The 72089-nt window shown below is 37.4% G+C and overlaps 2 protein-coding genes across 2 annotated transcripts; both read left to right on the forward strand.

The window, feature by feature from the left end:
* Window positions 1-2390: 2390 nt before the first annotated feature.
* endou2 (endonuclease, polyU-specific 2) lies at window positions 2391-21377 on the forward strand. The gene is made up of 6 exons (XM_028812621.2): window positions 2391-2527; window positions 5058-5163; window positions 6721-6842; window positions 10512-10624; window positions 16179-16332; window positions 20691-21377. Exons 1-6 carry the CDS (start codon window positions 2426-2428, stop codon window positions 20934-20936), a joined length of 843 nt encoding a protein of 280 aa, XP_028668454.1. The 5' UTR covers window positions 2391-2425; the 3' UTR covers window positions 20937-21377.
* A 9174-nt stretch (window positions 21378-30551) lies between these two features.
* On the forward strand, window positions 30552-59165 carry LOC114660223 (NEDD4 family-interacting protein 1). Its single transcript, XM_028812766.2, has 8 exons — window positions 30552-30785; window positions 44726-44813; window positions 50250-50380; window positions 53232-53319; window positions 53614-53738; window positions 53862-53928; window positions 57254-57359; window positions 57621-59165. The coding sequence occupies exons 1-7, from the start codon at window positions 30756-30758 to the stop codon at window positions 57355-57357; spliced, it is 633 nt and encodes a 210-aa protein (XP_028668599.2). The 5' UTR covers window positions 30552-30755; the 3' UTR covers window positions 57358-57359; window positions 57621-59165.
* Window positions 59166-72089: the final 12924 nt, after the last annotated feature.

Raw genomic sequence — 72089 nt, forward strand, 5'->3', positions numbered from 1 at the left:
TTTTATTGTTCATTTATTATGATTGTTATAGTTCTCTTTGTATACCACGTTGTCAGTTCAGCACTCCGGTTGTAATATGACCAAGCCGTGCAAGCTTACTGTTGAGAATGCAACGTATAGTTGTACAGGAGAAAAGCAATCTTGCCTCAAATCAATGGCAACCTTTTGTAGGTCTATGAACTTAATTTAAACTTTAGATTTACACGGTGCTTTGTTTCCGAAGTACCAGCACTCATGAATATGTCTGTATGCGTCAGTCGCTTCATATTCTTTTCCTACATTATCAATTGTGTAATGTGTTTTTTGAACAGGTTTGATTCATTGAAGTGATCACTTGTGCTGCGTTCAGTCAGTTCACGTGAGCCACTCTCTTGTGTGATGTTGCGATGTCCACAGCTTTATTTAATGTTAGCTAAGACCCGGCACTTAAAAGTTTCTCGCTACAGCAATTTTAACTCTGTTACAAAGTGATCCAAAGTCTTGTTTATACCTCGTATCTTCTCATTAAACTTGTATGTCGCGAATATGGTATTGCAAACGGCAGTGGGAGCGTTTCTATAAACTTAATTTAAACTTATGGTTTACACCGTGCTTTGTTTCCGCAGTAGCTGCACTTATGAATATGCTTGTATGCGTCACTCGCTCACTTCTTATTGTTTCGCTGCCTTCTCAATTGTGTAATGAATGTTTTCTTCAGCGCTCTTTGGGGCTGTTCCTTGTTTTCTGCGTACTGCATTCACAGTCAGTTCACGTGATTACGTGGGAGACGTGATGACGCGAAACGCAACTCCGCCTCCCACGGCCATTGAGCTGCAGTCTATTACAGTATATGGACAAAAAAGAGGTTCCAGTTATGACCATTACGCGTAGAATTTCGAAATGAAACCTGCCTAACTTTTGTAAGTAAGCTGTAAGGAATGAGCCTGCCAAATTTCAACCTTCCACCTACACGGGAAGTTGGAGAATTAGTGATGAGTGAGTCAGTCAGTCAGTGAGTGAGTCAGTCAGTCAGTGAGTGAGTCAGTGAGGGCTTTGCCTTTTATTAGTATAGATCTGCTGATTTCTTAGTTTTCCTTCAGTACATTTTATATATTACATCAGCCTTTCCTCTGGTATATTCTTTATTTACTTGACCATCTCAGTATTTTTCCTAAACCAGTTCTTATATTTCAGTGTACATTTTGTTGTTCACTTGACCTTCATCTGGGTTCCCCTGTTGTGCCTGAACAGGTTTCTGACATTTATTTAGCCTTCATGCTATTTCTTTAAGATGAATGCTACGTTATCCTAAAATTATTCTTCCACACTCCCTTAAGCGAGGGGGCCCATCCTTTTGGGTCTCTGGCACATCTGATCTCTGGCTTATGAACTATTGGTGGTTTCAGGCTTATACAAAGTAATAAAAATATATGTAGTATAAGCTAACTCTTACATCTTTAATGCTTAGTGAAATATATCTACTTGTCTCATGTGCATATAATACTTTTCTATTACATGCAAATTACCAATTTTAAGAATACAATTTTCTATACTTTCTTCTTGAACTTCAACAGAAATTTATAATAATAATAATTCTTTGCATTTAAATTTAATCACAAAAAATAATATGGCAGAGATCAAAATACAATTCATACAGGATTATAAAACTGCCACAACAAAAAAATATTGAGGTTGTTGGAGGGAATGACAGTCTCGACAAAATACAACCCACTTGTCACCATTTGCTTCAACTGGGAACAGAAAAAGAAATGCATAATGGCGTCAAAATATAACAAAGTAGCAGCATCCAGTTAACTCAGGGACAAATAATTTAGGGGTTCTTGTGAAGTCATAGAGGGGCTCCATCTCTCTGGCAGCTCGGTCATGAAGAGACGCCTCCTTCTAGTGGTCATATTTTTCTGGCCCAGGGAGCTTACAGGATGGAGTCAGATGCCCTCACTGGGTAGTTTCTTCATTCTCTGGTGGAAAAGGAATAAAATGCAGTTCGTGGCAGTGTCCCTTCTTGGTCTGGGGTGGAACTACGTATCTGGGAGGAACTCAGATGGTGACCATCTGATGCACATGTGTGACAATATACCACAGTATTTTTTCATATGAGCTATGTTAACAAGCACATGATATCTTCCACTTTTGTTTAGTGTGGTAAGTGTATTGTACATGTAAAGTCTCCTTAGGAGTTCCTTGTTATAACAGAAAAACAGCAGAAACTAGGCTGTCAACCTCATTCAGATTTCAGGAGTACAGTGAGATGTATATAAAGAACTCATGAGATTTGAGCGTAGGCGTGATGGTCATACATGATCGAACTGAGCAGTACACAAAATCAAAAATCAGATGATTGATTGTTCTTTCCTCTTTTTCCCTCTTATAAGAAATCTGAACCCTTCTGTAGCTGTGAGTCCACAACACCTGCAGCTACCCTACCATGAATGACAGCGACCCTCAGCTCTCTGTGGTGGCGCAGGAACTCTGGGACAATGATGTGAACAGGTTACAACCTGGCAAGGACTACAAGATCTCCTTACAGGTAGGTGTGCATAGAAAGATGGGCATTTAATTGATCCCACTTAATCTAGTTCACAGTTATTAGGTCCAGAGCCTTAATCGGTAGCTTCAAGCGGAGGAGAAGAAGCAGGCCTGGAGAGGGCAGCAGTTTATTACAGGCCAGTTTAGAGTAGCCAGTCAACTACACCTTCGAGTTCCTGGAGGTCAATTGAACTCTTTACAATTATTCACCAATTTGTCTACTGGATTATACATATATTCTGTCTGTTTATGCTGTCTATTAGGTCTATGTGTTGTTGGATAACGTGCACTTGTTTCTGTGTTTATGTTTGTACATTGAGCCTGGAGAAGCACAATTCTGTTCAGCTGTGCACTCCTTGTTGTATGGTCTGAATGACAATAAAGTCAATCCAATCCAAATCTGCATCCTACAGTAAATCCTAAATCTGTCAAAACATGGCCTGTGCAAGCACACTTGCAAGCAAGACTGGATTCTCAAAACTGAAATGGTATTTGCACTTCATTCTCCTTGTGACACAGCAGACCCAACACAAGCATGAATGAATGGGACTGCTGGTAAGACAGAGCTCCGACATAGTGAGAAAGGCTGATGGAGGCAAGGCGCATCCAGGCAAAACTAAACTGATGGAATGGAAATATTACAGTATGTAATTGAAACACAAGGCAATGTAAATGTTTAGGGACACTTTGTGGCCAACCCCGTCTATTATAAAGTTGAGCCTGAAAACGCAAAACGAGTTTTCTTAGACTGGTTTTCTATTCTGACTTTCAAAGATGGCAGTTCTTCCTGTCATATGGCTGCTGGGCAGGATGAGGCAGGTTCCGGTGGATGGCCACCGGAAGTGACGTTATTGGAGGAGAACCATCAATCTTCCCATCAGCAGAGGGAGAAAAAAGAGTGTTATCACCCAGCGCCACCCCCTGGATTGGTGGAGAATTACCATCACCTGAGCCCTTAAACTGTCTCCCATATAGACATGTGTGGCAAGTATTCAACAAAACGTGGTCTTCAAAGCTCCAGTGACCTGAGCTCAATGCTCCCCCTGGTCTCTCTGTGTAGCTCTGTACCACGCAGGTTAGGTTTATTGGTGACTCTGAATGTCTCTTTTTGAGGAACAGTCTTCCCTTCTCAGCTGCTCATCCTTCCTAAGATAGCAGTAGCATATAAACTTGGGGTCTTGGGATTACAGAACACCCTTCTCAAAGGAGATCTCCCTAGAATGCAGTGGACAATCGGGCGTCTAACTGTGAAGATGCCTGTTTGGCACCAGCAGTCTCTATCTTTTTTAATTTCAATATACAAACACTGGCAGTGAGCAGGCTGGGATTTGAACCCTTGACTCTGGAGCTATGAGGCAGTGGCACTAAGCACTAAAACCCACTACATTCATGAGCAATTATTTGAACTATGGCATAAAAACTAAGAATTGGAATTGTGTTTTCTTTTAGTCCAGCAATGTAAATGCAGCCTGAGCCTTAAACCTGCCTCCTCCATCACTACCCTAGAATTTCATTTGTCAACAGTCTTTATTTTATATAGTCCTTTCTGTCGAAAAAATATTAAAGAAACTTTTGTGCAGGGGCAGAAATATTAAAGTATAATGTAAAAGTACTAATAGACTCTACTCTACATTGTAGAGTAATGATTTGCACTGGCCTCTGTGAGTTAGGGGCCTATGTTAAACCAGGCAGTCCAATGTCTTACTGACTACGCCAGATTGCCTAATGTGTGGCTAAATGTCACTGCATTTCCAAGCAGCTGAACCTCTGCTTACTAACTGCGTAACCTCCAGTCTTGAATACTTTCTTAGTTTATGCCAGGCCATGTCCTCATCAGGCCCTCAGAAGTATCTGTTTTTGAACCAACACATCTTATGCTTCATGAAATACTCAGCAATTATTGCACTAAAATAACACTTGGTAGTAATGTCATTCACTGAAGGCTCAAGCACCAGAAATATGAGTTACTGTTATAAGCAGGAGGAAATGCAGTCAGGGATAGTGGATGAAATGACGTTATGGAGCATCACATCAGCAGGGTTATCATGATATGTGAGTTCAGAATATGGCTAGATGGCTTTCAGAACAACTTCTCTCTTTTCTTTTAGGTTGACTGGCTTGCTCTTCCTTCTTCTCTTTAATGCGGACATTTCAAATCCTAACAGCCCCTTTTAATTTCTATTCTGATGTTAGGTTGAGTATTTCAGATGATCAGTTTATTGTCACAGATTATGGAATACCATTTGTGCCAAAGTGCATTAAAAACAGTCTATAAAATAAGGCCATTTGTGACATAAAACCTGTAATAATAATAATGAAAAATGATTTTGTATTTCATAATAGTTAGATGGCTTTTCATAATAATTAGGTGAGTTTATTTCAATTATGTGATCTTTTCACAATTTATGTACTCATTTTTATATTTTGCTCTACTTTTGCATGCAACTGTTTATTTCATAATTGACATTTTATTTCTTTTTATTTCTTTTCATGTCCTTGGATGCTGATGGTTGTGTTTTGATGTTTTCCAGGGTAAAGCTGGCTTTGCGCAGCCTGGCAACAATGGCAATGATGGAGCCTTTTTACCTCTCTTTGCATTTGTAGATGAGAACATTTTTAAAAAAGAGACCTTTCATGGTAAGATGTTCTTTTTTAGAATTCTCCTCTGATTTTCTACATTCAGTGTTACCAGAATAAAAGAAGAAACATTAGCGCTTCAGATGTTACTACAAGTTCATATTAATAATTATCAGAGGACTAGCTGTGTAAGCCAGTGCTGTAAAAAGCACGGGGTCGTAGAAACTATTGGAATCGTCAGAAACAAAAATGAAATGTCAAGATGTCAGGTAACTGAATGTTTCTTCAGACGTTTCATTTTGCCGATGTGTTGGCCTCGCTTGCGTATCCTCGGAGGCGGAGCCCTTACCCCGACTCCACCTATCACTTCCGGGACACTTCCACGTGTAGACGTTTATATAAAAGACTAGTTGATTACCCAGTGGCTTCGCTCACTGAGTGCAAGGGAAAAAAATAAAATGTGTAAGTTATTAAACAGTAAAACATTAACATTTAAGAAGTAAAGATACATTGAGCACTACTGGAGTGGTTTCGGGTAAACTACATTTTAAAGGTGCTATAACACAACAGGTAAGTAGTAGATCCCTTGTGAAAGGCGCTACACGACCGCTGTGGTATAGAAATTACATTTTTACATTTTTGCCTGACAACCTTGCACTACATGCCTGTGATTTACTTGTTAAAATAATTAATCACAAAAGCAACCTTGAATGTTGTGGGGTTTTAGTGTCCCAAACTTACCTTAAGGGACAGTAACTAGTTGTGCAGGGCAATTTACAAACAGAGTCGTGGTTCGATGGCGCCGATTACACTCATTCGCAAAGATTTCCACTCTCCCAGGAGCCGACGGGGGACTTGAAGTGTCACAAACAGTGCGAGAAGAGAGGATGCTGCCCGAAACTGCAAAGCTCTCGACTCGGTGGAGCAGCCCGAAATTCTGCGCCTCCCAGCGTCCACTTTGTTCTCATGACCCCTCGCAGCTGAAGGTGGTCTCGTCTTCACATTGTTTACAGCTCGGCGCAGTTAAAAAGTAGAAAGACGCAAAGCTGTTTTCCTCATCTCGTCTACTATCAAGTACTGCCAACTAAAAAAAAGTTACAATGTGGCAGTTTCAGTGACAGTCACATGGACGAATAAATAAAACTTCTCTGTCAGAATGCGCCTGGCGGCGGACAGCTCAGCATTGTAGTCCAGACAGGAGGGATGGGAGAGGGTGGCAAATAATAACAATTCGTAAAGACAATATAAAAATGGCGTCCACAAATGAAGTGATTAGTTCCTGTATTATAATATGTTCTGTGGTCATAGGTAATTTCCATATCGTGTGGTCATACGTACAGTAATTTCCGTTTCATGCGTAATTTCCATATCACGTGGTCATACGTAATTTCCGTTTCAAACGCGAAAAGAATTTTATATATATAGATTAGGATACCTTGTCTCGTTGTCTACACTGTGATATCTAACAGTTTTAATTCAACAGCTCATTTTAGAAAGTTCCAGAAACCTGCCTTCTGTTCCTGTCAGGTTTACAAAGGTCCAATAAGCTGATTCGTTGTTGCTCTTCATTTTACTTTGAAAGCTAACAAGCAACACAAACCTCACTCTTTTATTCAGCCTTCATCTCACTGCTTGATAACTACGAAAGTGATGCTGGTGAACCGGAGGTGGTCACCCCTGAAGAAGAATTTGAAATTCGGCGTTTTTTGGATTCAGTAATGAAGACTCCCATCATGAAGGTACTGTACAGCACGGAAAACGTAAATCGGAACTCATTTGTGCTTGGGGGCAGAGTCCTAAAATGTGATCGTAGATTGGCTGCTAATTATACATCTTTGGGAAAATATCCTGATTTGATAATTATTCTGACATGCTAGTAATTGTGTGATCAGACAAGTGGGTCCAGAAGTTGAATTTGTGATCGTTTTCTTTTTCTAAACTCATAAAGTGCATGTAACACAAGTGTTCTGCTGGGGTGCTCAAATGCAAAGTAACTGTTTCCGTTCTTGAGTATCGAAGTAAGATCATAAACAGAACAGACTGACAGGCTTCTTACAAGTAGAATGTAACACCCTGCCACCTTATGGTGTCATGAGCGCAAGAATGTATTAAATTACATCATTTAACATTTTATTGAATAGAAAACCAGCTTGCCTGATGTACTCCTTAACCCTGATACACCTTAGTCTGTTAACAGATTGCACACTTATACGAGAATACTCTTAAAAGGTGCATCAGAGACTTCTGTTTTTACTCATTGGGGTCTTTGCTGACTTTAACTATAATGAACGAAGCTGCTAAGTAATGCTGATTAATGCCTTAGCAAATAGAATCGCCACAAGGAAACCAAAAGCTACCCCTGGGGGGGGCTAAACGGAGAAGTGAATGTGAACGCTCAAGTAGGAAGGGAATGAAATCACAAAAATAATTATGTGCTCATGGTAAAGTAAATCAGAAATATGACCGCTGCAAACACAACTAAGGACAACTCTTAAAGACATGTCTCCGTACTAACATTTAATCTCCGTAATTTATATGTACAATAATATAATTATGTACTAAATATATATGATTATAAACTGTATATTAATTATGTATAGTACCACAACCCTCACCAGGAGCAGCAGTTTTCGGAAGAAAAGATGAGAATTATATATAGTTTATATATAATTGGCTTAGGATTTATGTAAAATATGTCCATATATGGAAATTAACTTTTTCTTATGGTCATTTTCATATTAAATAAACTGTTTGGCTTTGCATTATGAAAGAACCACATTTTAAAGATCATTTGACATTCCCAGAATGTTTAAAAAGTGTAATATTGTCCATGTTTGTTACTTACCATATATACTTGCATATAAGGACCTGAAAAATCGATTATAAAATCAGACCCCGACTTATATGCCCGTTCAAAAATACGACACTTTTGATTTTTTTACATCTTCTTGCTTCCTCCAATGTCACATAAGTTTCTCCGACACATCGAATTTTGTTGCAGAAGCACAGTTACCAATTTCTTTTGCCACTTCAACAACTTTTCATTTAAAACTAGCTTCATATTTTCTTCTGATGGAACGCTCCATCGTAGATAAGGGATGCTCTTACAATAAAGGTGTATGAGTGTGTGAGATACAAAAAACACAAAACAGTACAAACGCAAATTTGGAATAGGTATTACCGTGTGGTCATGTAGGCTCAATACATAAAAAAAAGGCAGTGTGGTCCGTGGTTACTCTCTCAGGTGGGCGTTAGCATATCATAATCTCTTGGACCAATAACGCGAGTTTTCCGCATTTGACTTATACAACCGACATTATAAAATACCGGAAATTATACGGTAAAATCAAGCCCCGACTTATCTGCGGGAGAACATAAATGCGAGTATATACAGTAATTAACATTCCTCTCTTACAGTTTCATGTATAATTTATTCTGCTGAGTGTACCCCTTGGCTTCTCTGTTGCACAGTATGTGTTGAAGAATCTGGTGGAATCGCAGAAAGGCCTATGGTATAAAATTACAAAATGGCCCATCACATTATTGCTAGTCAAGGTTGCACAGGAAGGTACGCTGGTGAAACACAGTTACAGAATCAGAACAGGGCGCAGAGCACATTGCAAAATTCCCAGAGACAACTTTCAAAACTAGCAGACCAAGATAATATTGTGTAGTAAGGATTGTAATGAAGGGTCAGCAGTTAAAAGGCTCTGTAGAACAGCTGGGTCCCCAGTCTAGATGTGAATAATCAGAAAGATTATTAGACAGGCTACGTTCACACAGCTACATTTTCATTTAAAAATGGTGTTTTCAAATGAAAATGATTACCGTCCACTCTAACGTTTTCATATTCACATTTACAAAAGTGTCTCTGTCCACACTAACACATCCAGAAATGCATTACGATGTAGATGTTCACCTACGTTGGGCACATATTGTTGGAAAAATTCTTGTAGGGATGGTAATGCTGTACTGTATTCTGAAAACTGTAGCGAATGGCATATTATTTGTCTTTGCACATGTATGCGGCATTCAAACTGTGCAATACTCAATTTAGATGCATTTAGGTAAGCAACAAAACATGCACCATGCAAAGTAATATCTCTATGTCTGCTATGTTGAAATATGTATTTTCCTGTGAAGGGTGACCGATCATAAGAACATAAGAAATTTGACAAACGAGAGGAGTCCATTGAGTCCATCAGGCCCGTTTGTTTAGTTAATAGCTAAGCTGTCCCAGTATCTCATCCAGACACTTCTTAAAGGTAGTCAAGGTTTCTGCTTCAACTCCACGTCTCAGTAGTCTGTTCCAGATTCCCACAACTCTGTATAAAGAAGTGCTTCTTGGCCTCAATCTTAAACACACTTCCCCTTTATTTCCACTGATGATCTTGAGTAGTGATTAACCCTTAAGCTGAAAGAATGTTGCTGGATCTTCTTTATCAATGTCTTTGAGGATTTTGAAGACCTGGATCAGGTCCCCACACAGTCTCTTCTGCTCGAGACTACACAGGTTTAATTCACCGAGTCTGTCAGAGTAGGACATGTCCTTAAGTCCTGGGATGCACAGCTTCAAGTGCTGCTATGTCTTTCTTGTTGAGCTGCACACAGTACTAGTGTGTCATATATTTTGAGCATAATGTGCCTTTATTTAAATAAGACAGTGTTTATGAAATAACCTAATATTTTATTTGCCTTTTAAATTGCTACTGTGCATTGCTTAGTAGTTGATAAAAATGCTGCATCAACACAAACCCCTAAATCCTTTTCAGAGGTTGCTTCCTGTATGACAGTGTCCCCCATCTTGTATTTATAATTAATGTTCCTTTTGTCCAGCAAATGAGACGTTGTAATAAGCAGAATCCAATCAGGTAACAGCTACGTGTTAAGCATGAACAAATCAGAGTGCGATTAAAGTTTGCGTTTCTTTAAAAGTTTACGTTTTCACCCATCCATGTTACATAACCAAGCCGTCGTTTTCAGCAGTGTATGCCTCTTTTCATAGTTTCTGCTTTTGGGGGTTAAAATGCCTGGGTAGCATGGACAATATGCAAAAAAACAGATCCTGATGTCTGTGTTTTTAAATGAAAATGTAGTAGTGTGGATGCGGCCTAAGAATGAGTGTTCCAGAGTCAGAACCACAAAGCTGAAAGAGCATTTGGAATCTGCAGTGCATGTGGGTTCCCAGACCATCAGTGCTAACCAGTTAGTCCTGTGCTGACTCTGCACTCAGCAGACCTGATTGTACCGTTTGGTTTGCGTATTCCGTGGTCAACACTATTGTGGCATGACAATTGAGCTGGGGGAACTCATTGCATAATCAGATGATATTTAATTAAGGTAAAGAACAGAGCATGCTGACCTTTTCTCGTTTATACGTCTCTATGCCACTCAAGCTTTCACTGCAGATTGTTCACAGGTACCTAGCAGAGAAACAACTCTCACCCAAGGACTTGTCGGACTTCAAACAGCAGCTGCATTGCATCTGGTTCGAGCTGTATGCCAGGAAGGGCTCAAGTAGGTAGGTACCCTCACCTACTGTATGTACTCATTGTTCCCACTTTTCAGGTTGCTGTCTGAACTAGAGGCTCTCGTATTAATTTATAGTGTTTGTGTGGATGTGCCTGGATTTCCCAATCCTGAGTAAAGAAAACATTTGAGTAAATGATAACACAAATCAACCTCGGAACAAGATTCTTTGCTTTAAAATTATTTCAATGACCCAATATATTTAAGAAACTGAATGTGCAGCCATGGTGGCGTGATGGTACACTGGTCAGAGCTACAGCTTAAGAGCTCCTAATGAAGAATTTGATTCCCAGCCCATAACAGTTTCCTCCAAAGGCGTACATGTTTACGTCCTGACTTCTGTCCCATGCATTTGGAATAATCAGCAGCTCACTACCGTCCTGCAATGGAGTAGTCATGTCGGGAAAGAGAGGGATGTACATGTGTTAAATGGCTGAGGAGTATGTTTTGTATTAGTAACATTTCACCATAGTTTTTATGGTCATATCTGAAGGGATAATGAGAGTTAAATGCACACACTTTCTTTGTGGGTAATGAAATAATTATAAAAGTACAGTTTGATTTGTGTAAAGATAAATAATATAAAAATATTTTGAAGCAAAACAAAAAGCTAAAGTTTATTTCGACACGGATAAGGAAAGAGGTTAAGAAACACAATGTATAGTCTTCATCAGGTACATAACAGAAGAGGAAAGAGCAGGTAGCATGTATAGGAGGTGAATGAAGAACAAAGTCAGGACAGATGAAAGGTGAGATTAGGTGTGAAAAATGGCCATTGAAGAAGATGAAGGGAAAGATTAAAATGTTAGTAGGTCATTAAGACCTGGAGAAAAATGTGATCCCAGGCTGAGAATGAGCTTAGCGTCTTCTGTTCTTCTTTGAAAAGTGTCTTTGGATTCCTGTGAAAGAACACAAACAGAAAGATCAGTGTAACGATGATCATAGGATGTGAAGAATTCTACAATAGGCTTTCTAAGGTCTTTGATTTTAATGACTCAAACATGCTCCTTGAAAGGTCTGCTAGTCGTCTCACTCCTTCACCCATATAGGTGGATGGACATTCCTACAGTAAATGCTGTAACGTAATTAAGATTTTTCAGACTGACATGAGGCCTGTTGTTTAATACTGAATTTACCTGAGGGGCCAAATACAAGGGTACTGCTGGTGTCATATGCTATAATTCAAGATACCTGGTGGGGAACAAGGCTCTCTTTTGTGAAGTAAACTGCAGGAAAGAAGTTTGTGAAAGTCAGGTAGTCAATAGGTGGTCAAGGAAAGATGTGGAAAAAAGGGTCCCATGGAAGGATTAGTCTGCAGAATGTGAAGATTGTGTTTAATGACTTTTAGGGGGAAAGAGTGTTAGGGTGGAATGGTAAGACTAGTGGGATGGAGGATATTGCAATATTAACCTTCATTTAGCAAATTCTCCTACTTACATATACAGGGGAGGTCAAGACATAACTAGAAAAGAAACTTTATAACAAACTAGCAAAATACCCGCGCTTCGCAGCGGAGAAGTAGTGTGTTAAAGAGGTTATGTAAACATATATATACATAAACATATATACTTATATACATATCTACATATACATATATCTACATATATATATATATATATATATATATATATATATACACATATAGACATCCACATATATATACATATATCAACATATATATACACATACATATACACACATACATACATACATACACACATATATATATATATATATATAAATATATATACTGTATATACACATACAGACACATATATATATATATATATATATATATATATATAGCAAAATACCCACGGTTTGCAGCGGAGAAGTAGTGTGTTAAAGAGGTTATGAAAAAAAAAAAAGGAAACATTTTAAAAATAACGTAACATGATTGTCAATGTAATTGTGTTGTCATTGTTATGCGTGTTGCTGTCTTTTATATATATAATATACACAGACACACACACATAAACATATATATACATATAGATATATATATACATATCTACATATACACATATCTACATATACATACGTATATACACATATACACATCCACATAAACATATATATACATATACAAATTTACATATACATATATATATATATATATATATATATATATATAAACTGTATATATATATATATAAACTGTATATATATATATATATATACATATATATATATATATACTGTATATATACATATCTACTTAGTGGCTCCTGTATTTAGGATATAGCAGGTTGGATAATGGACGGATGGACATCTGTATGCATAGCCGTATTTGCCCGTTTTCGTTTTTTTTCTTTCGTCAGTAATATTTCAGTAAACCCGGAGCTTGTCAGTTCAAATCCTGGTACTGACACCACTGTGTGACCCTGAGGAAGTCACTTCACCTGCCTGTGCTGCAAAAAACAAAAGTAATGTAACAAATTGTACCTCAGATGTTGTAAGTTGCTGGAATAAAGGCATAAGTAAAATAGATAAATATGTATTATACACATAGGAACTATTCATTTATTTTCAGTTAAGTCATCTGCAGCAAACTTTTATAAATGAGGGTTTCTGATTTTTAGATAGTGCAAACTGTTTCTTCTTTATTGACGTTTTCTCTTGGAGAGCTTTTTTCATTTTATTGAAAATGAAAGCAGCAGCTGCCAAAATATGTAGGTTTTTTATTAATTTTTCAACATTGTGTAAAATAAATGTATAAAGTAACATAAAAAGTTTAAATACTGGTTATTCTTTTACAGTAAAATATTACTACAGAGATAGAAAAAAAGTAAAATGGATATGTTCTTTTTCTTTAAGGAGATTAAATATTACTGAAGAAAGAAAAAAAAAAATTAAACAGCCAAATGGGGCTATGCATACGAACTTAAAAGGTTTAAATAAAACAGAAATATATATTTTATTTTTACTTGCTTAACTTGTGGAGGGTGTATCCTGTAGCAAAGCCCTAACTTTTTTCGTAAAAGCACGTTTCAGTCAATAAGTGTTAAAAAAACGTGTAAAGATATTGACAATAAGCTAAGTCATCTGCAGCAAAGTTTTATAAATGAGGGTTTCACCTTTTTAGACAATAAGCTACGCAAACCCAGGAAGACATGGAATCGTTTAAATCAAGTATCATTACATGTTCCTTTCTTAAAGAGAAGTAAGGCAGTACTTATAAGCTTACATATTTATATATAGACATACATATATATATATATCTATATCCGAAGCCGTGCAAGCACACTCTTTTGAGAATGCAACGTATAGTTGTACAGAAGAAAAGCAATCTTGCCTGAAATGAATGGCAACCTTTTGTAGGTGTATGAAGTTAATTTAAACTTTAGGTTTACACGGTGCTTTCTTTCCGAAGTACCTGCACTCATGAATATGTCTGTATGTGTCAGTCGGTCAAATCCACGCGCTTCGCACCGGCGAAGTACCGCTTTTAAATTTTTATTAAGAAGAAAATAAAACGTTTTTAAATTGAGGGAAAATATACTAATAACACTTTGTTAAGGATCAGTTTTTTTGTGAAGCTGCCTTTACTCGAGTGATCACTTCGAGCTGACTTGGTGGGCAAGTGTAAGCGTTACCTGGAAGTAAGCACCCATACAATCAGATTGTGAATCAGACTACGAATGCCGTGAATGTAATTACACACTCACTGCACTTGCTTACGGTAATCGAACCTCAGACGTCAGCGCTAGAGGGGCTTAGCAGCGGTGAAGTATTGGTTTTAAATTTTAATTAAGAACAAAAGAAAACCTCAGAGGTTCGATTCCCGAAAGGGAGTGAAGTGAGTGTCCGGTTACCTACCAGGTAAAGCTTATGGTCGGACAGCAAGTGACGTAACATCAGCCACGGTGCCTTCAGTTGTGAGAAGCAGATCATAGAATGATTGAAAATAGTTTTGCATTTACCTTTTTAGTAAAAGGCGAGCTTTTAAGCCTGAGAAATCACCCCGTAAATGCACACGTTTAATTGCACATGTGTTAATATGTATGCTTACACAGTATTAAAAGACAGTCAAAAATTAACGTCATTTACCTTCGTTCCCGCGTGTGACTCGTGCTGTAAATGTCTTCCTTGTTTTTAGTTCACGTGATTACGTAGGAGGCGTGATGACGCAATACGTGACTCCGCCTCCTCCATTACAGTGTATGGACAAAAAATATGTTCCAGTTATGACCATTACGCTTTGAATTTCGAAATGAAACCTGCCTAACTTTTGTAAGTAAGCTGTAAGGAATGAGCCTGCCAAATTTCAGCCTTCCACCTACACGGGAAGTTGGAGAATTAGTGATGAGTCAGTCAGTGAGTGAGTCAGTCAGTCAGTCAGTGAGGACTTTGCCTTTTATTATTATAGATAAAACAATTTTTTGAAGAAAAGTCTTGTTTCCTAATGTCCTACTCAGTCATTTTTTCTTCTAGCTATCTATGTGTCCACTTCAGACTTTCTTCAGTCCCTAAATATTTTAAGCCAGTTTTGTTCTGCTTTAAGACACAAGGCAAAAAGCAATCCAGGATGGGACACTCATCTGTTTCTGAGAAAATGGGCCCATTCTGGGAGAATTTCAAGGCACTCTTCAATCTCACACACATGTCTTAGTGTATGGGCTAAAACTTTAAGGGAGCAGGAACTGACCCCAACTTTTTAGAGCTTAGCAAGTAACACTAGCAGCACTTGCTCACACCAGACCAGTTTTTAGTTACCAGTGAGATCTTTTTGATAAACAGTTTTGCTTTAACCAGACATACACTTGAGCCAGCACACAAACCCATTTTCTAAGATCTTTGGAATCTGTAATCAAGTATCCATCTACCAATTCATTTACTGAACATGCCTATAGCAATACAAGGTCACAGGGAGCTAGTTGAGATGTTAAGGTCTTGAATATCCCACTTTCAACAACACCTCTTTGCTACCATGTCTGGCGTAACTACAGTCAGTTTTGGACTGGTGCTGTTATATTTGTTATGTAATATGAAGACTAATACTGAACGCAACGTTTCAGAAGTGGTCCCATAGGTGTATTGTATGATTAACCATAACCTGTACTCGCTTGTTCTCCACCCAGTGTAGGTTCAATAAAACCAAACATCCCCATCTGTCTTTTTATTGTCTCCACACACTGAATGGTTATGGATAATGATGAGTCTACCAGGACTTCCAAGTTCTTGAAAAGTTAAGCGGCTTTCCCAGGGTCACAAACTGTTGCCAATATTAGAAACTGCCTGTCATGAGCACCATGCTTACTAAATGCTTGATGTCTTTTTGTTGTTTTACATTTCATTTTATTAAAATAATTGGAAAATAAATGCTGAAATAAGAATGCTGATGGTGTTAAACACATGCGGACCTATTTTGAGTACTGTATGTTGGAAAACGTAAATGATATGACTATTAAAAAGATGGATGAGTTAATGTGTAGCAGCAAGCTGACTTTTTCCAGAAGCCAGTATCAATACTTTGTCTAATGTATGAAGTCAGACTTCTGCCAGGCTAATCTCATTGTGCTCTGACTGGCTCTTGGCTTTTGCAGGCCCGACTCTTCAGGCTTTGAGCATGTGTTTGTGGGTGAGACCAGAGGAGGACGGACAGTCATTGGCTTCCATAACTGGATTCAGCTCTACATGCAAGAGAAACTTGGGCACATTGACTACAAGGGTTATAATGTCGACGCAAAGTCCCCTACTGTAAGAACACAATGCATGACACCTGCTCTTTTCCCTGTTATGTCTTTATCATGCCTCAATCATAATGACATTATCAAGTCTCTACTTATTTTTTTATTGATTTCAAAGGCCATAATAATAGTTTCTATTAATGTGAAAGGATGCCATCCAAATGTGTCCTCCTTTGAAATCACCCATGCACTTCATTTTGATGTTTTTGTGTAGAATGCATGTACAGTGGAGCTGGTGTCCTATCTGGAAACCTGCCATGAACTTTCATTACTAATTATAAATGATGTCCAACTCTATGGGGTTGAAACATCTGATTCTGCTTGTTTAAAGTAAATTGCTTTCTTGGGCCATATCACATCTTTGATCTCAACAGGACAGATTAAGCCACTCACTGAACCTGCAGAACCTTTCAAAATAAGTCCTCTCACAAACTTCTTTAAAAGGCAAATACTATTATAGGATACAGAATATGAAAAGATGGAATCATTTTGAGTTCATGCCACATGTACAAGAAGACAGAGTATCATGTCTTACCCTTTACTTACCAAAATGTATGAGCAACATGGCAGTCTCATGTGTTCTTGGCTAGGGTTGTGTAGCCCTGGTTTTGGGCAGTATCTGCCTCACAGGAGACAGTGAAAGAATATTCTGCTTCTGAGGATCAAACATTGCTGATTTGCAAAACAAGATATATTTTAAGACCTGATGGAGGTCTGTCCGGGACACTGAAATTTTGTGCTCTAAAGCAAACTCAATCTAGTACCTATAGGGATAATCAGAAATTTGGGAGGGTGCTGCACCTCAGTCAGCCCTGATGAACATGCCAGACTGCCCTGGATTGACCGGACTCACTCCCTAAGCTTCGATAGAGGTGGCTGGCTGCTTTGGGCTCTTTAGGTTAGTTGAGCAGTTTGTTGTTGACCTCTGCTCACAAACTAAGTCAACATTGAGGCCTACTGATTAACATTCTGTACATTGTTCTCATTGACATTAAGCTGACATTATTCCAATTAGAGTATACTGTCTTTTATATTATACTATTGTTCTATACGGAGTGTGGTGCCTAGGATTATGGCGTTTTATTGTCTTTTTTATCTTTCTTCATTTAATTGGGCGAAGTGGTGGCTCTGAGGATAGGGATCCGCACTTGTAATTGAAAGGTTGCCGGTTCAAATCCTGTAAATGCCAAGAGGGACTCTTCTCTGTTGGGCCCTTGAACAAGGCCCTTAACCTGCAATTGCTCCGTCCTGGGTACAACATTAATTTGTATCCAGCACTGCATGTAGACCATCCAACCTGCAGGGAAAAGTTGGGGGTTGCTGGCAGAATTGGCACTCCAGCCACCATAAAAAACCTCACACTGGTTCCACTCCATCTGAACTACTGTGGTGCTGGTGTCACCCATTGCATGGCTACACTCGGGTCCCAATCTAGGATCCTGAGGTGATTTGTCATGTGGTGGGTGTGGCAATGCACTGTATCAGCGCCTGCTCCTAACTTCTCTCTCTCTCTCCATTTAATTGAATGTCTTTTGCTTGTCAGGACAGACATAAATAGGAATGCCATTACAGTTGTACTGTAAAATCGATTAATTATGATGTCCCTTTTCTCAGAACACACTATCACAATGTGCTTTAAAAAGCAAATATAAGAACTGTCACAAAAATCAAAAAAGCCACAGAAAGGTTTGGGGCAGCCACCCGTATATTATTCCCTGGCTACAAAATGGTTTAAAGGTTTGTACTGATGTGTACAGAATGGAGTCCAGAACAGAACTGAGGGGATGGAGGAAAGGTGGGGGCTTTAAAGGCCAGTATAGGAAGTGACATCAAAGGGACAGGAACACGACCACCACCCCCAGTTTAACCGAATGGACTGACAACGCTGTGGTATCATTTTTCCCATTTCTATTCACACTTATTTCACCTAGGGGATAAAAAAACACCCACATGCTTTTTGATTTTATTTTATTTCCCGTTTCTAATCGTGCTCACTTCACCAATTCACTTTCAATGAACATCAATAGGTAAAACTATCAGTAGGTCCCAAGTCTATAAAGGTTGAGAACCACCGTTCTAAATTAACATTGAAATCCACTGGACTGGCCATTTACCAGCTGTATTTCAGAAAAATTGTGTTAAAATGAACTCATACATATTGTGTTATACATTGAAAAATGAAAGTAAAAAAATTAATTTTCCATGTTTCGTTGCCTAAACAAAAAAAACTAGCACCAAATAAAGAAAAACTAATCATAGCCAGAATAAACTAAATTAGCACAACACATTGGATTTTGTAGTTGTTCCATTGTTTTTTTATGTTAGTCATCTCTTTATTTACATGCATTCTGTTTCTGCACATTCCTTTAGAATTTGTCTATTAATGCTCTTTTAATTTACTTACCTATACCTCTGTTCCTTTAGGGGGCGATAGCTCCTTAGTTGGAATAAGTTCTTTTGTAATGTTTTAAGTAACCTGAAACTATATAGATATAATGTAAAAGAGAAAATAACAGCTTTCTTTAATGACGATTTATGTGGCATAACAGACGAGGAAGCCATGACAACACTATCTGTATAGTTTGTCATTTTCATTGCTGCACTGAAAGGATTTTCAGGACGGATGACGCAATCTTCCACCCGTCCATCGGCTTCAAAGTATTTGGCTGCTGTCCAAGTCTTTTATACTGTCTTCTCCATGGGCAGGCCCTTACTTAGGTTCCAAACAAGGCCAGGAAATGATTCAATTTAATCTCTAACATACAGAAGTAGTACAATGCCCATTTTCGTAGTTGTACCTTTCTCTCTTCAAATGCTTGCCTGGCAGTTCTAAATGCTGACAGCCCCTGTGTGCTAACTTTGGCCTGGCCTGTACATGTGAGTGGATTTTTGTACAGAGCACAGTGACATTAAACTTATATTCTGATTACAACCTCTCTTTGGAATTAAATTAAATTACTAGAAGTACCATTATAACTTCAAAATTGACCAGTTGGTGGTGATTCATCTCAGCTGATGGGGAACACGATGCATTTTATGTAACATAACATTCAGGTTAGCACACACACAAAGATTTGATTTTCTTGGTTTCACAGTCTGAGACGGGCCAGTTAATAGAAGTGGAGCAGTGGAAGACAAAACCCAAAAAGGGACAGCTGTAAGAAAAGGCGCTATATTTGGCCCGACCCGACACAGATTCACACGGGAGGCACGGGTAAAATAAAATAAACTATTTTTTTTTCTTCAGCTGGAGGGCATGTCTTCCCCATAATCCCTCCAGCCACAACACAGTCCCAAAGCACAGCAATCCAAAACCCACAAATAAACACAGTTTTCTTCCACCACCACTTCCCCCTGGCAACCTCATCTGCTTCCTCCCGATTCTGGCCCTTGAGTGGTGGTCACTGGCTCCCTTTTATTGGGTACCCGGAAGTGCTCCAGGTGCTTGATTGGCGACATCCGGCTGCACTTCTGGGTAAGGTGAAACCAGTGCCCAAAAAGGGCCCGCGGCTCCTGCTGCAGCACCCCCTGTTGGCGCCTGCAGAACCCCACAGAGCTGCACAGAACTCCAACCCCCATGAAGCCCTGGGGGAGTCCGAAGCACCGCTGCAACCCAGGGAGGCTACCATCTAGCGTCCAGGGGGAGATACTGGGTTCCCCACTTTTGTCCCCCTGGTAGATATGGTGAAGGGGCGTTCCGGCCAGGCATGGGCCCCGGCCATCCGTCACACAGTCTAGAACTAAGGATGCACCTTACTGACGCCCTGCTCTGGATGAATTTAAGAAACACATCTTCATTTTGAGGCAATTTATGTATCACTCAGTAGCCTGGGTGCATCAGCACTTTCAATGCTAATGTAATCATGCCATGTACAAAAACAAAAGGAAATGCTTTAGTGTCCTTGCAAAGAAATGGGGTCCAGTTTTATTAGATTCTTTTTTTCAAAATTTGGTAGGACTAAGTACTGGCATGTTACAGTTCCAGTACTCAAGTAGTGTTGCTTTGTTTAATCTTCAAGAAAGCTATAGTGGCATTTGAAAAGGGAGCTGCTGATTCAGATGAAAATCAAAGAGATAAACTTGGACGTCTGTCAATGTAACTAACTCTTTTTATTGCTATCTTCATTAAGCCTGCTCTGCTTGACTTAATTTACCTACCTGTATGGCAAGCCGAATTAACATTTAGAGATATCTCAAAATGAATTTTAAGATATCTGGAAATGCATTTTAGATATCTCAAATTGAATTACAGATATCTTACCTCTGTCTCCATCTAAGCCCATGGGGCTGTTTGTGAATGACCTTTGTTGATTTCTTTCTTTAGCATTACAAGCAAGTATTAAGCATTTCTATTTTTCTCTCTGCCAGCCTGATGAGAACAAGCACATCATGGCCCTGCAGTTCAGCTGGAAGAATGGAATCAAGCCCAAGGGGAGCATTTTCATTGGAGTCAGTCCAGAGTTTGAGTTTGCCCTGTATACTCTCTGCTTTCTGACATCACCTAATGAACGAGTTAAACTTTCATTTAGCCTATACGAGGTGGAGATTGTCTGCCACCACTATAATCAGAAGCATATTGGAACAACGTATCCAGTTCTTATCAAATATCTGTAAGGCATGAGTCTCCTTCATTATGACATATGCAGATGCCTTTTAATTTGTGCTGTTTTTGTCTTTTTTATTTACAATAAAACCACATACGCTTAAAAGATCAATTATATGCAGATGAGAGAAACACACCTATAAACGGACCTTGTTATACAGCACTAGCAAATGCCATCTCATGCAGCTTGATAAGTATGAGTGCTTGAACAAAGATTTTCTCAGGCTCACAGATGGAACCAATGATGGAGAAAGAACCGACAGCCTCATGTTTTACAGTCAAGTGCTCTAACCATTAGGTCCCAATGACTGGTATGGAAATGAATTTAATAACAAGGCACCATACAAGATGAACACGTTAAAACAAAGATGAAACAACAAAACAGTTCAAAATATAAAATGGTGGTAGCCAAGAATAAACACAAATCTGCAAAATTAAACTCATGAAAAAATTAGTTTTAATTGTGAATAGTTATTTTTATTTGCATTCTTTAACATAATAAAAATATAATTAAAATGTTTCCATCACATTGAAAAAGAAATTTGACTAAAATGTAAGAAATTAGTCCATTTGTTCATCCATCCATTTTCTAACCTGCTGAATCCGAAGACAGGGTCACGGGGGTCTGCTGGAGCCAATCCCAGCCAACACAGGGCAGGAAACATTCCTGGGCAGGGTGCCAACCCACCGCAGGACACACACAAACACCAAGGCCACTTTAGAATCGCCAATCCACCTAACCTGCATGTCTTTGGACTGTGGGAGGAAACCGGAGCGCCCGGAGGAAACCTACGCAGACATGGGGAGAACATGCAAACTCCATGCAGGGAGGACCTGGGAAACGAACCCGGGTCTCCTAACTGCGAGCGCCCGGAGGAAACCTACGCAGACATGGGGAGAACATGCAAACTCCATGCAGGGAGGACCCGGGAAACGAACCCGGGTCTCCTAACTGCGAGGCAGCAGCGCTACCACTGCGCCACCGTGCCGCCCCCATTTGTTAATATATACAATATTGTTCTAAAACAGTTCAACATGAAAATATTTAGTCAATCTAATATATATAAAGAAAATAACAATACATATTGACAGACTTACATGTAACTTCTCTGGTTTTTGCCACTTCTCAGTTTTATTTGATCCCAAACTTCATTTGGTAGCCTGTTCATTTGCACACTTTTTCTGGTGCGTTCCAGCAGCATTCCTTCATCATACAAACACCCCATCTGTAACCGCCGAAGTATAAAGCGAGTTCAAGCATGGGTAAAACGCGTGCCGAAAAGAAATCTCTCAGTCCAAAAGTTTGTTTTAAAAATATTTTGTGAAAATTAAAAGCAAATAGTCCACACAAGAATAAAAAAAAGTAGTTACACATGTAGAATAAAAAGCAAAAAAAAGGAAAAATATATCTTCTCTAAACTTAGCTTTTCTTGAGAAACATTAGTTATTTCTGTACTTAAAAGTTCTTAATTCTTCTTCTGTACGCCTTAAGTGTACGGCTCTGCACTTAAATATGTGCTGTTTTCTTACATGTTACTTCACACACTCAAAAGGCACGTAGGCATGGTTTAAAACCATGTGCCCTCTACACCTTACACATGGCAAGGCTGGTCACTAACTGAGAATAATGTTTAGTCAGAGCTGTTAGAAATGGCAAGAATAAACCAATTATACTCAACTTATGGGGGTTATAGGAACCTCCCATAGATTATGCATTGTCATCTAGTAAAATATTTATGAATTTTATGTAACTATGAAATGGCTCTTACACCATCCTTCTTGGTACCTTCTTTCCAAGTCTTTGATATGCTGATTGAATCTTTCACCCTGCTCTTCACTTACCACTCCAAAATTTGAAGGGGAAAATTCATAATACGAATCCAAAAAGAGAACTTTAGAGACTTGTGTTGCAACCCAATTCCTTAAACGGAATCAAAAGATTTTCACCATTTTGTTATCATGGATCTTTATTGTTACCTAAAAACTTGGAAATTACTTCTTTGAATGATACCCAAGCCTCTTGTTTCAGGTTGTTCATTGCACCATCACATTCTGCATCAGAAATCAGTTTTCTAATATCAGTTCTGACAAAAATGTTTTCTTTCAATTTATCCTCGGACAACTTTTGTCACAAATACATCTTTTGATATGTCTTTGACAAACTGCTTCATTAAACCAAGCGTAATAATAAGCAGTGGCACTTTATCTGGACCCATCAAGTCAGGTCTGATGATGATTTTGGCACCAAGCTGTAGCTCTTCTCTAGCTGGTCATTCATTCTGAACCCAATGTCAATTCTTGGCTCTCCTGTCCCATTCACAGAAAACATGGGAATTGTGTATGCACCAATTGCTTGACTCAATAAGATACACAGAACTTTCAGGTCCCTATATATCAGCCGACTGTGATCACTGTAGATAATCTAAGAAGATTTTCAGAGTTCTCATAGGTTTCATTTAAATGCACATACATGAGCAACAGGTATAGATTGCTGTTATGAAGAAGTCCTCCTTTTAGGCTTTTTTACAGATGAGTCTATAAATAATCATAATTCTTCTGCATTGTAATCTCTGCCATGTTTCCACACTAGGCCATTTACATCACTGCAATAAATCAAGAATTTAATTTTCTTGAAATATGCTGCAAATGGGGATTAACAAAATATATCACATCAAATCAAACCTCCTCTTCTCTGTTTTGGGACCTAGAGAAAGTTGTACTGGATGTAATAGGTTTTTGCTTTTTAATTGTGCTCCACAGCATTTTTTGGATGGCCTTTTCCACTGTGGTGCTGAGGTGTCACCCATTGTACGGCTGTACTTGGGTTCCAATCCAGGTGGTTCGTCGTGTGATGGGTGCAGCAACACGCTGTAATCAGCGCATGCTCCCAACCACCTTCTTCCCCTCCTATTCCAGCTATATTCTAACCTTATTACTAAATAAAATAACAGTTTTGTTTGAAACATCAGACACGCAAAGTCTGTAGCCCAGAAAAATTGGTCAAACATAGGACAAAACCCAAAAATCTTAGTCAAAATAAAAAAATATCTCCAAAAAAGTGTATTTGCCTGAGAAAAAGTTGATCAAAATTGCAAGCTGGTCTTTTAGAGGTTTATCCATAAACTCAGATCATTATGGAAGTAAACAGGCTGACCTTGTGTCTCTGATTTCATGAATCATGCATTTCAATTGGCTGTGCTAGTAATTGTAAGGCTTTTAGGGAAAATAGCAACACCCACAAAAACAAACACATTTTATTTTCAAAAATAAATAAGTAATTTGAATAGCAAACTACCATGGCCTAAAGGACAAAACGTTTGATGCCACCGCAGCATGAAAGACCTAAATTGAAGCTGAGGAAAAATTAAAAAACAAAATAAAATTATAACATTGGCTGCATTGCATACATTATACTAACGGGTGAGCATTCATTGGTTACCAACTGTTGTACAAACACAGAGTCTGGCCTCTATGACTTAAGACAAAATCAAACAGGTAATCTTAGTGAGTTGGGGCAAGTTTGCAGAATGATTGGATTGAGTTGCTTAGAATCTCAAATTACATGAATGTTGGTCACTGCATTGTGCCACAATTGACCCCAAGTCTTATGGATACTTCATTATGTAAATGAAGTCTGTGACTTAAAATCCCTGGAGAAATGATGTTATGTGATGAGACCTCCAGCAGCTCAAAAAAGCATGTAAAAAATCATAACACATCATAATGTCAATTTGGGAAAAGGTATCTGTCAAAAAGTAATAGTGTGAAAAAGACTGAAATGAGCCCTGGATGGTACAACACTTCTGGACAAATACCCCATCCATACATTTTATAAAAAATTCACTGTAACTGGGTGGAAACTGAGGCAGGTATAACATTTGTGTCACTTGTCATAATGAAGCCCTGCTTCCCTTAGCCTGCAGCTACAGCTCATTAATGCATTAACAAAGCACCAAGGTTCATATTCACCATTACTGGTACAGGACCTGGTGATGGACTGATGCCCTGTCCAGGGAGGTTTCCAGCCTTACCCTGGGGCTGCCAGGACAGGCTCCAACCCCTGACCCTGAAATGGATTAGGCAGGTTTGAGTATGTTAACGTTTTGTTATGTAATTACTGATACATACAAAATATGCAATGTATTTGATGTATTAGTCTTTGAAATATGTACTGTATTGCTTATATTTCAGTAATTTATAATATCAAAACATTTCTTTTTGATCTTAAAAAGATGACTTCCTGTAATGTCATATGATTTGAATTTGTTTTCACTCAAGAATTGTGGTTGCTTCACTTTCAGTGCTGAGCCTGCCAGTACTGATTCAACCAAAATTTAAATATTTTTGGATTCAGTCATGTCTGTAATTTCATACAAGAACTGTTGTCTGTGCATCTGGCTAAAGCATTTTCAAAATGGAGGAAGAGTATAGTCACAAAGTGGTTAGTTTTACCACCCCATGGCTTCTGGGTTTGTACCCCAGGGCCAGGCGCTACTCGTGTAGAGTTTATATTCTTTTTTTGTCTGAATGACTTATCTGCTCACATCTCAAGGACATGAAAGTCAAGTAAGTGGGGACTCTAAACTGGCCTATTTTGAGTAAGTGTGAGTGGGTGATGGGTAAAGCAGGACAAAACAATGACACAAATTATTGTAATTGTATCTAGCTAAACAGGTAATTGCTTTTACTGCAACCTTGGACAACAGGTGGCCTACTAACAACAGCACGAGACTGGAAGCTTCAAGCTGACCTAGGTAGACAGTTGAAATTCCAAGACACTATCCTGAAAATCACATTTCAGCCAGATCCCTACATCTCAGTCAACTAAGCAAGTAGTTTTGCTGGAGCTCATGGTCCCTTGGGAAGTCCGGATTGAAGAAGCAAGTGGAAGAAAGTGGGCAAAGTATGAAGTGCTGGTGGCAGAGTATTGGAGCAAGGAATAAAAAGCCAGGTGTTAGCCTATGGAAGTAGGCTGCAGAGGCTTTGCTGCCTATTCTCTTCATTGAACCCTGAACATTTTTGGCATATCTGGACTGCACAACAGAAAAGCTATCAAGAACATTGCTGAAGTTACCAGAAAAGCGTCTTGGTGGTTTTGGATCAGGAAAGCTGAACTTTGGTGCAGCTTGATCCCCATTCATAGGGTCATCCAAATAAGGGTGTCTGATGATCAAAGAGCAGAAACACCCAGAAAGTCCATCACTGACGATGAGTTCAAATTGATCTCCAAAGTGTATTTCAAAACCAGTATAAAGTAATGAATAATGATTAATAAATAATAACACAATGAGAACATTACACTTTAAAACAAACTATCTGAAGCTGCTTATTTGTCTGAGGCTACAGACACAGCCAAATTTAGAGATGAAATTTGTAACATTTTTTACTCTGAGTATACCTCTTGCTCTCTTTATGAGCCTTCTTATAATTTTCATTGAAGTTAAGTTGGCCATTTTAAGTTCTATTATTTTGACACTTTTCAATGTAGTTTGGCACAGGTACCATTATAACCTCACAGGACCAGAATCTTAGTTTGATTTGTATCAAGACTGGTATTTGTGTAGAGTTTGTACATCTCTGCTCATATAGGCTACTGTGACTCCTAAATCCTAAATTATCACAATAAATGGGCATGAGTTTGAAAGTGTGGCCCACAATTGAATTATGTTTTCTTCAAGCGTGGACTCTATTAGATGAAGTAAGTCCCAAACATGGATGATTGAATGAAATAAAGAATAAGCAGTGAATGAGGTTTATCTTATTTTTTTTTAACTATATTTGCTTTTCTATTTCTTGTTGTCTGATATTTTTGCCATTTATTTGCAATGTACATGACCAAAAAAATCTCCACTTTCCTTCACATTGAATGGGCATATCATCAAAATCTCAGGTTATACCAACACACTGTATGTCTCTCTGTGGAAGGGGGTTATGGTGTGCTTGAAACATATCCTCACATAGTCTGAGCATGCTTTTGTACCTTGTACTTTTCAAAATGTATGTTATGCATGAAGATTTACTTAACATGCATGGATTTAGACACTGGTGGCTTGTAATAATTGACTGTGACACGATAGTGCTGTCCACACTTTCCCTTGGTTGAATAACTGCATTTGATAGCTCCCAAGATTAAAAAACCTTGGACAGCTGTCCTTCATTTCTCAGTATGGTGACAAGGATATGGTGTGTGATATCCTCTATGTTATGTTTTCATCATATAGAAATGTGTAAGATAGTTTACATGCAATTTTCCAGAAACTACACAAACATTTTAATTAAATTATAATTTGTTGTGGGCTACGGTTAAAGGTGTGTGGGGTGATGCTAATAACAGGGCAACTGGAAAGTGAATCTGCCCCCAGTCCTTGATATGACAGGAGCTGTTCTAATCTTTATCCTATTTAGAATGATTAAGTTTGATTTAGAGTTGAATCAAACTATACACCTAAGACTACAGTGACCGAGTTTTTAAAACATCAGACTGGAATATAGTATAGTGCTGAGTGAAGAAACATTCAGTAAAGTTACCCAAATTATTAATATCTAGATTATCTCTTTAGTGTAGAACACTGATTTCTACAGCAGTCAACTGTAGTATTTTGAAGTAACATTATACATGTTATGAGCTCTCTCAGGTTCAAGGACAGTTTCATATTTGTTGTAACTTACCACAGAAGCACATATATGCTTTTGGCATGCTTACTGTGACATTCTGACAAGCTGGATGTTGATGTTTATCCCTGCTTCAGTAAAATACATTCACAAATATACTTGTTGGCTCATTATAGAATGGGTTGGTGCTTTTTAATCATAGGTGAGATCTATTGCTTTAGCCTGTTAATTTTTCTCAATATCTGGAAGTGGTGTGGTGGTGCAGTGGTTAGGACTGCAACTTCACTGCTAAAAATTCCTGAGTTCAAATCCTAGCCTGGGCACTATATGGAATATACATGTTCTATCTGTGTGTACTTAGAGTTTCTTCCCATATGTACATGTTTGGTTATCTTAGTGACTCTAAATTGCCCCCTTAAGGGTGAATGTATGTGTGTGCATGAGTGTGCCTGTGATTGACCTCCACGTCATCTAAGACTGGCACCTGATGTGTTCTGCTTGAATGTGAGCTGGATAAGAAAAGAGAAAAGCAAAAGGTTAATAGATAAGCTATGAAAAGCTGCTAGAGTCCACTGGGAGTGATATTTGTTTTGTCACTGAAATGCTGAGACCCTCTCCCTCCATGCCCCCCAACTCATCCACCACATTTCATCATAAAGATGAAGGATTTACAATTGTTCCTTCTATATCCCTTGTTACAGTAGCCATGGCCATAGGTGAGAGTATGCCAATAAGAGTAGAGTAACAAGACTTTTAAAACACCAGACTGTGAAGCAGCTTCACAGCTGGAAATGTTACATTTTGACAGTTATGCCACCTCCTAATGAGGTCCATTTACAGACTGGACTGTATGGAAATCTGGAGCTTTTCAACAAACTTAGACATATCTGGGTTGGGTAAGAGCCATACCACCTGTAATTCGCAACAGGTAATCCACAAGAAGCTAAGAATGTTTAGGTCTGACCAGTACTTGAATGGGAGACCAACCAAGAAAGGCTGAGTTGCTGCTAGTAGTGATGCTGGTGAGGCCATCGGGGGTGGTTGTGTGTTGATCCCAATGTCTCAGTACAGTGACAGGGACACTGTACTGTAAAAATTGCCACTGTCCTTCAAATGAGATGTCAAACCAAGGTCCTAACTCTCTGCAGTCATAAAAGATCCCTGGGCATCTTTTGAATAGAATAGGGCACGGGTTCCCAACCAGAACCTAAAAGAACTGAAGTTGTGAAGATTTCGATTAGTTCCCAAAGACGACATGAGACTTGCACTTTCAACAACTGCACCAAGAATATCCAAAATCATAGGTGAAAAACATGAACAAGCGTTTCACTGGTTAATACGTTCTCATCGACTTAGGTGTGTTTTATTTCTTGTATACTGGCATCTGCTTATCATTAGTTGTTGTTAAATATGTGAAATAGCATTATTATGTTATGCTATTAATATTTTTATTGTTATTTGAAAAATGTTAAAAACAGTACCATAAAATTTCACCTTGGTTTATTGTGGTTATTATGGTAGAAGTATAAACTTAAATTACTGAACAAAACAGAGTAGGGGTAAATTGACTTTTGAAAATTTGCTATGGGGTACATGTGGTAAAAAAGACTGGATACCCCTAGAGTAGGGTGTACCCCAATGTCCAGGCCAAATTTGTCCACCACATACTTGTTGATTCTGGCCCCCTATTCATCCCCTGTCTCTAACTGGCTAACCATCCCTCTCACTTCATCACCACCTAATATGTAATGTATGGTGAGTGTACTGGTGCAGGAATGGCTGCAATCACATCATCCAGGTTGATGTTGCCAGGCCAGCTCTAGGCATAGGGCAAATAGATACTGGCTTTAGGGTGATAAGAAGTTGTGGCATATACGATCATGAGGGTGCTAATCTCCGAGGGGGACTCCCCTCCTCTTTCATCGATTTCAGTTACAGATCTAAACGTACAGATCTGAAAGGGGTACTCTGTTTTGGACGTCTTTTTTTGGGCAAAGGGGCGCAATGTACCCTTAAGCCAGCACTGGATGCTGCACAATAGTTCAAGTGGTTCCCCATTGTCTATGCAAAACAGTTTGAGTAGCTAAGAAAAGCACTATATTAATCCATCCATCCATTGTCCAACCCGCTGAATCCGAACACAGGGTCACGGGGGTCTGCTGGAGCCAATCCCAGCCAACACAGGGCACAAGGCAGGGAACCAATCCCGGGCAGGGTGCCAACCCACCGCAGGACACACACAAACACACCCACACACCAAGCACACACTAGGGCCAATTTAGAATCGCCAATCCACCTAACCTGCATGTCTTTGGACTGTGGGAGGAAACCGGAGCGCCCGGAGGAAACCCACGCAGACACGGGGAGAACATGCAAACTCCACGCAGGGTGGACCCGGGAAGCGAACCTGGGTCTCCTAACTGCGAGGCAGCAGCGCTACCACTGCGCCACCGTGCCGCACTATATTAATGTAATTTATTATTGTTATTATTGTCAAGTTTTATTATTTTTATTATTATTATTGCCTGGTGTATGAAGTTCTTTATTTATAGCTTTTGGAATAAATTCCTCAATTACACTACAACTGCCCCCAGGTGAGGTGGATGTTGACCCTTCAGGATCTCTTTGGGTTCCCAGAATTGTCATTAGAGTTAATTCATAAAGTTGAAGCATCCCATGCTGGGCAACCATGCAATAAATCCACACTTGATTGTTGTTCTTAAATAAAATACTTACACCGCCATTTTGCAAATTGCATACTGCCTGCGCTGCTGCATATTCATGCAGAGATGACTCCAGGCATGACTCCTAACTGCAAACACCGTATGTCAAGTTTAAACTACAAGCGTTATTTTTATTTGCGTTTTAAGCCCCGACTTCCGAACGAGAGAGAGAGAGAGAGAGAGAGAGAGAGAGAGACGCCACTCGCGTTTCATCTCCGGCGCTCCCTGCATTCTCGCGTTGTCTGCACATTTTGCACTCGGCCTCGGCGTGGCGCTGCCGTGTTGACTAGTAAATTGACAACCATTAGAGAAACAACACAGCTTGGTAGAGACAGGGAGGAAGGGAACGGGTGGTTGATTGGAACGGAACGGAAAAAAAGCAGATTCCGGCGCTCCAGTTCTGTCTTTGGGGGCGCTTTGGACAGAGACACGCTATAGCAGTTGATTATTGTTTTTTTTTGTACTCGGAAGCAGTCTCTAGCCGTGAAAAGTAGAATGGCCGAGCAGAGCAGCAGATACCAGCAGGTGAGGAGAAGTTTACTAAACTTGCGGACCGCTAGTAGTCGCGGTGACCGGTATCTGGTGAAGGGGATGGCAGGAGGAGACAAATGGAAACACCGGGGCTCTTCAGGCCGCTTTGTTTTGAAAGGCGAACAGAACTTTTTTTTATCCCAGGGTTGTTTCCTGTGGAAAAAACAGTCCGCTGAAATCGAAGTGTGTTATATAATGTTGGTGGTTCTTGAGTCTCAAAAATGTAAATATATCGGCAACACAAAAAAAACTTCAAACCAATCCTCAAGATTTCGAGATGTCGGCCGCTTTCGCGTTTCCTCATAGCTGACAGTGCACTATTTTCATTTTACATTTTATTTGTTTGGTTTAAAGTTAGGGATATGAAACTATATAACATTTTATTTTTTAAATATAAACTATAATTCGCGTTTTGCATTTTAGCGTACCATGTATTACGAGGCCTATTTCGTATTAGGGAAAGTACAGACTTTTTCCATTGCATACAAGTAAACGGAAAAGTGTTTAGTTCTGAGTGTAAATGGGAAATTAGCTGTTTCTTTTTAACTCGTCTTGATAGTTAACTGATTATTGGCAAATTTCTTTCCACTGATGTGTGGTTGGAATATTATACACACAAATATTGAATAATAATAGAAATAATGGGTGTAAACCCTGTTTATATATACCACATTTCCAATAATATTTTAATGTCTTTTGCTGGGGAAAAAACAGCAACATATAATGTCTGGAACTCTAGTTTCTCTGCATAAAACTGCGGGTCAATTTTTTACTGGTGTACATTTGTGATAAAGTTGTGTATCATAATAATTGTAGAAGAAGAAACAATGTAGTGTTCGGGTTTCAAATCCCACTGCTGTCAGTGTGACAATGAGCAAAGTCACTTCACCTGCCCATACTCCAATTGGAAAAACAAAAGAAATGTATCCAGTTGTTTCTTAAATGTTGTAAGTGTAAGGGGACTGTGGAAGATTGTGGGTTCGATTCCTGGTTCCTCCCTGTGAGGATAGCGCTTTGAGTACTGAGAAAAGCGCTATATAAATGTAATGAATTATTATTATTATTATTATTAAGTAGCTTTGGGTAAAGGTGGCAGCCAAATGAGTATATTTAAATAAAATAGTGGTCTGCATCAGAGGTTCAAGAATTGGGTTTAAATTCCAGACTGGGGGAGTTTTTGGTGTTTGCAGGTTCTCGATCTATTATAAAAAAATCTTTTGAGGGAGACTAGGGAGACAAGACGTGATCTTCTCGGAAGACAATTTGATGTCCTGAGGACTAGGTAGATTACTGATGTTAAATTGAATTCCTATGAGGAAGTGTGCATTCTGTCTGCTCTCACTTCACATTTCATTCGCTTAAGATGGGATTTCGACCCCCTTGATTTTGAATTGGATTCATTGGCTTCGAAAGAGGTAGAAAAAGTATGTTTAACCTAATTCAATTTTAGATCTATCATTAGGTTGTATAACAAACTAAAATTTGCATCTCTCTAATATTTAAGCAGCAAACTTGATATTTAAGACTGAAGGTACCAGTTATACACCAAAGTTCGATTACCAAATTGAGAGGCACTTGTTCTTACAATTTTTCATCTGAGCCAATTTCCAAATTGGAAACATATTCTTTCTTTTAATTAAACCACTCATTTAACAGTACAAGTTGAATAGAACAACAAAAATGTGACATCTACACTGAAGGGTAGAGACTCTTTGTTTTGTAGAAGTGGTAAGGAGTTTAAAAAACAAATGAAATTACAGTTTGCCACTGCTGCTTTTGAGTTCTGTCAGCATATTTGTGAATGCTGACAAACAAGAAGACAATCAAAAACATAAGTTACATTTTATTTTACTGTCTCAGTGAGTATAATTTGCAGACTCATCTTACTCTTGCAGTTTCTTGAAGGAGTGCAAATTTGTTCAGAATGAAAAATCAGTTGTTTTACATGCAGCATGTGCAGAATCTGGTCAAGGCCACCTGCAGCCCTTTCAGTTGTTAAATATCTGTTGCAGTGTTAATAAACAATGGTGTGATAAAACGTCATTTTGCTATGTGTTGCAGTGTTTGTGTTATTGCATACTGGAACATAATGACAACTATGTTCAGTAAGGCCATTGTAACATTACTGCCATTTGCGGGTTCAAATTTACATTGTCATGCAGGTTGTATGAGAATAGGTGAGGCATTTTAGCTAAGGTTTCAGTTTTTTATTTTAACATTTACTTTGGTTATTTGCATCTATTTCAGTACATAAGAACATATTTAACAAACGAAACTAGACCATCAATTCTATGAAACCTGTTTGTTTAGCACAGTAGTCACTGTGTCATACTTCTTAAAAGTTTTAGGGGTTCTAAGCTTCAACTACATGGCTCAGTAGTTTGTTCCAGTTTGCCACAACTCTTTGAATTAAATCAACTTCTCCATTATTTCTGCTGGTGTCCTTGAGTATTAGTGTGTAATTCACAGTTTTGTTTAAAGAATTCTGCTGGATTTACTTTATCATTGCCTTTGAGAATTTTGAAAAAAAAAACTGGATTAGGTCCCCATGCAGTCTTTTCTACCTGAGACTGAACAGGCTTAATTCTCAAGAGTCTTTTTAGAGTACGACATGTCCTATAGTTCAGGGATGCACTTTGTTGCTGTCATCTGCACAGCTTCTAGGGCGACAAAATCTTTGTGGTGTCCAGAATTGCATACAATGCACCTGATGTGGTCTCACTATTGCATTATATATAGTCTAGGCCTGATATCTCTTGATTTATATTCAATAGTTTTAACGTTATAGCCTAACATTTTTTTAATTGCTTCTGTGCATTGCTTAGATTATGGAAATGCTGTGTCAGCATAAACCCATACATAAGTCCTTTTCAGAATTTCTTCCTGTAAGACAGTGTCTCCGATCTTGTATATTTAATTGCCGTTCATTTTGCCCACGTGTGGCACTTTGCACCTTTTTCAATGTTAAAATTTATATTTCCATCAGTTCTGAAGCCTGACGAAGCTTTCTGAATTGTTTTGCTGTCTCTTCAATGTCTACCATAGCTCCAATTTTAGTATCATCTACAGATTTCATAGGTTTACTAGCTATACTGGAATCAATATATCAGAAATATAAATCAGAAAAATTAACGGTCCAAGGACAGACCCCTGAAGGACTCCACTGATTACCTCACTCCATGCAGAGCATTCTTCTCTTATCTGTTCTCTTTGTGTCCTGCTGGTTAAACCAACTTGAGATCCAGTTGTGTGGGTTACCTCTGATGTCCACAGCTTCTAGTTTTAGAATTAATGTGCGGTGTGGGACCTGTATCAAAGGCTTTTTCAAAGTAAATTGTCATATATTTTGCTTTTGTCAACTATTGCAGGTTCCTGTTCAAAAATTCTAAAACAAATTAGTGTAGCAATATTTTTGGCAAGATGGGTACTTTTCTAATACATTTTTTATAGTTTCCATACTTTTGCATGGCACAGAAGTAAGATTTATTGGTCTGTGCAAGCATCCATTTTGACTTCTTTCTTGAAGACTTGAGTCACATTTGCAACTTTCCATTCTTCAGGCATTTGTCCCTTCTTAAGCGACTGCTCAAATAAGCCTAATAAGGGTTTATAGATGTCATCTTTCATTTCTTTCAGTACAATTGGTAAGTTCTCATCAGGTCAGGTGGTTTTATGAGTCTTCAGTTTATTGAAGGCTTGAAACACATCTGACCCCACTATTTTAAAATTTATGAACCTGGAGCTTATTACTACTGCAGTGGACAATCCATTTTTTTTTCATGTATAAATACTTGGGTGAAATGTTTGTCCAGTTCATTTTCAATGATTCAACAGTACTTGCAATTTTTTGTAAATAGTCTAGTGTAACATACACATTCAAATATAGTCAGTTATTGTAATTTTGGTTGATGACATTGTTGTTGCTATAATCCATAACAAAGTACATACATAAATATGAAAGTATTAGAAATGAATGATGTGACAAATTGTCACAAGAAATTGATAACACAACACAGTATGTATAAAAGGTAACATTACAAGTTTATATTTACTGGAAAACTTTACTAGAAAACGTCCATTTGTTTTCCACTTGAATATTTTTGGGTACAACATCTTGTTATAGGTGAAGGTGTCAAATGATCTACCTTGATATCCATTACATTTTTACATTTCGGGTCCAGAGTTAAGCAAAGAATCCCTAGAAATGTCCTTTCAAACACACTTTATTCTTGAACTTGAGAGAAGAATTTTGTAGTCTTTTAAAGGCAATTTGCTGAACTTCAGTAGTTTTTGCTACTGTGACATTGTGCATACCCGCTGCTGATGCTGCTACTTCAAACCTATTTTCTGCCTGAAAGTGTAATTTCTCTGTAATTGAACCAACTATAGAAAAGAAAATTGCAACCTGATCATTCACAGCCTCAACAAAAGCCGACATTTAATTAAGGTAGTGTGTACTTTTGATATGCACTGTACTCTTTTTAAAATGCACAAGTAGTGTTCATAATGTTAATGGATTAATATACTATTTTACCAGTAAAGCAGTACAGTATGTTCAGATTGCTTAGAATAAAAAATGTCAAGACTGAATTGTCTTAAAAATGGCAGTCCAACTGTTAATCCAATTACAAGTAGAAGAGCTTAGAAGAGCAAAGTATTTTCCAGCAGCATTGGTTCATGTCTTGGGCCCAGTCCATCATGGAACATACCCACTCACACCAGGGGCCTCATGTACAAACAGTGCATACACACAAAAATGTTGCGTACTCCCCTTTCCATGCTCAAATCGCAATGCATAAAACCTAAACTTGGCGTAAAGCCACGCACATTTTCACGGTAGCTCAAACCCTGGCGTACGCAAGTTCTCCGCTCGGTTTTGCAAACTGGCGGCACCCCACGTCAGAGCAGTGCTTTTGCTCCTTTCTTTTTAGATCCACATCCCTGGTGTGGCTTTGCCAAATACACTGAAATTAACCGCATATTCTTTATTAGTTTAAGACATCTGATTGTAATTAACCTGTAACAATACAGTGGTCCACGGAATGGCCAAACTATTCCATATACCTTCGCTGCTTTAGCGTTGTTTCTCTCACTGCACCACCTTCTTCTACTTTCAGCTGATCCCGTTAGGGGTTGCCGCAGCGGATCATCTTTTTCCATATTACTCTCACTGCACCACTCGGAGCAGCTTGATCAGGAGGAGAATTATTGGTATACAGCATCAAGCACATGCTGCCTCATCCATGCTTCCTATTTGAACTGCTCGCATCTGACAAACACTTCAAAGCCTTCCCGTATGGACCTCGCGGTTCAGAAACAATTTCATCCCAAGAACTATAAATGCACTCAATCAGTCCATCAAGTGTTCCTTATAGAACTGTTTGTACTTAAGTACAAATACCTCACTGTAAACTTGTGATAGTTATTATATTGCACAACCTGAGCCACTTGATAAAGCACATGTTTACATATGATGATGATATAATTTTTAAGATGAAATGCAGCAAAATATATTTGTTACATTATATGAATAAAATATTAACATTTAAATAATCTGTTTTGTTAATAATTAAATGTGAGGACACGGTGTCGCAGTGGTAGCGACGAGCTTGTGCCCCGATTATTCCTGCCTCACACTGTATTCTTGCTGGGGCTGGCGCGACACTCGAAAGATGGATAAGAATAGTTAAACATGTACTATGAAAATATTTCAAGGTTCTTTAAAAGTTTTGAAGAATTGGCATTCTAAGCTTATAGATGGCTTAACATCTATTACAGAGCTGATTGTGTGGCGATTGGTTACATGGAGAAAGAAAAGGAAGGACAGGAATTTGGGGTTAGTATGTTTGAAAGAGACAGTACTGTTGCAATGAATTATTTCATCGAAGGTCGTGCACAGCGAAGCAAGCATCTTGCGGGAGGCAGGAACAATCTGTGGACGAGGTGCCTGCTCATCACTCACTGCGCCACCGTGTTCCAATGTTTAATAACATGCTTTAATTCCTGTCATCATGAAAATGATATGAAGTATACATCTCAGTATTTTAATTATTCAGAGAGCTGTAATATCACAAATGTCATGGATTCTGTTTCCTGTCAGAGGAAGAAAAGGCCCGTTTAAGAAGCATGTAGTGATTCACACATACAGAGCACATATAAGAACACATACAAAAACAAAGCATTTAACATGCTAATTTAATTACGATGGTAATTGAGAAACTACCGTAGATACTCGCGTATAAGTCGAAAAATTTGTGCCTTGAAATTCATTCAAAAAAACGGGGTCGACTTATCCACGGGGAAACACAATTGTCCATAGAATTTGGGTAATGACATTGTACACTCAACGCTTCACGGTGTTAAGTCACTGGTCATCTGCCGTTTCCCCATGGTCTTTGAAATAATTATAAGCCAGCAGTACTATTGCTAATTAGCTAGTTTTTTTCTAATTTCATTAAATAATTCTTTAAACTGTGAAATACTTGAATTTGAGCATTAGCTTTTGCAGGTTTTGGATAACAAACATACCATTAGCTGCCACGTGCAACCAGATTTGGAATCAAAAGAACCAGGGCAATGCACGCTATCAATGCGATGCAAGCGCAGCCCGCGATTCAAAAAATTCACAATGAGGATATTGATGTAGGTAGCATGTTGCCATCGTTGAGATATGTGTCAAGTCTTTCATGGACTGCAGCTTATACACTGTAAGAATAAAATGTCACTGAGGCCTGTTTCAGGTTAATGGGTGAAGTTAAGTCCACCACATTTTTGTACACTGTATGAACACATGCAGTCGCTTTTCCTTTGAGTCCACATGTCTGCACAGAAGCAGGTAGCTTCTCCGTAGCACTGTTAGCCATATACAGTGGAACCTCGGTTCACGACCATAATTCGTTCCAAAACTATGGTTGTAAACTGATTTGGTTGTGAACTGAAGCAATTTACCCCATAGGATTGTATGTAAATACAATTAATCCGTTCCAGACTGTATGAACTGTATGTAAATATATATTTTTCTTAATTAATCACAAATACAGTTAATTATACCATAGAATGCACAGCGTAATAGTAAACAATGTAAAAACATTGAATAACACTGAGAAAACCTTGAACAACAGAGAAAACTAACACTGCAAGAGTTCGCGCTATAGTGCTAGGAACCGCTCGCTAAAAACACTTTTTTAATGAGTTTTAAGCACAGGGGGAAAAAAATGAACATTTGAAAAATCCGTAATTTAATAAGCCACCAAGAAAAGTAACATTGCAACAATGCAGGCTACGAACCGATCACTGTAAACAGAACTGAAAACGAAAACAAGCATTCTCTACCTTATGCGTCTCTCCCTCTCTTGCTCGCTCTCTGTCGTGCGCACCTGTGTGTGTGTGCGCGCGCGTGTCTCTCTCTTTTGCGAGCCTGGAGCGCCTGTGTGTCTCTCTAGCACGCTCCTGTGTGCGTGCATGCCTTTCTCGCGCGCGCTTCTGTGTGTGTGCGAGTGTCTGTCTCTCTCTCGCGCTGTGTGTGTGTGTGTGTAATGCTCTCTCACTCTCTCTCTTGCTCGCTGCACAGGAAGTGCACAGGGAGAGACTGAACATGTACAAACCGAAAGGGAACCTGGCTTGTTCGTATACCGAGTGTGTGGTCGTGAACTGAGGCAAAAGTTTGGCGAACTTTTTGGTCATAAACCGATTTGTACGTGTACCGAGACGTTCGTGAACCGAGGTTCCACTGTATGTGTCTTGTATCTATTGTACCACCAGTTTCATCTTTTAGTCTTTATGTAGTGAAACATTGTTGTGACATAGCTCTTGGTTGTCAACACATTTCAGTAATCAATTCTGAGTGCAAGTTTATTATTATAGCTACCTGGGTTTTCAACTCTTGTTTTCTTGTTAAATTGTTTTTCTATGTGGCTAGTAACAGTGTCTTCAGATTGAGTGTAGTACCCTCACTTAAAGTAAGTGATCAGCTGCTGAAATCCCTTACTATCAACAACATTGTTAATGTGTTGTTCTACTGTATTTTTCACTCCATTTATATGCACACACAAAACCAGGATAAGGTGAGTAATGCAGAAAACCAGATTTCTTTAAAAAAAAAAAAAAAAAAAAACTGTTTACATGCCAAGTTCTTCTTTTGCAAAATTCTCTGATGTCATTAAACTGCTCAAAAACAGTTAAAAGCCATGATCAGCCACATTGAGTCCAAAAACAAAAATGAAGCCTGTGATAAATTTCTTGTGTTTAATAAATATGTATAGTCCTTCATGTACCATGAAGTAAATAACATTCGTCCCATTTCTGCATCCTAGACCTGCGCCACTGATTATATGCTGTGCGAATACTGGCTACTGTGCCACCTGATCACATTGTTTCTACATATCTATAGCAAATAGCTTGATGAAAATTAATCTGACATTGTATTAATATGTTTGTCTTAGAGGATTTCACACAGCACACTCTTTTCTGCATTGGGCCCCGCAGAGGACCAGCATACTAATATGTGTTCTTTTTGTATATAGCTTGCTTAATCCTCAATGACAGATGTACATTTGTCTTGAATGAGAGTTACATATGAAAGTATTTTTTTTGTAGCAGAATTGAAGTTGTAAAGTTTAAATGACATAAGTACATTATGGTGATTATTTGTGAGCAAATGGCTTGTGTAAATTAGTGAGTGACTTTTAAAATTTATAACATATAAAGTTGTATGAACATATACCATATTAGATAACAACATAGGGCAATTCATTTTGTTGAAATGCAATACAGAAATTTTTAGAACAAACAGCTGTGAATGTGTATTTGTTAAAAATGTATATTTTTAAGTATTTAGTTGTGAGAGCGTATTTATATATATATATATATATATATATATATATATATATATATATATATATAATTATATAATATATAAAAAAAAATTTTGAGTCGAGACGTGATCATCTCAGGGAGACACTTTGAAATCCCGCGAGACTGCTTTCAAGCCCCCCTTGGCTCCCAACCCCCAGTTGTGGCCAAAATCATGAAATTCTATAAATATGTAAAATAAAAATCAATGATTTTTTAACGGAGTAAAAATCATGAAATGAGAATAAAATATTTAGTCTCTTACCCATTGGAGTATTCCAGTTAAACTGAGATTCACTATGCTTGATGAGTATTTATAAGAGACTAAATAAATAAACGATCCATTTGTTTTAACTGACATTTTTATAGATAAAAAAAACTTTTTTTTTAAAAAATGACTCGGTTTAAATAAGAGGAATAATGACGTGATAATTAAAGTGGAATGCTATGGGTCATCATAACTCGACCTTCAGCAGACTAAATCACCTAAATACAAACATTGGTGTTATGAATAGATAATTTTTTAATAGTTTGTTCATGTGAAAGAAAGTTTACTCAAAAATAATGTAACTTATTTCAATAATTTTAATAATTTAATTCAATAATGATTTATTGAAATTAAAAACCAAGACTTTCTTGATATTTTAGTTTATAATTTAAAAACGGAATTAGAATCTGAAAATCTAACATCACATTAAAGTTCGATAAGTTCTTAAAAGAATGATACCAAACATATATATGAAGGTTTTAAAATAAGCCCGATTTAAAGCATGACAAAAATGTCACATAAAATCATTGCACTTTTAGGCTTAGGATTTTATATATATATTGAGTAGACATATATATAAAACCACTTGATCATGGATCATAACAGTGTGTCACCATACTTAATCCTTCAACTATGGATTACTATTGGCTGTTATTTTAGCCAATATCCTGAAGGAATAGAAAGACTGTCTTTAATTAATTAAACCTTCTATCCATCCATTATCCAACCCGCTATATCCTAACTACAGGGTCACTGGGCTGTGCTGGATCCAATCCCAGCCAACACAGGGCGCAAGGCAGGAAATAAACCCCGGGCAGGGCGCCAGCCCACCACAGGAACTAAACCTTGGGTTTTAATATTTAACTAGAATGGTGAACTAAAGAACTTTTATTTTGCAATTAATTTAAAAGATTCATCTTTAATCAGAAACATTCATTCAACATTTTTTTCCTCTAAGAAAGTGTGGCACACCTAGTTTTTTTTGGACCAGGTCTTTTGAACTCTGGTGCGATTTCTCTGAAAGTCCACTTTGCTGAGCTAGATATGAACATGTCAATCACATTCTAGTGCAGACCAAAACAACTGCACCAGGACCCTGTGGAAATAATGGTCTCAGTGCAGTACCAAGCGAACACTGGAGTGGTTCGCATGAGATCTAAGTGTGATCTGGCATGGGACTCATTTACCTACATGAAATATTGTGTATTATGAATGGCATTTTGTGTGCTGTGTTAGTCGCACGAGTGTCTGCTGTCAGTAATTGGGGAATCTCATTTACAGCTTAATTAGTCGAGGATTAACATATGGGGCATTAAAAAACATTTAAAAGGTAAAACAAAAAAAAATACAGAGGTACAAATATAACATGATTTGCATAAAACATCTTGCACAATTATTCGCTCAATCAGAGCTACACCTGATTCAGTTTTAGAGCCTCTAGTGCATGTGATTGCACAGCAGTTGAGCATGTTTTAAAAAGAAAAAAAAATGAAGTGCATAAATTTTCTTGTGATATGGTTATTAAGAACACATACAGATAAGGCAAGAAATGAACAGCATGCCCTGTTAGACCACCATCCGAATGTGACTTATACCATGAATACACCATGCTTGCAGGTAGGACATCCTCTCATTCTCTCTGACATGTTGATGAATGTTAATCAAGCATTACAAAATAAACATTAACAAATATGTACAAGTGTTAAATCGGTAGACAAGCAATTTGAGATATATTTAATTGGGATTATGTTGTGCCTGACTTGAAACTTCATTATAAAGTTTTGGCCAAACTAAAAGTCTGTAAGACTTTGCTATATAGGCATATTATTACAATTATTACTGTTTTAAGATTTAAATGAGTTAGCATTATAACAGGCATAGTAAAATGAGCACTTAAATTAATGCAGTACTGCAAATGTTCTGAATTTCTAAATATTGCTAACTGGCTCAGGCATCTTGTGTACTAGTAGAGGTGTCGGCAACCTCTACCAAGTGATTGGGCTTTGGATCCTTCTGATGGCAAGCGGGGCACTGTCTTGCAACACGTGTGTACACAGAAAAGAACATCTGCTTACTGTGAAGCACATTGCACAAGCTGGCTAACTGTTTTCATCTTAAAATCAGCTCGTACTCTTGGAGTGCAAAAGACAATCAAACATGCTATTGGGTCATGAAAGAGGTGGCAGCACCCTCGCCAGAGTGACCTAGGGTAGCTGTGTTTTGTAAGAACCACCTTTTTTGAAGGACTGGAGATCCCAGTGTGTTCCTATTATATAAAACTAGGTTGACTCACAGCCTTCAAAAGATGCACAAGGTTGAAGAATTAATGCAGAACATGCATCATTAATACTGTAAATATACATTGTACTTTACAAATAATACATTTTATTTATATAGTGCTGAAATAAACACATTTTTATCCTCTCCATTTTAAGAGGCTTCTAGCTCTTCTGTTATTTTGTAATTTACACAAGTCAAATTAAAAAATGACAATATTCAGTTATAGAGTTACAGTATTGAATTCTGTTGCACATTTGAATGCAAGACATATTGCTCAGTGTTCTATGAAATGTCAAGAAAAAAAATCTGTGTCGAATGGTCCATACAGTACTTCCAGGCAAATTTCTACTGCTGAAAATCTATCAATGGAAAATTTTACAAAGTAATATAATCGATTGCACTGTACAAGAATATAGTCAAATACATTAACCTATATTTTTATGTACAAACAAATGTAAAGTAAAATGAATAGGAAATTGAGTAAATTATTTAATAATTTTAAAGTGAACACATTGGGTCAAATGAAGTAAACAAGCTGCACAGATAGACACATTGGCATAGGTTTGGCTTAATGCCTCTGTGCACATATTCCTTTACAGGTCTAGGGGTGAGTGTTGGTGCTGTCATTTCTTTCTCATCATCCAGCATGTGCTTTGGTACCACAGACAAACTATAACAGAATATTAGCTATCTTTACTTATAAATTTCTTTGAGTGTGTGATTGTGTGTGTGTAAGTGTGTGTGTACATGTATATTTAAATTATACATTTCAGAAACTACTCATGCATATTTTGCAAATCAGAAGGCCTCATCCTGTGAGTAAATGGAGCAGACTGCAAAAATCCCGGTTAACGTAAGCAATTTCTACAGCAATTACTGTTTGATATAATTTAAACCATTTTTGAAGGATATATAAATAAGTACTGGACCAAAAGCTATAGGTATGGAGCCCGTAACAAGGCAAATGTGATGTAACTTCTTTGAAAAAGTTAGATTTTTTTTTTCTGAACTCAGTTGTGCATATGCTCATACAGTCACCATGCTAAAACTAACTTTTCTCTGTGTTGAACATCATAGAATGAGAATCTGATCTTCACTTGTTAACGAATTTTTGACCACATCACTAATATTCTATTTACATGGAAATAAAACTGAAAGAAAAAAGAAAAGCTAGACATAAATATGAATGAATAAATAAAATACCAAAAATAGTAAATAAGAATAAATCATTACTCACTCTATTTGTCTGTTACTTGTACATCAGTAATATGAGTCCTTAATTCTGGATTCATTTTTAAGTCCTTAATGGTTAAGTCTGCTGCTATGGGCAGATGGCCGGGGAGGAGAGGCAAAATAAATAATTAAAAAAATTAAATGAAAAAAAAAAAGCTCATGTACATGGTTTCCAAGGCTGAAAAACTGCCCAGCACCCCCGGCATTCTACCTAACATAAATGTGCTTAATTAGTTCCTATTGTTTTTGAGCTTTCCCTGATAAGATTTAATGCCATGAGTTTTACTGATAGTTGGAGCCATCCATATTCATTCCAGCATCACAAGCAGTTGTACAGTACTTGGATCAGATGGTGGTGATGTGAAATACTAATCACATAAAACTGGAAAAGAAAATGGAGAAAAGCAGAGGCTAGTATTGATTGCAAATCCAAGAAATAAGGTATAGCACATCTTTAACCTATTAGAAGTAAAACTAAAATGCAGCCATGAAAATGACAAAAGAGTGGGTTTTTAGGAGATTATAAAATGTTCCACATGATTAACCAGGCTTATCTCTATTAGTAAAATATACTTTTTTCGTACAGAACAGCAAAAGGCCACCTCAACTCTTCTCTTGTACGTCTTTTGAAATAATGAGCAAATTAGTGTTTAAGGATCTATGATTATGACTGGAAATATATGGAAACAGGCACACCAAAATATGAATGAGCAAAATTTTTTATTTAATGGCATTTTAAATTGCTTCTAAATGACCCAGGTAATCAGTGTAACAGTGCTAAAATGAGCGAGATAGCCTCAAGATTCTTGATACTTCATTCTGAACTAATTTCAACAAATAATGTCTTTATTAAGTAATCTTGTTAGTGTATTACAATAATCTAGTCATCTTAAAAACAAGAGTGAATTCTTTGGCATCTTAAAATGTTATAAGAGGTCTAACTTTTTCAGTGCTTTTAAATGAAACAATATAATTCTAATAATTTGATGGTTAATGTTTGAGTTGATATTCATGTCTTGAGTTTGCCTTGACTTTTCATGGCAAGTGCTGAAAAGTAGTAATATTTCCAGATGTCCATATTACAGTGAAGTTGTTACTTGCATGCCCAACCAATATCCCAATACATCTCCACACTCTGGCACCATTATAAAAAAGGAAGATCTTAAAGTATATAGTTTCATTTAAAATAATAGGCATGCAGCACTGGCACAAACCTTCTTTACCTGAAATAGGCTTATCTAAATGTGATTTGTATTTTTATTGCAATAAAAAAATTGATATGCCAGTTAATTTTTTTTTTTAGCTGCAGAACGAGGAGGAACCAGGTGAAGGTTCAAATTCTGCATCAGATGCACCACCACCCTATAGTAGCGTTGCAGCAGACAGTACAGGTAAGTGAAATAAATGAATGGTTCACTAGGAAATGAAAAGTGAGTACCAGGGTTAACAATTTTTTTAATTTGTAATTATAGTAAGTTGTTAACATTTAGAACAGGCATTAAATTCTATTGTGTAATTTACTTAATGTTTCACTGTAATTTTAAAATTGGATTTTTTTGTCATTTAAAGATAAACCATTTATGTCCTTCACTTACATTTAGGCTTCTGTTTTATGCCGTCAATGGTTTCAGACTAATATGTAATTCATTTTTGTTCACTCACATGCATGTATAAATCATATGATGTGTTCAGTGGAATTTGCTTTCTCAGTCATTTAAAGGTTTGTTTTGCACATTTTAAGGCCAGAGCTCTAAAGCATGTATACCTGCTGTGTTAATGTGCACTGGTATTCATTTTTGAAGCTTTGTTTAGTTTTAAGTTCCATTCATCTAAATTTAGTTTTTTTGAAACGTTTTAAACGATCCACTGAATTTAAGTGTATTAGATTATTGTCAATGAGCAAACTGTAAAATAAATGTATATATCTGATGAAGCCTTTTAAATAATACTGTGTTACTTCATGAGACAATAGTCCTTATAGTGCCATCAGTTAATCAGATGTAACATAAGTACCTTATAACCAAGTACTTTTATGTATACAATATTAAGGCTTATGTTACTGACAATAATTGTGTTGTAGTGGGTAGGGCTTTAGGCCTAAGACTTCAAACACTGAGATTTTGGATTCAAATCTTGCTTCTGACACTGTGTGACCATGAGCAGGTTTCTGCTCCTGCCTGTGCTCCAAATAGAAGCACAAAAGAAATGTAACTGATTTCATTTCGAATGTTGTCAGTTGCCATACATAAATGGAACAGCTAAATAAGAAATATTATTAGTTCACTGTAGCTCCTTACTCTTTAACATGTTATAAACAATTGCACATGAGTAAAACATTCCTACATTAAATTGATTTCTGCTTTTCCTAGTGACTTGGCTTTTGTTGTTGTCATTGCAAAACACAATTTTACAGAAGTGTATTCCTTTTAATTGAAATTTTGGTATATGTATTATTATTGTGTATTTATGATTTTCAATTGTTTACATTGTTCACTCAAGTATTTCTTTTCGTGTTTTTGGTCAGTTATATATTCAAGCTTATTTTTTTAGGCCATAGTACTAGGTAGACATAGTGTTGAAAGTTGTGCAAAAAGACAGCTAGGAGAGAACTGGGGAATGACATTTTTATTCTGGCTCTCAAACAAACAGCATTGTAGTGCTCTTCAGTATTGGTTCCCATAGATTAAGTGAACTAGAAGGAGTATTCAGTTAAAGGGAGGCAAGAGCAGAACCGTAAGTGGTGTGCATGAGACAGAGAACTAAATACTGGGTAAGTAACACTAGAATCCCTTCGCACCTCTCCATCAGTGTCTTTTTGTTTTGTAAATGTGTCGGATCAGCACAAGCAGTAGGCAGCCTGCTATCCCATCCCCCCTTCCCCAACAGCAGGAGCACATCTGGGGCAAAAAGTTCTTACAGCTCAAGTCTTCTTTATCTGCGTGTGAGGACCTTGAGTTGCATAGGGTAAATAATATTTCTCTATTTGGAACACATGCATTTCATGGGTGTTCTGCGTCTGCAGGATGACAGGAATAGCGAGAAGCACAAGAAATGTTGAAAAAATACCTAAAATAGAAACTTTTCATGTTATAGTACTAACAACAAAATTTTGACATGGAGTGTATAATCTGTGAAGACTGAAGTCCAAATATCAAATCAACACTTTCACAAAAGGTATACGCATAACAAAACAAATGCTCTTTTATGCAAGAATATAACCGAAGAAAAAGAAATCTGGTTAGGGTTCGACATGGATACGACGTCTTAGGTAGCACAGCGGTAAGAACTGCTGACTCATAATCAAGAGGTCCCGGGATTGAATCCGGGCGCAATCCAGAATTACCATTTTGAGAAGGAGCTACTCTTATATGTTTTTATTGTACAATAGTAACAATATTTGATTTGAGTCTGTAACAGCCAGTGCAAATTTATGGTGCTTGTAAAGGTTAGTGTGTTTTTTTTTTTTTGTTTTTTTTTTTTATTCCAAGTTGTTGGTCCATTTGTTATTCCTCCTTGTCTTGAATCCGAAGACTCCACATCTGATATTTGCCAGAAGTAGAGGCGGGTAGCGACCCCCTCTCCCTGCCTTTTTGCTTATAATGAAACAACAACAACACTTATAGCCACAGTGACTCTACCCTACCATATTGCATGCTTGCTAATCATTGAGCTTTGGTGAACTTTCTCTTTCCATATCATACGTGGCTGTAGATACCAAATGTGATTATGTCTGGTCTTTCCTGCACGGGACACTACCTCTACTTTAGTCTTCCATCCATCCTATTGATTAGTGATGCTACCAGCTGCTTCTGGTTGGTCTTTCAGTTACATTAAGCTGCTCAACTCAGGGCATGTATGTTAGTTTAATATGAATAAATATTGACCATAAGTGTAGTAACAAATCAAAAAACACGGGTGAGCAAATTTTCTTTTTTTTATAACTAGGGGGCTTCGCTCGCCAAGCCTTAACCCCGATTTCCCCCCACACCCCACCATGCTATGCGCCACCAACTTCGCATCTCTGCCACACGCGTATATGGATTTCACTTTCACAAAACAACAAAACTTTTAATTCTCACGGATAGGCCTCTTCATTGGGGGGAAAAAACACAACTTTTCCCAGATGCAACATGAATGAGACGATCTATAAGTCTTCAACTTAAAGTTTAAATCCGAACAATATATTCAGTCTCTTTTTGCTGTTCCGATATTTCACTGAGTAATAATTTCCGTTTGTTTGTGCTAGTGTTTTTTAAAATTGCATTCCTTCATCTCCGAAACATAGCTAAACTCCATCCCTACCTCTCCCTCTGTGATGCTGAAAAGCTGGTTCATGCCTTTGCCTCATCCAGACTGGACTATTGTAACAACAAATTCAAAATAGTGCTGCAAGAATCCTGATGAGGGTGCGGAAATATGAACACAGTTCACAAATCCTTCGATCACTATTGGCTCCCTATCCATCTCCGTATCGAATACAAACTCTTTTGTTTGTTTACTCACCAGTGTATCCATGGAAATGCTCCACAATATGTTAAATAACTCCTTTTATTACAATCCACTACAAGAAACCTCCGTTTTACAAATACCTACCTACCGCCTTTGCCCCACTGTGACCAAACTTCATACAATTGGTGACCGAGCCTTTGCAGCCGCTGCTCCACGGCTCTGGAATGCCCTACCAGAGAGCCTAAGAACACAGCAGATTGTGGGCTGTTTTAAAAAAACAGCTAAAGACTTTTCTATTTAGGAAAGCTTATTAACAAGAATGCTATAATTATTGTTGTTTTATCTCTGTTTATATCTTGCCTTGCCTTTGTTTAAACGTTTTATGTTGTACTTTGAGATTTACTGCCAATGTAAAGTGCCCCCATAAATAAAATTCATTATTATTATTATAATGCGATCTTTACTATCATTTTTTGAGACTTTCGAATTTTCGTACTTCCATTATCTCTAACCTGCTCTGCATGTGTACCGTGCCAACGTTTCTGAATTCTTCAACTTTGTAATCTACTCTCTTATTTCTCTCCCTGGGCGTGGTTAAATCTCTTTTCTTTGTCCTTTATTTCCTGCCCCAGGCTTGGTTAAATCTCGTGGTACAAAGTCTCATCTTGCGGGTGTGAAAGTGTCTCTCTGAGAAAGTCGTGTCTCGTCTTTCTTCCCAAGATTTTTTTATTATAATCTATATACAGTATGTAGAAAGGGAGAGATATAAATGTATAATGTGTGTGTGTGTGTATGTATGTATGTATGTACGTATATATACAGTGCCCTCCACAATTATTGGCACCCCTGGTTAAGATGTGTTCTTAGGCTTCTAGTAAATTCTTTTTTTCCCCAAAAAATATAGGCTTACAACACAAAAAAGAGAAAAATCCGACCTTTAATTGAAGTACATTAATTCATTGGGAAAAATCCCACATTAAGACATAATTTTTTTTCATGAAATCATGTGTGCCACAATTATTGGCACCCCTAACAATTCCTATAAAATAAATGTAATTGAAGCATTTTTGTTATTTCTAGTTTAGTTTTTAAAGTTTATCAGAGTAAATTTGAATTTTAATTAGTAATTAATGACTCTCTGTGTCCCTGGTGTTATAAATATGACGTGACACAGAGTCCTATTGCTCTTAGCCACTCTTCAACATGGGAAAGACAACAGAACATGCCGTTCAAGTAAGGCAGTTGTGTGTCGACCTTCATAAGTCAGGTAATGACTACAAGAAAATAACTACTCGCCTAAACCCGTCTGTATCTACAGTCAGACGAATAATAAAGAAGTGTAAAACAACGGGAACGGTGACAAACAAGGCTGGATGAGGACCCAAGTTTATCTTGCCACCATGCACAGTGAGGAGGAAGGTAAGAAAAGTAAAAAAATTCTCCAAAGATCACTGTTAGAGAACTGCACCGAAGAGTGGTGTCTTGGGGTCACAAAGTCTCAGATAACCATAAGACACTATCTCCATATCAACAAGCTGTTTGGGAGACATGCAAGGAAAAAGCCTTTTCTCACCCACAATCACAAACGTAAACGTCTGGAGTTTGCTAAGCGGTACTGTGGCTTCAACTGGAACCGTGTGCTTTGGTCAGATGAGACTAAAATTGAGCTTTTTGGCAACAAACACTCTTAAGTGGGTCTGGCCTGAATCCAAGAATGAGTACGCGGAAAAGCACCTCTTGCCCACTGTAAAGTATGGTGGAGGATCTGTGATGATGTGGGGCTGTTTCTCTTCCAAAGGCCCTGGGAACCTTGTCAGGGTGCATGGCTTCATGAACTCCTTGAAATACCAGGACATTTTAAATCAAAGTCTGGTGGCCTCTGCCAGAAAGCTGAAGATGGGTCGTCATTGGGTCTTCCAGCAGGATAATGACCCTACACATATGGCAAAATCTACACAAAAATGGCTCAGCAGACACAAAATCAAGCTCTTCCCATGGCCATCTCAGTCCCCAGACCTCAACCCCATTGAAAACCTGTGGGGTGAGCTGAAGAGGAGAGTGCATAAGAGAGAACCCAGGACTCTGGACAATCTAGAAAGATTGTGCAAAGAGGAATGATCAAAAATCCCTTTCTCTGTAGTCTCCAACCTTGTGAAATGTTATAGGAGAAGATTAAGTGCTGTCTTGTTGGCAAAAGGGGGTTGTACAAAATATTAACAGTAGGGGTGCCAATAATTGTGGCACACATGATTTCTCTGGACTCAAGTGCATATTAGAATATTTTAACCCTAAATATGAGATTTTTAACTTGAGCATGAAAATTAAATTTGCAAATTTTTAAAAATATTTAATCATTAACAATTTTTGTTTTCTTGTAGCTTTCTTTGATTATAAAGATGAATCTGGTTTCCCCAAACCACCTTCCTATAATGTTGCCACATCACTGCCTTCGTATGATGAAGCTGAAAGAACTAAAGCAGAAGCTACAGTTCCTCTGGTGTCTGGAAGAGTAAGTTTATTTTGTAATACTGATTCTAATATTTTTTTATGAGGCCGCCAGTGTTTATAAAGCAATGACTTTATTTTTAATGTATTGAAACTTATGACATTTTTCCATTTAAACCATGATCTAATAGCTCATGGGAAAAAAATGGGAAGTTAAAAGGGTGTTGAAGTCCTTTAATAGCCTCTATTCAGAGTTGTTAACAGAGGTTCGGTAATGTGTACACAGTGTGTATGGACAGTATGCCAGAAATGAGATCGGTTGGACTAATAACTTTTTTATTGTGACCATTGTCACTAATAATCAGCTTTTGTTTTTTGTTTGCCTGAGCAATATTAAATGATTAAGGGTAGTACTTACTAATAGCAGCTCTGGTATTTTATAGTAGAGGTGTGTGTGTATATGGCACACACTACCAGTCAAAAGTTTTAGAACAGCTCAGTCTTTCAAGATTTTCTTCAAATTTGATAAGTTGAAATGCAATAAGTGACCTAAAATTGTGAAAAGGTAAGCAATAAAGTATAAAGCTTAGGTTAGCAAAAACTGAAAAGAATACATTTCCGAATATTACAAATTTACCTTCTTCTGGTAACAACTAATAGGTTACAGCCTATTGATGTTCTACAGCAGTTAAAGTTAATTAAGTCTTATAAGTTGAAGCAAACAATTTGCACAGGTGTAATAACTTTTGTTAATTACTTAAAAACGGTCTTAAATCAGAGTTAGAACAGACTGTTACTACACCCTCTGAAGTATTACTTGGACAATATTACACTGTAGACAGTTGTAAATTCCAATGATAATAGCAAGAAAATGACAACAAATAGCAATAAGAAACCATTCCTTAAAATACATAATATGGTCTTGAAATACCGGCTGTGGGCTACTGTAGACTGGAAGAAAGTCACATGGACCGATGAATCAAAATTTGATTTTTGGCTCATCATGCACTGTGTTTGCATGCCATCGATTTGGGGTTTTTCTGCAGGATGTAGAGTTTGTGACTTGCACAGAGTGACTGGCATTCTGAATCAGAAATGTTACCACAAGCTGTTATATAAGCCGAAGGTGGCTACTTTGAGTCAAAATTTTCAATTAAATTTTGTACATTTAATGATTCCTTGACTTTATTTTTTTGATTTCATGAAACATCAAGACAATTAACTGTACATTTCCATAAACACTGTTCTAAAACATTTGACTGGTGGGGTGTGTGTATGTACCTAAATACACATACGGTATACTTGTATACATTCAGCATATATGGTAGTTTTCAATTAAGGTTTTTTTTTTTTTTTTTTTTTTTTTTTTTTAATATTACAAAAGCATATATTACAAGGCAAAAATTATGCAACCATTTTACATTTAATTCTCCACGTGCATGATTTTCAGATTTTCCCCATAGTTTTTAATCTATAAAATGAATTCTGGAATTTATATGTAGTGAAGTATGACTACTTGTAGCGGAAAAATATGAATGCATTAATTTCTCCTGCAGGACTTTGAATAGCATACTCAAGTTGTTTCAGAGCTTAGGTAGCTATTTGAAAACCGCTTTGTGTGTATTAAATCTCTATCCTGAGTTGTTACCTAGAAATTTTGCCAGGTCAAAGTATACATTATAGATTGTTTATATTCTTTTTCTTCTTTCTTTTATCTTCTTCTTTGATGATTGTTTTTAACGTTTTCCTTTTTGCTGTTCAATATAATGGCCATGCTTATTACTATTACGTGATCTGCTATCATGACAATGGGAAATATTAGGTAATAAATACCTTTTTCTGATTGCTTGATTATTTGGCTTATGTCTCTTTTATCACTTGCTGCTTACACAGCGAAGGGAACGGTTGGATACTTTTGATGATATCACTTGCACAAATTTGGAGGTATAGTAAGAGTGTGGGTGTAATGCTGTTTTTTGTCCTGTAGTTTTTTTAAATTAAAACCAAACCAAGTGCCTCACTGTAATAATAAACTGCAGTAACTTTATTTTTTTTATATATCTGTATTCTTTCTTTAAATATATAATGTAATTGTTAAGTGTAGTAATGCAGGGTAATGTTGATTATAGACCTTGCCTAGTTTGGTTTGTCCTGTAAAGAAAGATGCTCAAAGGAAATTTAGAAATATTTACTGTTGAGAAATGTATGGGACACTCGTCAGCATACCCTAAACTCTAACACAGACTCAGGGCCAAACTACCAATGTAAAGGGGCTTTATTCATGTGTAATGTATTAAATGACTTGTTGGGGTGACGCGGGTGTGTACAAGTGTAAAATAGACACCTGTGCACAGTTGGTCAGCCTAAGTAACAATAGTCCTTTTCTAATCACTGTTACAACCATTTCTTCCTACTAACCTTCCACATTAATGCTATCCACCTTGCTGGTCTCCCTCCCCCCCCCCACCCACTTTCTTGCCAGTTGAGCTCCTGGCTCTAGCAGCCTCCCAACTCATTGGAGCAAAGGGGACGAAGTCCTTTTAAGTTATGACCTGTTATTACTTATGATTACTTCCGAGTAACCTCTTTCAGGGTTCCTAGATGACATCACCACCTCCTCACAATAGAGGTGTATTTGGGAGTGCCAGACTGGCTGTTCTTCCCAGTATCCCTTGGACACTAAAACACCCTGACCTCTAGAGCAGAGTGTGGAACTCCAGACCTGATAATAGGATTATGCTATGTGACTGACAGGCCTGAATGGTCCCATTCTTGTAGTGCCTCCTTGTTGATTATAAAAAGTATCTCTACCCAGGTTAGCATAACACTGTGAATATTGTTCTTCTGTGTGTTTGCTTCCTTTAAATCAAGGCAATGCAAGTAATGATGATTCATGTGTTTTCATTGCTTTTTAGGATGACGAGTTTGTAGCTAGAGATGACTTTGATGATGCTGACCAGCTAAGAATAGGAAATGATGGCATATTCATGTTAACATTTTTCAGTATGTATGCATTTTCTTATTCTAAATTTAAAATGGCTGTTTCAAGATATCAAATATGCAAAGAAAATCCATATAACTAGAAGAATTTTTAAAGCTAATCTGAAAAAATGTCACTCTGTATTTTAATTTTAGAATTATATAGGACCTGAATGTGTTTCTGGTTTCATATTTTTAATTGTAGCCAATGAATGCCCAGTGTTATTTCCTCTGCCTGTATCTGTTTAAGTTAAAAATGTTAATTTTTATTTTAACATCATGTTTAACATGTTCATTTTTGTAAATATGTCGTTTTAGTGGCTTTCCTCTTCAACTGGATTGGATTTTTTCTCTCATTTTGTCTGACAACTTCAGCAGCTGGCCGATATGGTGCAATTTCTGGGTTTGGTCTTTCTCTCATTAAATGGATACTTATTGTAAGGGTGTGTAATTTCTATTTTTCTATTCTTCTAGTGTTTTTTTATTGTTGAAAGTTTGGATTTTTCTGGCAAATGTGTTAATAGAATGTTAATTGTAAATTTAGAATTCTTGCATTTACTTTACAGTTTTCCACTTACTTCCCTGGATATTTTGATGGTCAGTACTGGTTATGGTGGGTGTTCCTTGTGCTTGGTGAGTATACTTTTATATAATTTTATTGGTTAACTATACACTTCTGTAGTACTGTAGAAGAAATAAATACTTTCATAGTTGTGTTATGGTAAGTTAAGGATGAGTTTAGCAAAAATTTTTGATAAATCGTTATGTAAAGTATGCAGGCATTGAGTATGACTTTCAAAATACCACGAGACAACATGTTTGCAAAGGGACTACATACATATACTTTTTAAGTTTGTTTTAAGAATACATATTTGATAAATCAGACCTGTCATGACTAGATTTCGCATGATTTTGTTTGGCATTTTCTAACATCTGGAGTGCTGTTTTCTTAGGTGCCATTATTGCTGCCATTAACAGTTGTTGATGTCTTTTCCCACATTGCTAGGAGTGGGGTGTGGCTTGTAGAGTTATGAACATTGAGTAAACAATATGACTGGGTAAAGGTCAATCTGTGGGTCCAAACTCCCTAAAAAGAAAGAAATCTTTTGTTATAGTGCTTCTTGCTAGTTACTTTTGATATTGACCTCTTTTCCGTTTTTTTTTTCTTCTTCCCAACTTTGATTCTTGTTACACATTAGGAATTGGTAGGTAGTTTTTTAATTTGTTTTGGTATTTTTACACACTTCTCGCAGTTTAGCTCAGTATGTAAATCACTTGTCTGTTTCTTGGCAGGACAAGACCCATCACTATAATATATAATGCCTATTTTTTATGTTATTCTAAGTTATATACTTATATGAATGTGTAATGGTGTACAACTATTTCCAAAGTTCCAGAACCCTTGAAAAATATTTTGCAGCTGCTTTGTTTATCCAAATTGACAATTTTAAATTCTAAAAAAGTTTTATCATCAGCTGCATGCCAGTCATGACCATTGCAGTGGGACAAGGGATAACAAGTATGGTCTGTCTTATGAATCTGTAAATTAGACTTCCTGAGAAAGTACCACTCTGCCACTGCACTGTGACGTTGCTAGCATTTATCAGCAGCTTTGGACTTTTTGGAGCTTTCCTCCAAAGGAATAACTGTCTGCTTTATGAATACTGGTTTTGCCATAACTCACAATTATTGGAACGTAGTTTTCACAACAGTTTGACTAATTTTATGTAAAGACATTTTTAAGGAATAGACTTGAAACTTTTCTAATATTTATCCATTTTTTGAGAAGTAAAAGGTAGTGTCCACAGAATGATGGCTACATGTCTGCAAGCATATAATAACAACATTTCCACACTTAATGTGCATAGAAGTTGACTTTGAAGCAAAGAGAATGTATATTGTGCTCTCCTCCCTAAAGCTTGTCCAAAATGGTAAAATGGTACAATAAAATTAGTTAATGAGAACCATAACATTTTTGAAAGTTAATCGTGTATCTTTATCTTAAAAAAAAAATATATATATATACATAGGCTGTTTTGTGCAGACAATTGAATACCTGAATAAGTCAAATACAAGCTGAAACCTGAAGGATGGGGTGACCAGTCCTGATCCTGGAGTTATTTAGTGCCTGAATTCTTAAAGTTTATGGAGCACATCATTTAATTAGACATGAGTGAAGAGTTTGCTTCGCTGTGAGTTCCTGAAATCATGGAAATGTTTGTGATATTCACTAAACTTGGCGAACTGCATTAAAATCGATAGGGAAGGGCTAACTGAACTAGATTATAATGGTGCAGTTGTCTTTTAGTTGTCCCTGAGGGCTAGAGAAACATCTTCCAACTATACTGGACCGATTATTGTGGCCAGCAGCAGTGCCAACCACTGCACCACCTTTCCCTTGTGATAACAAGGAAGAAAGAATGCAGTCAGAGAGGTGTAATCATATTTCGTCAAAACAAAGGGGAAATGCTGAAATCATAGTCAAAAAGTTTGAAAAAATATGTAGGTCTTTTAAGGGCAGAAAATTCAAGTGGTATGTCACTACTGAAACTGCTGGCTCGTTCTGTGTTTTTTTTTTTTTTTGATGTCACACTGAAGGCTCTCTTCACAACAAAGGCTGTCTAAACTGTCTGTGGTGATGCTTTGCACTTTTTATTTGATCAAAAAAGTATTGTAAATAGTAATCTTTGACTCTGTTGGGGTGTCGGGCACCTGCAAGGTTTGTTTTCACTCTCGCTGTGCCATGTGGTTAAATATTATGCATGCATAGGGCATGTGTCCTATGAAGATTGACCTGCACATTTGGCTACAAGCACAGATAATTAATCCGACAGAGTCTGTAATGCAAATGATCAGCATTTTATACCTGGTTGCTGGGGGTCCCATCAACGTTGGCTTTTACAGCTCCTGAGGACATCGCATTGACCTCGCAAAGCATTATGGGGTGCTTGGTTAAAAAAAAAAGCCTAAACCAGCTGAATTATCAGTAAATAATTTCATGCCTAAGAGCAAATGCGAATGCAGTGAATATCACTTTGGCGAAATTCGCTGATTAACAATATTAGACATCATAAATTCTTTTTGGTGTACATTTTGTCTAGAAAATTAAAGTATTTGGAAGGGTTGAAATTTCAAAAATACACAAACAGATAAATGTGCTGATTAGGTTTTGCCCTCTTGTTATCTATAAGTTTTAATTGTAGCTGGTTAACACTCCAGATGGGCAAATAAACAAATTAAGCACTAAAAGAAATTACGATGGTAGTTAAATTTGTACTGTTTTTAAAATAGAAGAGAGCATAGCGGAATGTTTTTTTTTTTTTTTTTTTTTTTAATCTATCGTTTTCAAGTAAGAATGGTGGCTATTCTAAGTAACAGCTGTAATGAATTCATCAACTAATAATGGAATGGCTGAGATATCCAATTGCCTTTTTTTAATATTGCACATTTAAATCCTAAGTGTTAAGTGTTAATTAATAGTGTCAAATTTCATTTACCTCCAAGTTAAAATACATGATTTGATTTTGTTATTCTTCCAAAAACAAAATACTAACATTTAATATCCCTTATTTTTGGCAATTATTTTGTGTAGATGTATTGCAGTGCTACTAATTTTCTCCTGCTTTTCAAGTTAGAAGAGGTTAACAGAGGTTAACATTTCTAATCTGTTTTACTCTTTTGGAGTTTCATTAAAATGCATTGTATCTTTTAGTCATTCTTTGTTCTATTTTTCTGTATTTTTCAGGAGTTTTATTATAAACCATATATATGTGTTAATGTTTCAGAGTTAAAGTAGGACTGCAACAGAAAAAATGGAAAAATTACTTCCAGTGAGAAGAATTAATTTTAGAAAAAAAGAGTGATTTACTTCAAATGAATTGGTGGACTATTTTAAATTATAAAGAGTGAAATACATAATAAAATACAAAATATTGAATAACATGTTTGGCTTTTGCAGGCTTTCTTCTGTTCCTCAGAGGTTTTATCAACTATGCAAAGGTTCGGAAAATGTCAGATTCATTTTCCACTCTTCCTAGAACTAGGGTTCTCTTCATTTACTAAAGGTAAACTTCTACCACAAACAAATTTTCTTTAATGTATGGAAGCATGCTAACATGTATAAATATATGCAAGTGTCCTACATATTTTAACTATTTCAGGGCACATACATTTTGAAACATTTTGTATTAATAAACTGAAATTGTGTTCAGTATCTATACATTTTTTTTGAATAGCAGTTTCTTGTAAGCTAACTGGGCATGAAAAACCTATGCAAGCATCCCGTGTTATCCGTGGTTCACTAATTGGTTATGTTCTTCTTTTAGGTGTTTTTATGAAGATCACCTGCCTGCAGTTAGTGTTCTGGAAATAGTCTTTCAGGAAGTGAATCAAGACCTAGATCTCAATATAAGAAAAGCCAACAAAAGATCACTGCTTTAAATACTACAGAACAGTTCAAAGACAAGACATTCTTTCTATATGTTTCTAGATGTAAAATTTTACTAGTGAATGCTGAAACTTCTATAACTATTCAATCATTAGTGGCTAATGTTTAAGTGCTATTGCAATCTGTGATGTACAAATTAATGCCTTATATTCTGTTTGTAGTTATTTAATAGCATGCACTATGCCCTTTTAGACAGTAGAGGGCAGTCTTGCTTTATACTTTCCTATGTTTAATTTGAAAACTACATTTTAGTGTACAATAATGCTGGTCATGATTTTATTCATTCTGGGGCTCTCATTAGTTCACATGGTGGTTTCAGACAAAAAATCCTCGGCAATTGCAAAAGTAGAACTTAGAAACTTACAAATGACTAATTTTCAACTAGCCATCCACACACTTGTACTAAATGTTTAACTAAAATCTCAACTCCAAGTATATTGTTAAACTCTATGTAACTGTGGAAAACATTAAATGAGTTGGGTGACAAAATCTGTCCATGATGTAGTTTGATTTCATGAAAGAATTATTTTTAAAAAGTGCTTTATCTATTATTGTCACTCTGTCATTGTTTTAATACTGCGACTCATTATTCAGCACATACCTTATTGAAAGCAAATAGAAGAAATAAATAGAAAAACAACATGCTAACTTTTTAGGGATATTCATTCTTTTGAGAATTAAATAATGGGCCCAGTTACTTTTAGAAGACATTTTTATTTTAATTGTTGTTAATTCTCCAGCTTAACAGATGCAGTTAAACATGTGTTGCAGAGCCTTGAAGGGTATGGCAACAAACACAATTTTTGATGACATTATTGGAAACAGATGAAATGATTAAGTTTTCTGGATTTTTTTTTTTGTTTTCACCACTTACAAATAGATTGTATTAATACATCACTTTGGACTTTCTTGTGTAAGGGTGTTTTGCTTTAAATTGAAAAATGGTTTAATTTTTTTTTTATAAAGAAATATTTGAGGTACACTATTTTTTGAATTTATTTGGCTTTTACTGTCTTTTTTTTAGCACTGAATTTCCAGAAATTTAAGTTCACTGCTTTTAGTAGGATAATGAGTGTAATTATATTGAAAATCTGATATTTCTGTTCTCTGTTAACCAGCTTTATATACTATATATAGTTCTGTGGCCCACTTGAACATTTGAGATGATCCCCATGACTTCTTTTGTTTGCTTTCTTATAAATTGATGTAATATCATAAGTGAGAAGATCTTTTCTCTGCTGCTTTTCAAGGATGGCCTGATGCACACTGTGCTTTCTTGCCATGTTATTGTGACCTTGATGGTTGGGGGGAGGGGTAAAAGTCTGTTTTTAGGGGTTGGGTGGTGTCTTATTTAAAAAAAAAACAAAAAAAAAAAAAACCTGTAAATATAGCAAAACATCTAATAAATGTCACTTATATAGCACCTGTGTCCTTGAATGCAAGTGTTCTTTTTAAAATCTTGTGGTATTTGCATTATTTGAAATTGGATGATAAAAACATCTTAATAGCTGTCAAAATATTAAAATCGTGCATAAAATCTGTGTCCAGGAACATCTTTTTGGCTAGGTAATCGCAGTGGCTAATTTTAAATCCATCCTGTGCTAGTCCTGTGTAAAGGACCTGTCATTTTCATTTTATTTTTCAACAGCTTATGGAAGAGCATACATGTGTCCTTGGGGGGGCTTCATTTCTTTTGATTGCAGTATATCTGTCACAGCTCTTTTGTATTGTTACTTCCTTGTGGGGAAAGGGGAAAGGTTTTGGAGATGGAAATGGAAGCTGACAAAATTATTGGGTTTCTGGAATTGGAAGTAACAGATTTTGTTTATCCGTAAATAGAGGCAGCTGTAAAATTAAGTTTGTTTATATGTACTTAAATAAACATTCTTTTACATTTGTAATCTGAAACTTAAGTTTGTAGTGTTGATGAACAAGTTAGTTACTTCAATTTAATATTCTAGACAATTTTATCATGTATGAATTTTTTGTATTTTTATATTAAATGTTTAGTTTTCAGTCTTTTGTATAAATAGAACATTTTCATAAAAGTTAGCTTTGAAAAATGCATTATTTAGTAATATTAGAAGGATAATTAAATTTTTTCTTTTTAGATAGGATATTTTATTACACAATTTTTTTTACGTTTTTAGGACTGCTGCTTCAAGGGTCCAGGGATTAAATCCAACCTTGTCATAACCCCATATCAATGGGAGGTTTTTCTCTCATACTCCCTCTAAAAGTTGGATGCGTGTAGAGTTAATTAGTGACTGTAAAGTTGCCCCAGTATGCATTAATGTGCATGTATGCCCAACACTGGGCTGCCTCCTAGATCAGGGGTCTCCCAAGTTCGGTCCTGAAGGACCACCATGGCTGCAGGTTTTCATTCTAACCCTTTTTAATTGAGTGCCCTGTTTGTGCTGTTAATTAACTTCTTGTGAATTCATTATAATTGAATTGCTTTTTTAAGATTTGTTCTCCTGAATTTTTTCACCATTCCTTTTGAATTGCTTAATTTCATTCCTGAAATGGCACCCAAACAGAAATAAAATGAGAATTAAGAGAGCCAACAGAAAACTAAGTCAGGGCCTCAACCTCCAGCCAGTTTTACTCCAACCAGCTGCTTAATGAGGTGCCAATTCATGTGGTTAATTAAACCAGTTTTTAAATTTCGTGGCTTGTTGCTGCTCTCGTGGTGCATTAACAGACATTTCCTGAAATTGTTGATTTTCTCTTTTCTAAGAGCACTATTAAAATGTTTTGGGGACCTAAGCAGATTAACATTCCTGAGACCTTCATCTTTCTTTATTTTCAGATATTGTATGATGGACACCAGTTGTTTTGGCTCATTTTGTATCTCATTATTGTTTGGCTGCTAATTAAGGAAAAAGAAACAAGGGGTCTTTGTCTTCAAGAGCAAATCAATTAAAATTAGTTCAAAAGAAGTTAATTAGCAGCAAAAACCGGTCACTCATTCTGAAAAGGGTTGGAATGAAAACCTGCAGCCACGGTGGTCCTCCAGGACTGGAGTTGGTGACCCCTGTCCTAGATGATGGTCAGTTCTTGCCCAGTGCTTCTAGGATGGACACCAGCTTACTGCAACCCTGGACAACATTTAACACAGTGGAAAAAATGGATGATTAAATCATGCTCTTTGTGGATATCTTCAGTTTAATCTGATTTATGGGATAATCTACGTCATTGAAAGGGAAAGTGTGCAGTTATATTGAGTTTGTATTAACAGTGTGAATTCAAAACTTTTGCATAGTATGTTGGTACTTGTGTGATGTACTTGACCCTTTTTTCACCTTATTTAAGATTACCTGCCATTTATTACCTTCATGTTCATATATACAAATCCAAGTATTTTATTTCTTAAGGAAGGTATTTGTTTTGTTTTGGGGAAAGAGAAGAACTATATTGGTTGTTTGCTTTTTTATGTCCAGTGCAGCCAGTGTTCTGAATTTGGTTGTATTGATTAGGTTAGGTTACTATTTATTGAAAGTAGAAGCATAGAAACTCAAAATGAAAAGACATCTTGGGTAAATTTGTAATTAGATTCAGATTCATATAGGATAAGCGATGACGACCAGCAGCAAATTACAGATATAGCATATGCGTCCTTAAAATTTTTTATACAATTTTACAAATGTATAACAGTATTTGGCTCAACTGTTCTCATCTGTAGATATTTTGTGGTCCTAAGTGAGTATACTAACTGAGAGCTTTTTTACTTTTGCTTAATTTAATGAGTAGACATTTCATTTTTACTTTCCTAAATAAGGAGTTCTCCACAATACTCTACAAGTGAACAACAATGGATTGGTGCGTGTGAAAGTTAAGTGAATTAATATGGGTTATGCGGTGGTACAGTTTAAACTTCTAGTCCTGCAAATCATGTTTTGCCACTATAGATGTTTTGTACTGGCAATGTACTATGGGAAATGCTGTTTTAGAATGGAATTTTGTTTCTTTTATAAACAAAGAAAAATGTTTGTGCGTTTACTTGTTTTTGCCTGTGAGTACACCCTCCAAATGGACAGAAATACTGCAAATGACAGGCGTCTGCCATGTTTCAGATACTGCTGGATGCTGTAATTGGAGGTGAGTTAACTTGCTAGATGATTTACTTTGCTGGAAAGTTTATTTTTTTTCCCCACTCCTCCAGAAAATTAATTGGGGCATTTAAAGTAACGACTGGCTAAGTTAAGATCAAGGATTATAGCCACAATCACTTCTTGTGCATTATCACATGTTCCACTGCTTGTTTGTGTGCAGCCAGACAAGAACACAGCGAGAACCATGAGGGGAATAGCTAGGATATCTATCTACCTGAAAGCATGTTTTGATTTCTTTCAGGTGAAGACAGCAAAATTTCTGATGGTTCCATCTTGCAAGGTCTCCAGGATATTGATGGAAATTTCTGGTCACATGCTCTTGGAACCTGATAAGACATCACAGCTGAAAGCCACAAGATCACTTCTAGACAGAGAGCCTGAAGGTATCATTTAAAAGAAAGAAAAGTTTCTTATTTCTGATAACTAGGGAGATGTAAGTGAGAAGGAAAAACACAACTTAGATATGTGTTTTTGAGCCGTCTTATTTGAAGAACCCACGTGCGGTGTCTGGATTTGGTATGCTTATCTGTTTTGATCTGGTTAAACTGAGAGTTTAATTAATCGACACATTCCCTTGTCCATGAATGGGTCGTCTTGTGTCAGTGTTGTTGCCCTGGCTTCTTGGCTCCATAGTTAACAGTGAGTCTTGTGGCAATGTAACATACTGACTAGCTTTTATCATAAGGAATCTGGATTACAGAGGCTTAACATCAGACTACAAACGTTTTATTTTTTTTTTCTGGTTTTCTTAAAAGGAATACCCCCAAAAAACATTTTTTTAATATGTTAACCCATGAAGTTCATAGTGATGGCCAAGGGAAATTTTTAATCCTATGTTTTCATGTAGAATGATCTAATTGAAGCCAATCGTGACCAATGCTGTACAATTGTAAATGTTAATGTTCATTTGGGATAAATTTGTGTTGCTCAAAATCCAAATATCAGTTACCCGGTCGTATGATAAAAATGTGAAAAACATTCTTTTTTGCTAAAATATTGTTCAAGGTGTATTTATGGAACAATTGGTGCGTGTCACAAACCAGAAACCTAAAGCTTTGTAGGAATGACATTTTGATTTGAACTGAGTACTGTTGACCAGTGAATGAGGAGTAATGGCGAGTCTTCAATTCAAAAGGTCATTCCGATGAGGTTTTCGTTTCCCATTTATGATGCACTCCTAATTTTGGAAGTACATATTTATTTGTATTTCAACAAAAAAGCGTGCATTTTCAGCATACGACTAGATAACTGACATGCAGGTTATGCAATGCAAATATAAGAGATTAATTTTTCTTTGTTACATGAATGGAGGTTTCTCACATTGTTTGTCATTGTATAGCCTTGGTCACTATTGGCTAATGTTATGTCAAACGTTTTCCTCTCCATTCTGCATGAAAAAATGAGATGAAAGTTCTTTCTTGGCCACCACCACAAACTACATAGGGATAAGTTAACATTTTAAAAATCTGTATGGAGTATTTCTTTAGCATTCATTGGAATTGTTTTTTCTCTTTATATTTATTACCTCCTGGGGATCTGGCTTATTTACAAATCATTCTGATGTAGTTGAGCTGTATGCAAGTAGATATATTGTTTTAAATAAATATAGGTGAAAATCATCAATAAGTAATTGTTTATTTGTAGACATTACCTGTTTCTCTTCATGTTGGAAATTTTACTTGGGATCTGGATATAAGGTATTAATATCTCCTAGTTACAAAAATTATATTCAGTTCTTTGACATATTTTGAATTGAGAAGCATTCATTAAGTAGCTTTTGAGGTTAGTGCAGCTCCAATAACTTAGGTTTGATTCCTAGCCTTGTCACAGTCTGTTTTGGTTTTCCAAATGTGTATTAGGAAACGGGGACCTCTAAACTCTACCTGTATGAGTGAATCTAACTTTTGATGCATTACTGCATTGATAGATTGTGCTTTGATATTGTTAAAAACGTGAATTGACTAGCCTTTGGCACTGGGTAACTGGATTATTGTAGGGGTGTGCTTGTTTTAAGGCACTGAAAATTCCAATAATCATCCTTGTAGGAAATGTATTCAAATAATCTCCCTAATCATGTAGTAAATACACTTTTAAAAATGTACCTTAGGGCTCACTCCATTTTAGTTAATTTAATGTTTTTGTGTGTTCCTCTTTTTATTATAGAGTGCAATTTAAAAAAAATGGAAAAAAATCAATGTTGCCCAGTTTGTAACCCAGTCTTTCCTGTAAAAATCTGGTCTTGTGATAGCACTTGACAAGGATGTGCCGGCGATTACAGACATGAAGACTAAAGAAGGGGGTTGTCAAAGCTGATAACTGTCCCCTTCAGGAAATTATGCAATGTTATTTTAGGTTTATTGTTTTCTTCCTTAAAAGAAAAGGGTGAGCAATGTGTTGCTTTCCAGCAAATTGCATCTTTGTAATCCTTCTTTCAAGCTTAACTGATAATCTTTTGCTTTAATGAATGGGGAGGAACGATGTACAATGGTTCATTTGAACATGTGGCCCATTTCATGCTGGCTACTGTTTGTTACCCACTCTATTATGAAGCCATGTATTGGATAAGAATCTCACTTGCAAGGTTAAAGCATTTTCTTTTGATTTACAGATCCGGAGCATAGAAAAACCTGTTTTTGGTTGCGGCATGTTGGGAAGACAAATGCTTTCATATGTTTGGTCTTTGGTTTAATGAGCTACATGAGTTCCTTGTGCTTGTGTGGGTCCCGCATTGCTGGGGGGTTATAAGGGAAGTGGATTTGTAGTGTTGTTGTGAAGGTGGTTTTTAACAACATGCTATACAGTAAGTGCTGTAACCTGTTTCTGACCTCTGTTCAGAACTTCCTCTGCTGCAGGCAGTTGTGTTAAACTATAGGTACTTAGCCTAACTTTCCCCCAACATTTACTCAATCAGACTTTTATGTCACAGTTTTTGAGATACAGTCACATCCTTATACACAGAGGTTAGATTTTTTAATGATAATAATATCAGTTAAATGGAATTTAATCTGGTAAAAACTCCTCCACACAAATTTTGCCTGATGTACCCCTCACAGTCTTGTGGTTTATTTATCATCTTCCTCTGCCCAGAGGAGCCTATGCTTACAGAAGACAAAAAAGATCCACAGATGGCAAGCCTTTCCTTGCAGTGGTCATTTAAGAAGGAGTTGCTGGTTTAGTGTTAATGCAACATGCTCTTGAGCAGAAGGTTAGGGCAGAATGCAAGTTTCCATAGTAGAATGAAGCACAAATTCAGTACATGATCGACAAGTTAATATTTTGGTTACTAGATGGCACAATGTAACTTTGAGAGTGCTAAGCTCTTATAAGCATGGCTGTTACCTTTTATAAGATATAAGCTAACTTCCTATAGGGCCCTGCAGGCAGTAGGGGCCTGAAACTGAATTGTTTTAGTTTATACATATTGTTATGTTGCTGGAGGATAAGGATGGCTAGGATCAAAATTAGACTAAAATAACCACATACTTTATTTAAGAAGGATTAGAATTTAGCTATTTTGAATCCAGGTAGTGTGACAGTGGTGGTGTTCCACAGTCCTGTGGACTTGGGGTCAAATCTTGGGTGTGGTACTGTCTTTTTGTAGTCTGCATGTTGACGGTTTGTGTATGTAGACGTTTACCCCAGTTTTCTTCCATAGTGCAAAGCTGTGCACTTTGAGCTGATTGTCCACTCTGTTGGGTGTGTAGAAACCCCAGTAACATTCTGTTTGAATAAGTTGGTTCAGAAAATACAGCAGATGAATGAATTGAGTTCTCCCCTGGATGTGGTTGCTGGGCTTTAATGTGTTTGTCCCATTCTTCCCTTAACACACATGCATCCGGTAGCTGCTGTCAGTCTTCCCAGCCTTGTCCAGGCCTCAGCTGATGCTAACCTAAAGTGAAGACTCTGTTGCCCGTGAAACTTGCCTAATTCCTCCATTTAACCCCATGCTCTGCCAGGTCAGAAGTTGTCATCTCTCTGCAGCGTAATCCCTTCAGGCTATCAACTTGTCTTCCATCGGGCTAAGACAGCTTTCCCCTGAGAAGGTCACCCCCTAGGTAGCAGACTGCAGCCTGTAGAGGGGTTTGCGGTTTCTGTTTGGAGTAACACTAGAGGCATGCAGCACGTCACGTCATGTATACACACATACACACACACCCACACCCGGAAGTTCATTTTCTTAACTTGTGTCATCACGTTGATGGTAAATTCTGATCATTTGTGCCACAGACAAGAATGTGAACATATTGTGTCAAGCCCTTACCACTTAAATGTGATTTACATTCTGTTATTCGGACCTACTCGGTGCCGTTTGCATGTTTATATATATCTATATCTAGATCTCTAGCTATCAATCTCTAGATAGAATTTTTATTTATTTATTTTTTAAATTCATTGGAATGTGATACAGTGGTAGTGGCTGAACTGGCTGCACTGTGGGAACCACTTTGTAGGTTCAATTCTTTATCAGATGTATAGTGGTGCTTATGCTTCATAATCTCATGGTCCTGTGTTTGTTTTAAGGCCTTTTGCTGTCTGTGTGTAGCTAGCACTCTCTCCATCTGTCTGGAATTTTCTTGGAGTATTCCCATGATACAAGGAAATTGTTGGCTTAATGGTAGAGTGTGTGCCATGAGCGTGCTTTGCGATAGAGGTGCACCCTATCCACTGTTGCTTTATGCCTTGCCCCTGATGCCACTAATGCAGTGAGTTCACCAATAGATGTAATTAATTTGGTGCTGGGTAAGTCACAATTATGGAGTGGTCAGCACTGCAGTTTCACAGCCTCATTGCTGTAGATCCAGTTCCTGTCCTGGTCCTTCATTTTTGAGTTTTCATGGACCTGCAGCTTACACCCCAGAGAGAGCCTGAATGGCGGATTGCATCAGTGTTGGTTTGCATCCAGGGTTGGCTCCCGCTGTATGTCCAGTGTATTGGGATAACCCTTGGCCACTGTGATCCAGAGCCGGGTTAAGCAAGTTAATTCTTGGTACAGGAGACGACTAAAAGGTGTCAACCTCTGTGAGCGAGCTCTAACACAGTGTTGAATTCAGGGACAAAATACAACACGCAGAAAGCACCAGAAAGGACCGTCATTATCAAAGCCTCTGCAGGCTGATATAAGAGCCCTCAGGAGATGGTGCAGAGGTCGAATAGCTACAGAGCATGTGGCTCCCCTTGTCGAGCAATCAAACATAGTGGTGTTTTAGTAGCCATTGTATTCACTGGAGACTGCTCATTATGTATCCACCTTTGGAGCAACTTTGTAATTTTTACATGCCAAGCAGAATGCAGAGCATTACCCACTGAAGTTGAACAGAAGGAAGGGGGCAAAAAAAAAAAAAAAAACCCTGGAAAGACTGTGGTATCATATTTAGACTGTAACGACTGCCAAACAAGCACTACTAATGACCTGATGTGGACAAACTTCTGACATAAACTAAGGAATACAGGATATTTAAGAGCATTCAAGGCCAGACATTGACCTGTCAATATACAGAGGTTCATCATCTTGTGAATGTGGAGACATTTAGCCACATAGCAGAGACTATATGGTGTAGTCAGTAAGACATTGGACTTCAAACAACAAAGCTACTAGTTCAGTCTTTGTCCCTAACTTGCAGCATGATGTGTAGACCCAGTAACTTTCTAGAGCTCTAACTGTAGAAAATGAATACAAATACTGGATGATGCTACTGAACGTTCACAGAGCATATGTGGGGTGGTGTTTGCTACAGAATGGCATCATATAAATAAAGGTTGCTGACACATGAACATTGGAAGTAGAGAGGCTGAGAGCAAAGTTGAGGTTCAAGTTGCATTTACAATGGCAGCTTAAAAAACAATTCCAATTTCTGTTTTAGGTCACATATGTATTTTGTCAGATTGTTCCACTCTAGGTATTGTGTACTATTCTGTTCAATCAGTTCCTGCCTGGTCATTACCTTTGAGTTTGCATGTTCTTCCCATGTTTGTGTGGATTTTACTCTAGGTTTTATCAGTGGTTAACTGGTGTCTCTAGATTGGTGGTCAGTAAAATTGTGTGTGTGTGTCTGACTATGGTGCCTTGTCTAAGGTTAGATCCAATGTTTTTGCGAACATTGAAACAGAAATATGAGTTAGAAAATTTAATGGATGTTAGGCTGAAGCCAATAATAGCCTGGGTGACATCCCACCTGCTCCCCCTTAGCTTTATAAAAAAAAAAAAAAAAAAAAAAAAAATGAAAGGAATCCTACTGGTACTTAGGCAATAATACATTTTATTATTATAGCTCTTTTCCTATGGGAATAGTAAGCAAAGGATAAAACAGCAAGCAGGTCAAAGGCAGACTTGTTTTATTATTTGGCAAGTGTCCAGTGGGTAGTGGCATTCAGAATAAGAAGTCAGTTGGCACCTATGGAGTCTCCCAGAAGAAAGGATTGTCACAGCATCAAGTCAGGGTCCATAAAATGTGTTCTTTTTTTCTCCTTTGCAGATGCATCAGTATTTTAATAAAGATGGTCTGAATAGTTGTAATTGCACCTCATTGTTTTAGGCATTATGTGTCAAACCGGCACTTTTGTAAGATGGAGACTAATTATGGGAACAGGGCATGTTGGGTGCTGAGGCTCTTTAAAGTTGATGTTTTAAGGCTTTGTAATAAAAGGAAAATCATAATTATGAGTGTTATTTCCATTTGCTTTAATGAGAAGGTCTGGACTTTAAAAAACGGCTAGGGCTCTCGGGTTTAAGAATGAGTGGGACAGAATCAGATACAAAACAATACTTTTAGGGCACAAGAGAAGCATTTGCAAAAACTGTTCCGAGTACATTTGTAGATCAAAGTGCAGAGTAATGGCACTGAATTAAAAAAACACTACATTTTGAAGGGGTCTAGCTGTAATTTTTATTAATGAAGAAGATAAGCTAACCATTCAAAATTATGAAAAAGCTGATTAGTAAAATACTAAAGCTTTGCAAAGCACATCTGGAGTAACATGACTACAAAACTAGTGTGGGTGAAGCAAACAACTATTCTTTAACAATTGATTGTTAGCTTTTGCATTCGATCAGTTTCAAATAAATCACATTACAGTGTAGGGCCATTAAGCCGCGGTGATTGGGGTCCAAACTGCTTAACCGCGGCTTAGGTGGTCCACGGCTTAAATATTTTTTGATAATGCATAACTTACAATAAATAATGAAAAAATAAATGTTTTTTGATCACAATTCTTTCTCACGTGTTGACCCGCGAGTCGCCATTTTGAAAGTAGTGCCGTAATCTCACGATCGCGATATTGCGTGCTGCATATTAAATGCATATTTCGATGACATCCAGCTTTTGCTGAACATCATATGAAGCGTGTTTATGTTTATTGCTCATGGCGTAAAAATTTTTAAAGCAAATATGATGTGCTCGCTATAGATTCAGAAACTGAAGTGATTTACGTTGGGTTTGTGACTCATATTTATACAATTTCAAGTTTTATCAGATTATCCAATCAAAAATACTTTAAATACGAGTCGATTTTTTTGTGGATTTACCGCGGATTAACTTTGTAGCATTGTAAGGTGTGAATCGGTTACAATGGCGGCCTCCATAACGCTGACACTCAGCGTGGATAAAACAGATTAATATTTGAATTTCATTGTAAGTTATTTTATTGTTTATTGATAAATAAAAGACTAATCTTCTATAAATACCTCTTTGAAGTTATAAGCCAGCATTTAAATATTTAATCCGCGATAGTGCATAGCATGTCAATCGCGGCCATTTGAAATGCCAAAATGACAGCTGTCAACACCTGTCTCGAGTGTTTGAGAGGCCATGTTTAGGTCCGTATGATCCATAGTGTCAAAAAATTGGGATCCAAGCTTTTTGCGCGGATTACTGGCCCGTGGCTTAATGGCTCTACACTGTATATACAAATAGTGACGCTCACTCTCACAGTCCTAAACCTGAGCCTGGTTAGTATTTGGAGTGTGCATGTTCACTTAGTATCCATGTCATTTTTTGCTGGGGCAGTTTCAATTTCGTATGTACAAGCTGCCAGGTTGGATAAACTTATAGCTAAATTGGTCAGACATGAGGTTGCCCTACCACCATGCTAGGCTCCGGTATCCCATATCCCTTTCATGGAGCAAGTGGGTTGGATGATTGGGTAAAGGTCCACCCATTATATGCACCTGATTATACAGTACTAGTGATTCCAGCAGTGCAGTATATCAGAGACCACAGGCAACCACAAAGTGAGGCACAATTCTGATGGCTATATGAAGTGAACACCTTCTGCATGGTGCATCAATGCACTTCACGAAAACGAGACCGAAACATAAAATCCTTTCAGCTCCAATATGTATCTTGCTAATCTATCTGATAACGTGTTTTGGACACTGATAGGAAGCTTAAGGCCTTGGTACAAACCCACCTGAACACGTAAACGGTCTCGTGGCCTGGAACCCCTACAGATTTTATTTTTTTCTCCAGCTTTCTGGAGTTTTTTTTTTTGTTTGTTTTTTCTGTCCACCCTGGCCATCAGACTTTACTCCTTTTCTATGTTAACTAATGTTGTCTTATTTTAATTTCTTATTTTGTCTTTTATTTTTCTTTTCTTCATTATGTAAAGCACTTTAAAGCACTACTTTTTGTATGAAAATGTGCTATATAAATAAATGTTGTTGTTGTAAAAACACATAGAAAAATGTGGAAACTGCTTTTAGTAGGACCCCCAGCCAGGAATCAAACTAGTATCCAAGTGCTGTGAGGGGATCAGGACAGTACCCAGGTTACATTTATATTCAGTTCCAGTATGGGGCTGACATGAGCCGCATCCTGTTGTGGAAGAACAGTGGGCAAGAAGGGGACCATCCATGAAAGAGATGCCATTTTACTGCATTGCACATTCACACCCACACAAAGTCAGTTAGGAGCTATATCAGAGATGTGTGAGGAAGTTGTCATAATTAGGGGGGGGGGGGGGGGGGGGGGAGAAGTGTGTGGACATTCGGCCAATGTGTAGTCTCCACATAGTTTGTTGATTATTGAACCCAGGCCCTTGGAGTGGCGTGGCAGCACCACCAAAGCCAAATAAACTAAAAATTAGATCAGAAAAACTGTCACTACTAAGTGAATGTAACAAAGTCCAGACTAATCCGAGCTCCATCCTGCTAAGATACAACAGGCTAGCGCCACTTAAGCAACAACACAGGTCGAAGGTAGGATAACTAATTGCATTTTAATTCCCAGTCTGTCTGTTAAAAATGAAGTGTTAGTTTGTTATTTGATTTTATACTCGTTGGTTGTGTCCAACTAAGCCCCTTCACCAGCCACAATGTCCAAAGATTAGTGTTTGTCAAAATGTTTAAAAATAAAAACGTGTAGCCGTAAAGAGCAAGCAAGTCTTGTAATGTGAATCAACACACTTCATGAAAGTGAGAGAAAAAGAAAACCCTTTCAGCTACAACATGTGTCTCAAGCTTTCAAAGGACCCTTTGGATCCTCTCCAGGGACCCCTAGGGTCTGCAAATCAGCGCCTTAGACAATTGGCTTATCGCACATCCGCCATTCTCATTAGATAAGCGTCTCTATCTTTTTTTTTTTTTTTTAATGCCGGTTTTAATGCAGCAGTGAAGCCAAAACTGGAAGTGGCATAGATAAGGTCTGACTGGAGCATTTACAGAGCCTGACTGATTGTCTGTTGCCGACACCCATCCTCAGCACTACCAGGTGTCATAAGCCCCAAGGGAAGGGGGGTGTGGTTTGGGGGATGGGTTGGTCAGGTGGTCTTGCGCACGCCAAGCAACACAAAGATTGGAGAAGAAAACTACAGGGCCAAGGAAATAGAAGCTATTTCCAAAGAATAGAGGAGCCTTGTCACAAAGCAGTGTGTGAAATGTCCCCCTTTGTTCTTTTATTCCTCCCTCATGAGGGTCCTCATTCACATGAAAAGATTGACACTAATTGAGAATGACCCCACTTGAAAAGAGTTTGATTAGGCTCCATACAAAAGGAGCGAGAGGATGAGGGAAGGATGGGTCTGGGCCTTCCCAGCCTTTGATCCCATGGGAGGACCGGGGGTAGGTGAGGTGAAGCCAGGACAGAGATGTATGGCCGTCCATATTAAGTCTTAATTTGCTGAAAATACATGTGCTTGGGAGCCCGTGGTGTTTGAGATACTCTGGCTTGTTAGGTCCTCTGACCACTACTCTGTTTTAAATGCCTCTTTCCCATCAAGATGGGCTTTCCTAAAGGCCG

The sequence above is a fragment of the Erpetoichthys calabaricus genome, chromosome 11 (genome assembly GCF_900747795.2).
Source record: "Erpetoichthys calabaricus chromosome 11, fErpCal1.3, whole genome shotgun sequence".
In the NCBI taxonomy this organism is placed as follows: domain Eukaryota; kingdom Metazoa; phylum Chordata; class Cladistia; order Polypteriformes; family Polypteridae; genus Erpetoichthys; species Erpetoichthys calabaricus.

Excerpts from the sequence above, each read along its gene's own strand:
- endou2 (XM_028812621.2), top strand. The coding sequence starts at position 2,426 with ATGAATGACAGCGACCCTCAGCTCTCTGTGGTGGCGCAGGAACTCTGG. Across the intron at positions 5,164-6,720 it reads TAAAAAAGAGACCTTTCATG|CCTTCATCTCACTGCTTGAT; the intron begins GTAAGATGTTCT and ends TCTTTTATTCAG. Across the intron at positions 16,333-20,690 it reads TCGACGCAAAGTCCCCTACT|CCTGATGAGAACAAGCACAT; the intron begins GTAAGAACACAA and ends TCTCTCTGCCAG.
- LOC114660223 (XM_028812766.2), top strand. The coding sequence starts at position 30,756 with ATGGCCGAGCAGAGCAGCAGATACCAGCAG. Across the intron at positions 53,320-53,613 it reads ATTCATGTTAACATTTTTCA|TGGCTTTCCTCTTCAACTGG; the intron begins GTATGTATGCAT and ends ATGTCGTTTTAG. Across the intron at positions 53,929-57,253 it reads GTGGGTGTTCCTTGTGCTTG|GCTTTCTTCTGTTCCTCAGA; the intron begins GTGAGTATACTT and ends TGGCTTTTGCAG.